Raw genomic sequence first — 72089 nt, 5'->3', positions numbered from 1 at the left:
GGCCTGAAATGTCGACTGTACTCTTTTCTTAGATGCACCCTGACCTGCTGAGTTCCTCCAGCGTTTTGTGTGTGTTGCTCGGATTTCCAGCCTCTGCAGGTTTTTTCATGTTTATAAACAGGTTATTGTTATTAAGCCAGTCCAATGTGCATGTAAGGTTGGAGCTCATCTGGAGTGGCATTGGACCCACCGTCTGTGTGAAAGCAGCCACTACATTCCAAACTTCCCTTGAAATCTATCTCGAGCAAACAGACTCTCTCATGGGAGTATTGGCCCTTCCTCCTTTGAGTCATTCATCTACACAAAGCACTTCATTCAATGGGGATTTGTCTTCCAATGGCATTCTATGGCATCGTCCCTTCCCCACAGTCCCACCAAAAGGCCCCAAACCAGACTACTGTCCTTCAGAAAACCCTTCCCCACAGCTCTCTAGAACCTTCCTTCACATCCCTCAAATCTAAGCTGGACAACACGTGTCCATATCTTTAGCCGAAACACACTGCTTTTACAGAAAACTGCTAATATTAACAACCCCAGAGCATAGTAGTAGAAATCTTAACCAGGGTATTACACTCCCTCTCCATCAAACATAGTCATGTCCTCATACTTTGAAACTTGTAACACCATTATTAATTACATAGTATTCAAATGAATTTCCTGATTTCAGGACCCCCAATCCATTTGAATGGAAGTGGCATATCTCACCGTGGGAATAGACATAACACTCTGTTTCTCAGGTGTATCCTCTGTCAGCCTAGCTGGAGGTTTGCTGACTCTCTCTCACCTCCTTATCTCATCTTCAGCTTCTTCAACCTCAGGCACTCCCTGTGACCTTTCCTGTTCACTAGAGGATGCATCCTCCTGTCTACCACTCATACCTTCCAGCAGCTCAGGTCCCTCTGCCCCATGACTGAACTTAGCTTTCTTCAGTTTAAGCAGGTGCTGCTGAAGACCTTCAGCCTCCGTGGGCGCTAACTGGTGAGACCTCTCTCGGGAAGTTGTGTCCTCGGTCACTCTAATAGTGTGGCAAGTACACTTGGAACAACCAACATCAGACTCATCAGTAGAAAGGACATCTTTGCATTCCAACATCTTCTCAGTTAATCTTCCTTTCTACTCCTCAGGTATCGGTGAGTCACCAAAGTTGCTTGACTTCAATGCCGACTTCCTCAATCCAGGAGACAGTTTCTCTCCTGTTTCCCCTGGAAAACTGGATGCGACCCCCCCCCCAAGGGAAAAGAAGGGCAATCGGCATCCCATGTTGGAGGGTAACGTCTCTTCCCGAGGGTGTTCCTATTAATCACTGTCATCCTGTAGGCAGCTGAAGATTCCGCAGTTCAGATCTCACCAGCACTCCTGCAGGTAAGTGCGACTCTTCTTCCAGATCATTGGGGCTATCCAACTGGTTGGCCGAGGTGTTGGGCACTGCAGCAAATTTAGGGGTTACCGTCACTCAAGCTACTCCTTCAACTCCTCCAGGACGTAACACGACAGGTTTAGCCTGGGCGTACTGCACAGTTCCTCTTTTCTGCTCATCACCCTGCTTAGGAGGAACTTACACCTCCTCAATAGCAGCTCTGAACACAGGGTGAGTGGACAAGGGGTTCAAAGGCTCAAAGGTACAATTTGATGTCAGAAATGTGTATGCAATATATATCCTGAAATGCTTTTTCTTTGCAACCATCCATGAAAACAGAGGAGTGCCCCAAAGAATGAATGACAGTTAAATGTTAGAACCCCAAAGTCCCCCCAGCTCCCCTCCCTCCCACGCGTAAGTGGCAGTGAGCAACAATCCCCCTCCCCCACCGGCAAAAATAAAGCGCACCCACTACCAGCACTCAAACGTGAGCAAAGCAATAGCAAAGACAGAGACTTGCAGTTACCCCAAAGACTACACTGTTCAGCCGATAGTTCGACATGCTGCAGGCTCGCTCTCTCCTAATAAGGAAAAAAGAGGTAACTCCATTTTCCAACAAGTGTGAGAGATAACAAGCAACTCGCTGGTTTACGATGTTAAAAGTCTGTTATGTCGCCTTTTCCGAGCTCTGTGCCTGAAGATCGCAAAGATCCCAAGTCCCCAGGCACACAGCAGATGTTCCGACTCCCCTAATGACACACGGTCTCCTGTGGCGACACCGACCCTTGATTCACCCGTCTCCAGTTACTCGAGATCCCAGGCTTCTGAATCCGTGCTGAAATGTTGGGCCAAGCATTTGGCATGCTGAACAGCAGCTGATTATGGAACCCTGAGAGCGGGTCCCATTCCTGGAAAAAAAACGCCGTCAACGTCTAACTCTAGGTCAGGGTTTTCAAAAGAACCCTGAAAGGGAAAAATAGAGATGTTAAAGATGGAAATAGGACTGTTTTTGAAGATGCAAGCAAAGGAGTCGCCGTTGGGTGCCATACCTACTTAGCTCTGCCTCCATTTCTCTCATTGCATGCTCCCACAAGCCTTCTCACAATGGAAGTATTCGTTCCCACAAGAATGGAAGCTCCACCCTTTACAACTGGATCTGGGCAGGCCAACGCTGGTGTGTCAATAGTCTCAGTTACTCCAACATCTGCTTCCGAAAACTCCAGTTTCAACGACAAGTAACCATCATGTGGGTACTCTTCAGTACTAAGCCTCCAAATCGCAAGGCCACTGAGAGGCATCAATGGTAAAAGCATCAAATACCAGTTGTAAAAGGATCTGTAGAGTAAAGTAACTGAGAACCTATGTCATGTATGGCTCTAGCATAATCACCTTCAATCGGTATGGATCCGTCAGAGCCTGGTCCCACTAAACCTCCAGGAACAGTGTTCTGCACTTTAGCATTTTCCTTGATACACCGATTGGAAAATATCCTCTCCGAGATGTAAGCCCATTCCTTTACTGGGTCCCTCTGTAGTTTTGCCTCTTTTCTTCTTTGTTTGATTAACTGTTGATTTACTTTTCAAAGATTTTCCTGCCCCTCACAGTCTCACTTGCCCATCACAGTCCATCTTCTCCACAGTTGTAACAGAAAATACCAGTCACCTATCTAGTCAAGAGATCCTTTCCAGCAACAATCCGCAGAATCGTAAGTACAGGTGGGTTGGGTTTCCAAACGGACGTATCACGTTTGGCTGAAACATTAGCTGACATCTATTGAATTAGCTCAGTTCAAAGGTCTTACACCTCTTCCCTCAAAGGCTCTATCTCTGTGGCATCAGGGGTCACTTTAGCAGCAGAGGCTACAACTGAAGACATGTCCTTCTTCTCAATCATGTTTTCCTCCTCCCTAAATTCTCTGAGTAATTCAGTAAAAGGCAGAGGAGAGCGCATCTTGTGGGTCATTCAAATACGTAGAGCAATCATGTCATGTGACAGCCTGCCCTTCACAACTTGCTCCACCCTCGAGCGATTTCTCTCAGACAGTGGAGGCCCCCTTTATAGCACAAACAGTGCAGCAGTTTCTCCAACCTGAAAAGGTAGGCAGACACCTTCTCTCCTTCCTCCTAAGATCGGCGGAATTTCCAGCAGTGCCAAAAGCATCTTCCAGAGCTTGCAGGTAATTAGCTGACATGGCTAATGAGTTTTCTGCCTTGAGCATTCCACTGTATCAGCCGCTGTACCATTTAAACTCTTTACCAGTCTCTGCTTTCTCATATTATCTGAGCACTGTTATTCATGCTTTCCAGCATGGCACACTGCTTTTACAGAAAACTGCTAATATAAACTACCCCACAGCATAGCCATGGAAACCTTAACCAGGGTATTACAACAGCACTACCAGAGGCCAGCCCAGTTCTCAAGGCGATCTAGAATGATTAGAACTGAGATGCTGCTCACATCAGTGCTGAACCTAAGGTCTCGGACAATTTTGGAGAGGGTGGTCTCTGTGCTGTGGTTTTCTTAAAGCCCCAACTGAAACTTTTCTACACTATTGTTCTCATCCAGAAACTTGTTGAGTTGGTTGAAAGTGACCTTCTTGACAATCTTGCCCAGGAAGGGAGGATCAGATACAGGCCTGTAGTTAGCTGGTGCCTCACTGTCAAGGTTTGGCTTTTTAAGCAGGGCTTTGGTAGCCGCAGTTTTGAAGGCATCTGGAAAAAGTTCAGCTTCAAGGAAAGTGTTAATAATTTTCCTAACACGATTAAAAGAGACTTTAAAAAGTGTAGTCAGGACAGGATTGAGACAGCAAGTAGACTGTTTATTCTTTGGTACAATGTTATAGAGTTCTGAATTGGAAATACTTGTAAATTTTGACATAGTTGCCATCTTTTTACAAGGTTGGCTGTAGAGGTTACCAGTATCTGTAGCTATACTCTCCCTAATGGAAGTAATTTGATTGATAAACAATGTTCACACCTCGGAACTTGAAGCTTGCGATCCTCTGAACCTCAACATCGTTGATGTAGACAGAGTAAGTACATCACCCTCTGACCCTTCCTTCAGTCAATGAGCAGCTCTTTCGTTTTGTGGACTTTGAGAGAAAGGCTGTTGAATGAACTTGACGTTGACTCTGAAGATCTCAGGCTGTTGATCATTTTTGAGGAAGTGTGGAGAATTTACTCCCTATGTCCTAGCAAATATTTTTCCTTCACAGTTTGTATATCTTCTTGATTTTTGGTACTTGACATTTTCCATGATCCTGGATGTTTCCAAGCTGGTCAATCATGATATCAAACATTGTACTAGATTGTACGATAGCGTAGCGGTTAATGTGACATTATTACAGCTCTGGGCTTTGGAGTCTGGAGTTCGATCCTGGCATGCTCCATGAGGAATTCAGAGTTCGATCCTGGCATGCTCCATGAGGAATTCAGAGTTCGATCCTGGCATGCTCCATGAGGAATTCAGAGTTCGATCCTGGCATGCTCCATGAGGAATTCAGAGTTCCATCCTGGCATGCTCCATGAGGAATTCAGAGTTCGATCCTGGCATGCTCCATGAGGAATTCAGAGTTCGATCCTGGCATGCTCCATGAGGAATTCAGAGTTCCATCCTGGCATGCTCCATGAGGAATTCAGAGTTCGATCCTGGCGTGCTCTGTAAGGAATTCAGAGTTCGATCCTGGCATGCTCCATGAGGAATTCAGAGTTCCATCCTGGCATGCTCTGTAAGGAATTCAGAGTTCGATCCTGGCATGCTCCATGAGGAATTCAGAGTTCCATCCTGGCATGCTCTGTAAGGAATTCAGAGTTCGATCCTGGCATGCTCCATGAGGAATTCAGAGTTCCATCCTGGCATGCTCCATGAGGAATTCAGAGTTCGATCCTGGCATGCTCCATGAGGAATTCAGAGTTCCATCCTGGCATGCTCCATGAGGAATTCAGAGTTCCATCCTGGCATGTTCTGTAAGGAGTCTCTGTATGTTCTCCCCGTGGACTGTGTGGTCTTTCAGGGTCCTCAGGTTTCTGCCTAAGGTCCAATGACCTACCCAGCAGGTTAGTTGGTCATTGTAAATTGTCCGGTGATTAGGTTAGAGTTAGCTTGAGGTTACTTATTTATTTATGGAGATGCAGTGCAGAGTGGGCCTTTCCAGCCTTTCAGCCATGCCATCCAGCAACCCCCGATTTAACCCCAGCCTACTCACAGGACAATTTACAATGAGCAATTAACCTACTGACCAGGACGTCTTTGTACTGTGGGAGGAAACCGGAGCGCCAAGAGGAAACCCAGAGGTCAAGGGAGAACGTACAAACTACTTACAGACAGTAGTGGGAATGTCGGGAGTTGCTGGAGCCGTGCTTGAAGGGCCAGAAGAACCCACCCTGCGCTGGTACCATACTGAGCAGCTTAACTGGTCACTGAACATTGTCCAGCGATTAGGTCAGGGTTATATCGGGGCTGTTCGGAGCTGCTGGAGCAGTGTGGCTCGAAGGGCCAGAAGGGCCCACTCCACGCTTTCTCTGGTTATTAATGCACCACTGTTTGCCTGTAGCTAAGGGTATCAGAAACGAAGGTGGGAGAATACAATAGAGTCTCTCCGTGCTTTGTCCATTGCCATTCCTTCCTGATCTGTAGTAACGAGTTCACAGGGTGGAGCACCGCAGCCACGTTTGTCAGGAATCTGTTATATTAATTGACAAATCCTAAAAAGATTTGCATCTGCGGCATGTATTTTGGCCTTGGCACATCCACCTCTGCGTGAATTTTCTCAGTATATTTGTGTAATCCTTGTGCCTCCATGGTGTAACCACAGTTAGTGATGCTTGGTTTAAAAAATTTACACTTGTTGCACTGTGCTCTGACCCCATAATCTTCCAATCTTTTTAACATAACCTTTGCATTTTGGAGATGTTCCTTGTCATCCTCACCAGTAACAATCATGTCATGTAGGTAACACTGAGCGCCTGGGCAGCCTTGTAGTACCTGGTCCATGGCTTTCTGCCAGAGTGCAGGTGCAGATGCTAATGCTACTGCAAAAATAAGCCCGTTACAGTTTATGAGTGTTTATGGTGAGAAACACTTTGGAGTCTTCTTCCATCTCCATCTGTAGGTAGGCCTCAGCTAAGTCCACTTTACTGAAGTGTTTTCCTTCAGAAAGTTTTGCAAAGAAACCCCTTATCCTGGGCAGAGGTCATTGATCTAATGGGCTCCACACAACCATGAAACCAATTTCTTCAGCTTCCATGTCATCTACAGTAGCTCACTGGATACTTTATCACAGATAAGGAACTGGATGGCCTTTGTAAAATTTGGGTGTGGCATTTTCATTTAACACTGTTTTACCCTTGATATATTTATGTTTTACAGTGCCATCATTGACTCTGCTGTGGCATCATCCAGTACTTTTCTTAATTTACTTTCAGTTGCAGGGGACGTGGCATGCAAATGGTGGATATATCTCCAATCAAGTTGTAGTTGTCTCAGTCAATAACAGCCCCAAAATGTCGACCCTCCTGTTTTTAATCATATACAAGCTTAATGTGCCTTGTTCGTTGTTGTATTTCACTGCTACAAATGTCATTCGCACAGGAGTAATGTTACCCAGTCCTATGTCACTAATCATTATCAGATTTTTCAACAGCATGCTCTTTTTGAAACTGCAACTTGAATTTTTATCGATTTCTTTTCCCTGTGCAATCCATTTATTTCTCTGCCCAACATGTTCTTTGTATGTGTCCTACTTTGTTGCATTTTCTGTGAGTTTCACCTTTAAACATACATAGTTCTGAAATATATGAGCCCCTGCCACAACGATAACACAATTTTCTCAGCCAGGCAGCTTTTTGTTTAGACATTGCAACTTTGTTCAAACTCATTTTCACTCCTGATTGCAATTCCATTGCAGTTTTATCTGTTGTTTCCGTTGATGCAACGATTCCTACAGCTTTTTTGAATGTGAGTTGTGCTTCAGTTAGAAGCTGTTTTTGAATGCTTTCTTGCAAGATTCCATAAACTAAATGATCTCTTAGTGCATCATTAAGCCCATCACTGAACTGTAAATGCTCAGAAAATCTCTTCAATTCAACCATGTAAGCTCCTTCTTTTTGATTCCGCCTTTGAAACCTCAAACATTCTGCAATCAACAATGGCTTTGGTTCTAAATGTTCCTGCATTACAGTACTTTCATGATACAACAAAACTCATTTTGGCTGGTTTGGTTGGAGCAGTCAAAATTCTAAACAAATTGTATGCCTTTCCACTATTGTGGTCAACAAAACTGGCACTCACTTTGCATTGGCTATTTCATTTGCTTCAAAATACTGTTCAATTCACTCAATATGCAATATCCAGTTATCTGTTGTGCAATCTATTTTTCTGATGTAGCCATACTTTCCTGTTTTTTAAAAATTATTATCATTATCGTCTGGTTCTCACTGTTTATCAATCTGTGAATTTGATCTGTTTTCTGCCTTTATAAAATATTCAATTGTCTCACTGCACTTCCAAAGAAAAACATACATGCTGTGTTTCTTTTAAATTCAAACATCTCTGACTCTCTCTTGCAAAGAGAAAAATGTGCTGTGTTTCAACAGGTAGGCAGTCTTCTCAGGTTCACTTTTAAACTACCTTGTTGCTACTGTTATATTTTGTAATTCCAGAACATAAAACTAATTGAAAGAAAAACATGGAGCTGGGGATAACATGTATGTTTAGTTTTTACTATAGTGAGGTGCACAAATATGATGTGGTGGCATAATAACGTATGCCATTCACATACTTTTATATACAGTACTGTGCAAAAGACTTAGGCATATACACACACACACACATATATATATAGCTAATCATAAACACAGGAAATTTTGCAGATGCTGTAAATCCAAAGCAACACACATACAAAATTCTGGAGGAACTCAGTAGGTCAGGCAGCATCCATGGAAATGAACAAACAGTTGATGTTTCAGGCCGGGACCCTTCTTCAGGACCCTGAAACTTTGACTGCTTGTTCATTTTCATGGACGCTGCCTAACCTGCTGAGTTCCTCCAGCATTTTGTATATATTTTGAACTGTACAGTAGTAACATTATGTTTACACTGTAATGCTGCCACATAAAAAACTAATCTCATGATGTATGTGGGTGAGGATAAAGATAGCGGGAAGGGGGCAGGGAGAGGGAGAGGCATGGTTAGGGAAAGGGGAGGGAAAGTGTGAGAGGGAAGGGAGCAGGAAGCACTAAAGAGACATTCTGTAATAATCAATAAACCAATTGTTTAGAATCAAATGACCGAGCCTGGTGTCTCAGGCTGCATGTATCTTCACCCATGCCACCCCCTTACCCCCTGCCAAGCACTGCCACACCCTTCGCGGGGCATTCCACCCTTGCCATTCCCAACATCCTTTGCTCCCTCTGTATTTGCAAATTCGCTGTCCTCTCCACATTGACAAATACAGTACTGTAGAATGAATCTAAGATTTCTTGTTCAACCAGGACAAGGTATGACAAGGTAGAATAAAACCGACACCTTCCGTGCTCTGCTAAACTCTCGCTGATGACTACACTGACCTCTGCTGGTCATGTGTTGGAACTGGTGCTGGGAGATGTTTTCCACAGTTATGGAATCAAACAATATGTAAGCAGGCCCTTCAGCCCACTGAGTCTGTGCTAACCCAGTATCCATTTACTCCAATCCTATGTTAAGGTGTTGTACTTAAATGCACGCAGCATAAGAAATAAGGTGGATGATCTTGTTGTACAGCTACAGATTGGCAGGTATGATTTTGTGGCCATCACTGAGACCTGGCTAAAGGATGCATGTCTCTGGGAGCTGAACGTCTAAGGATACACGGTGTATCGGAAGGATAGGAAGGTAGGCAGAGGGGGAGGCGTGGCTTTATTGGTAAGAAATGATATTAAATCATTAGAAAGAGGTGATATAGGATCAGAAGGTGCAGAATCTTTATGGGTTGAGCTAAGGAATAGCAGGGGTAAAAGGACCCTGATGGCAGTTATTTATAGGCCTCCAAACAGCTGCGAGGATGTGGACTACAAATTACAACTGGAAATAGAAAAGGCTTGTCAGAAGGGCAGTGTTATGATAATTGTGGGGGATTTTAACATGCGAGTAGTTTGGAAAAATCAGGTTGGCACTGGATCTCAAGAGAGAGAATTTGTAGAATGTCTGCGAGATGGCTTTTTAGAACAGCTTGTTGTTGAGCGCACTAGGGGATCGGCTGTACTGGATTGGCTATTGTGTAATGAACCGGAGGTGATTGGAGAGATTGAGGTGAAGGAACCCTTAGGAGGCAGTGATCATAACATGATTGAGTTCACTGTGAAATTAGAAAAAGAGAAGCCGAAATCTGATGTGTCGGTGTTTCAGTGGAGTAAAGGAAACTACAGTGGCATGAGAGAGGAACTGGCCAAAGTTGACTGGAAAGAGACACTGGCGGGAAAGACGGCAGAGCAGCAGTGGCTGGAGTTTATGCGAGAAATGAGGAAGGTGCAAGACAGGCATATTCCAAAAAAGAAGAAATTTTCGAGTGGAAAAAGGATGCAACCGTGGTTGACAAGAGAAGTCAAAGCCAAAGTTAAAGCTAAGGAGAGGGCATACAAGGAAGCAAAAATTAGTGAGAAGACAGAGGATTGGGAAGTCTTTAAAACCTTACAAAAGGAAACCAAGAAGGTCATTAAGAGAGAAAAGATTAACTACGAAAGGAAACTAGCAAATAATATCGAAGAGGATACTAAAAGCTTTTTCAAGTATATAAAGGGTAAAAGACAGGTGAGAGTAGATATAGGACCGATAGAAAATGATACTGGAGAAATTATAATGGGAGATGAGAAGATGGCAGAGGAACTGAACAAGTATTTTGCATCAGTCTTCACTGAGGAAGACAGCAGGATACCGGACACTCAAGGGTGGCAGGGAAGAGAAGTGTGCGCAGTCACAATTACGACAGAGAAAGTACTCAGGAAGCTGAATAGGCTAAAGGTCGATAAATCTCCCGGACCAGATGGAATGCACCCTCGTGTTCTGAAGGAAGTAGCTGTGGAGATTGCGGAGGCATTAGTGATGATCTTTCAAAAGTCGATAGATTCTGGCATGGTTCCGGAGGACTGGAAGATTGCAAATGTCACTCTGCTATTTAAGAAGGGGACAAGGAAGCGAAAAGGAAATTATAGACCTGTTAGCTTGACGTCGGTGGTTGGGAAGTTGTTGGAGTCGATCGTCAAGGATGAGGTTACAGAGTACCTGGAGGCATATGACAAGATAGGCAGAACTCAGCATAGATTCCTTAAAGGAAAATCCTGCCTGACAAACCTTTACAATTTTTTGAGGAAATTACCAGTAGGCTAGACAAGGGAGATGCAGTGGATGTTGTATATTTGGATTTTCAGAAGGCCTTTGACAAGGTGCCACACATGAGGCTGCTTAACAAGATAAGAGCCCATGGAATTACAGAAAAGTTACATATGTGGATAGAGCGTTGGCTGATTGGCAGGAAACAGAGAGTGGGAATAAAGGGATCCTATTCTGGTTGGCTGCTGGTTACCAGTGGTGTTCCACAGGGATCAGTGTTGGGGCCGCTTCTTTTTACGTTGTACATCAACGATTTGGATTATGGAATAGATGGCTTTGTGGCTAAGTTTGCTGACGATACGAAGATAGGTGGAGGGGCCGGTAGTGCTGAGGAAACGGTGAGTCTGCAGAGAGACTTGGATAGATTGGAAGAACGGGCAGAGAAGTGGTAAATGAAGTACAATGTTGGAAAGTGTATGGTTATGCACTTTGGCAGAAAAAATAAACGGGCAGACTATTATTTAAATGGGGAAAGAATTCAAAGTTCTGAGATGCAACGGGACTTGGGAGTCCTCATACAGGATTCCCTTAAAGTTAACCTCCAGGTTGAGTCGGTAGTGAAGAAGGCGAATGCAATGTTGGCATTCATTTCTAGAGGAATAGAGTATAGGAGCAGGGGTGTAATGTTGAGGCTCTATAAGGCGCTGGTGAGACCTCACTTGGAGTACTGTGGGCAGTTTTGGTCTCCTTATTTAAGAAAGGATGTGCTGACGTTGGAGAGGGTACAGAGAAGATTCACTAGAATGATTCCGGGAATGAGAGGGTTAACATATGAGGAACGTTTGTCCGCTCTTGGACTGTATTCCTTGGAGTTTAGAAGAATGAGGGGAGACCTCATAGAAACATTTCGAATGTTAAAAGGCATGGACAGAGTGGATGTGGCAAAGTTGTTTCCCATGATGGGGGAGTCTAGTACGAGAGGGCGTGACTTCAGGATTGAAGGGCGCCCTTTCAGAACAGAAATGCGAAAAAATTTTTTTAGTCAGAGGGTGGTGAATCTATGGAATTTGTTGCCACGGGCAGCAGTGGAGGCCAAGTCATTGGGTGTCTTTAAGGCAGAGATTGATAGGTATCTGAGTAGCCAGGGCATCAAAGGTTATGGTGAGAAGGCAGTGGGACTAAATAGGATAAAATGGATCAGCTCATGATAAAATGGCGGAGCAGACTCGATGGGCTGAATGGCCTACTTCTGCTCCTTTGTCTTATGGTCTTATGTTAATCCAACCTGATTCTCCCTTTCACTCCCTTCAAGATGGCGGCATGATAACATGTGTGTGTGTGTGTGTGTGTGTGTGTGTGTGTGTGTGTGTGTGTGTGCGTGCGCGTGCGTGGTGCAGCACGGTAACATTGGAAAAGCATGGTTGCTTAGTGGTTAGAATAATGCTTTTTTTCTCACTTTTCTGCTTAGTAGGTTTTTTTCGTTATCACAAAATTTTTTTTCAATCTTTAAGATAATGTCTTTTTTGAGGCATTGTAAGTGTTGTTACTTCAATGTACTCGTTATTTTTCCTGTATAATATAACAATAAAAAGATTTGAAAAGAAAAGAAAGAATAATGCTTTACAGCACCATCGGTATGATAAGGGCTTCATGCCTTTAAGCTGCTGGAGAAAACAGTCTGACAAAGTTGGAAGGCATGGACACAGACTCATAGACCCACAATATCTATATCCACTAATCCCATTTACCCATATTTGATCTTTAACCTCACCTCTTATGGTCTCTGTCTATACTTTTCACCGCAGTAAAGCGACTCACGTAATCAAAGACACCAACACCACCCCCCCCAACCCCCCGACATTCTCTTTTCTCCCCCCTTCCTTTGAGCAGAAGATACAAAACCCTGAAACGTACCAATAGACTCGAGGACAGCTTCGGTAGACAATAATAGACAGCTGCTGTTATGAAACTATTAAATGGCTTCCTAGTACGAGAAGGTGGACTCCTGATTTCACAATCTACCCTGTTATCATCTTGTACCTTATTGTTTACTTGCACTGCACTGCTGTTACACTTTATTCTGCATTCTGTTACAGATTTACCTTGTACTACCTCAATGCACTGTATGAACAGTATGCAAACTTTTCACTGTCTCAGTACATGTGAAAATAATAAACCAGCTCCAATTTCATTTATGGCAGTATTTATTATTTATTGAGGTACAGTGTGGAATAGGCCCTTCCGGCCCTCTGAGCTGCTTGGCCCAGCAACCCCCGGTTCTTCTACACCTACCAGTGCTAACTGCTCCTTCTTCCATATTCAGCCATTCTTGGTCCACCCATCACTTATCGGCCCTTCTTAACCTTCTTTGTTTTCTCTTATACATGCCTTCTCCCTTCTCTATCACCCCTTTCTGTTATGTGTGCAAGATTGCCTACTTTTTCTGTAAATGTTACGCTTTGCAGTCGTAGAGCTCTAGGGGACAGAAACAGGTCCTTCAGCCCATCTATTCCATTCCAGCTTAGTTTTCTCTCTAGCTCTATAGACATGCACCTGGACCAGAGCTCTCTATACCTCTCTTATCCATGCACCAAAACAAACTTCTCTTAAGTGCTACAATTGAACCCCACAACCACTACTTCACACTCGCACTAACTATGAATGAAGAATTTCTCCCTCAAGTTCTCCTTAAATATTTCACCTTTCACTCTAAACCTATGACCTCTAGTTCTAGTCTCACCCTACCACAATGGAAAAAGCCTGCATGTATTCACCCTATCAATACCCCACATAATTTTGTATACCTCTCTAAGTTCTAATGGCCACAGGGGACCCCTGCACTGACTTCTTAATCCTCTTACCTCTCCTGCTGGTCACCCATGGGCTGTCCAAAGGCTGTGACCACCTCTTCAAAAGTCTCATCTAGAACATTCTGGATGATCCCGAGTACGTGCAGCTCCAGCTTCAACTCCTTGAGCGGGCTGGTCAGGAGCTGAAGTTGGGTGCACTTCCTGCAGATCAGGGAAACTGTCAGGTATCCTGAACTCCCACATCTGACAGGAAGTGCATTCCATCCTGACTAGTTGGTATTAAAAAAAAGCTTACCTTTTCTTATCTGTGCCTTTTCCTGTTCTCGCAGAGCCAAAGCCATCCCATTCTATCACTGGTACAGTCCAGCAATGGCCACTCCAAAACCATACCTTTTGATAGGAAGGATTTGGTTGTGTCGGAGAGAGTGTAAAAGATATTGCCTGATTTGGAGGACTTTACTTATTGAAATTAGAATTGTTTTTCTGTAACGCAGTGCAGTGAAAAGCTTATGTTTGCATACCATACAGTCAGATCATTTCATACATTGTTAATCGAGGTAGTACAAAAAGGAAAACAATAACAGAATGCAGAACACTTACACGGATGTTGATGGAAATTCAAGACCTGAATTAGATGGATAGGGTGAATAGGTTAAGATTTTATCTCCTGGAGTCAAGCAGTGAGGTGGTGATAGGGGACTCAATAATTAAGGGGACAGACAGGAGATTCTGTAGCCACAAAAGGGACCATAAGATATAGGAGCAGAAGTAGGCCATTCAGCCCATCGAGTCTGCGCCGTCATTCAGTCATCGCTGATCCAATTCTTCCAGTCATCCCAACTTCCCTGCCTTCTCCCTATACCCTTTGATGCCCTGGCTAATCAAGAACCTATCTATCTCTGTCTTAAATGCACCCAATGACTTGGCCTTCACAGACGCTCGTGGCAATGAATTCCACAGATTTGCCGCCCTCTGAGTAAAGTAATTTCTCTGCATCTCTGCTCTAAATAGACGTCCTTGAATCCTGAAGTTGTGCCTCTTGTCCTAGACTTCCCTACCATGTCATATCTGATCTGTCCCCTTGAGATGTCAGCATGGTGTGTTGCCTCCTGGGTTCCAGTGTCAAGCATGTATCAGAGTGGCTGCAGGATATTCTCAAGGGGGAGGGGGAAGAGCAAGCGGTTATGGTGCATATTGGCACCAATGACATAGGCAGAAAAGGGGAAGAGGTCCTATGTAGAGGGTATATAGAGTTAGGAAAGAGGCTGAGGACCTCCATGGTAGTAATACACACAAAATGCTGGAGAAACTCTGCAGGCAAGGCAGCATCCTGGGAAAGAGTACAGTCAACGTTTTGGGCCGAGACCTTCGGCAGGACTGGAGAAAAAAGCTGAGGATTAGAGTTAAAAGGTGGGGGAGGGGAGATAGAAACACAAGGTCATAGGTGAAACCTGAAGGGAGAAGGATGAAGTGAAAAGCTGGGAAGTTGATTTGTGAAAGAGTTACAAGGCCGGAGAAGGGAGAATCTGATAGAAGAGGACAGAAGGCCATGGAAGAAAGAAAAGGCAGGAGGAGTACCAGAGGGAGGTGATGGGTGGGCAAGGAGATAAAGGTGAGAGAGGGAAAAGGGATGAGAAATGGTGAAGTGTGTGGGGGGGCGGGTGTTGGTGGTGAGGGCATTACCGGAAGTTTGAGAAATCAATGTTCATGCCATCAGGTTGGAGGCTACCCAAACTGAATATAAGGTGTTGTTCCTCCAACCGAAGTGTGGCCTAATCACAACAGTGGAGGAGGCCATGAATGGACAATTCGGAGTGGGAATGGGAAGTGGAATTAAATTGGGTGGCAACTGGGAGATCCCACTTTTTCTGCCAGTCTTCCCGAGGACTGGTGTTTCAGAACACTTAGTCGGTGACAATGGAGCAGTTTATTGTGGAACAATTTCAGAATTCCTGAAAATGAATGGAATAAGACATATCACATCTGCACCATGCCACCCAGCTACAACAGGCTTGGCAAAAAGTTTTGTCCAGAATCTGAAGAATGCTCTGTGAGCAATGTCAGCAGAACGCACTGCACTGACACTGACCCTGAGTCAGAAACTCGCCAATTTCCACCTTGCATACCGCAATGCAGCACACTCCACAAACAACAACTCTCCAGCCATGCTGATCCTGGGTCGTCCCGAGTGTTCACGCTTGGATCTCCTCAAGCCCAATCTCAGGAGGAGTATTCAGGACAAACAGCTGAGACAAATTGAGGGAACCTCAAAAAAGGAGAGTGGATGTTTCACTCCTGGACAAACAATCCTGGCGAGGGACTACAGAGGTGATCAAAACTGGGTACTTGGAAAAATTAAGGACAGAACTGGACCACTCTCCTACACAGTGGAGATTGTGACTGATGTCATCTGGAGACAACACATTGATCAACTGAGGAGAGCAAAGACAATCGTTAGAGAATGGTCAGAGCTGTCAGGACCACTTTCTACAGTCCCAGAGTCAACTCCTACAACCAGCACAGAGGAGATTGTTTCACAGCCACAAGCCTCACCTGCCGAGCAGAGTGGCCCCCAACACCGCTGCCTTTCAGGAAAGACCTTTTCTTATCCCAGAAGAAATCTTCTACAGTGAATCTTCAGGCCTGAATGGGACAACTTAAACTATACCATGCTGTGCATGCCTACATAGTAGTTGTATTACAGAGTATAATGTATACATACCTGTAAACTGTATACGTATATAAGTTGAAATGCTTTCTATATTGAGTTGGAGTTTATAACTAAGCAGGAAGAAATTTGTCTATTTAATATTTCAGTAATATTGTAAATATACTGTTTGATTAAGCATTCTTTGTTGAAATAATTCACTACAAGTTGTATGTAAAAGTATGAGAATGGCATACGTCATTACATCACTACGTCATAAGGGCACGCTCACTAAAGAGGCACGCTTCCGAGCTCCTGTGTTTTCCTTTCAGTTAGTTTGTGGAGTTACAAAACGTAACAGTGGACCTTTCCTCTGGCTGTTGGTGTCAATTCAGACGGGGAAGGATCCGTCTCTCTCGGATTTGCTGAGGGGCCTCTTGCCCTGCTGATCTCCTTCCCTGATTGACATTAATCAACCATTTGGGTGGCGTGGTAGCATAGCGATTAGCGTAGCACTATCACAGACCCAGCGGGCCAGGTTTAATTTCGTGCCGCTGTCCGTAAGGAGTTTGTATGCTCCCATGACTGTGTATGTTTCCTCTGGATCCCCTGGTTTCCTCCCACATTCCAAAGACATACGCATTAGGGGTAGTGAATTGCGGGTGTGCTATGTTGGCACTGGAAGTGTGTTGTCACTTGCAGGCTGCCCATCGCAGTGCTCACTCATTTGATTTGACACAACTGAAGCATTTCACTGTATGTTTCAATGTACATGTGATAGAGCTGATCTTATTTTTCTTTAAAAATCTTTAAACAAACCAATAATATTGTGATCACAATTACTGGCATTTAGTATCTCAGATTTATTTAATCAAACAGGACATTGAATTATTTGAGGCAATAGAATAGAAAGCAGAACGAAGTTCACATGAGGGTCAGTGAGGGTGCTTCCAGCAGGTGGCAAGTCCAATACATGATCACCCTTCTCCTGCTCTGGGACAACCTGAATTGCTTGTATACACTGTCCCACTTACAGAGCTCTAGTTTCTGTAGAGACAACAGAGTCATTGTGGTAGCAAAGTTCCAAGGTTCAGAGATCCAAAGTTTCTTCATAGTGATGAAGACTGGGTGATGAGCTGGTGCAGGTCCATGTGCACACCAGGTCTGTTTGACATCATTACAGGTCTGCACCTCCATTATTCACTCCAAGAGGCATTGACCTCAACGATTCTGACTGGTTTTGATCTACTTTATGCTCAGCAACATCTCTGAAAATGGCAAGGACTTATCCCATCAATAATATCCCAATAACCTGTCTACAGAATACGGCAATGGAACTTTCGCTTCTTCGTGGGCTGGAGGATCACCGCTCGAATTGCTTCCTCAAATATTGTCTTCAGACCTTCCTGCTTGGAGGCAGAGCTTTCAACGTACTTCACCGCTCCTGCAGGGATTCAGAGAAAAGGAGACAAAGTCTGGTTGTGGGTCACCAGCTCCTCACCCCCCAGAAAGAGCCCCTTTTTCCTTGCTTCCAGACATGGCTGGCCACCACCGGGATAACACACACAAAATGCTGGAGGAACTCAGCAGGTCAGGCAGCATCTATGGAGGGGAATAAACAGTCAACATTTTGGGCCAAGATGCTTCATCAGGACTGGAAAGGAAAGGGAGGGTGGGGGAAGAAGCCAGAATCAGAAGATGGGAAGCGGGGAATGAGCACAAGGGGTGATGGGTGAGACCAGATGAGGGGAAGGTAGGTGGCTGGGGAGGAATGAAGTGAGAAGCTGGGAGGTGATAGGTGGAAGAGGGAAAGGGCTGAAGAAGAAGGACTCTGAGAGGAGAGGAGAGTGGACCATGGAGAAGGGGAAGGGGGAAAGACACCAGAGGGAGGTGATGATTTGGTGAGGATGAGAGGGGAAACTAATGGTGCAGTTGGAGCGTGGAACTTCCTCAGTGCTTTGTCAGAATGCCAGGTCACAAGCAAGCTTCCATAATGCTGCTTGCATCAACAACCATCTCATCACCGAGGAACTTGGGTTCCCTCACCCTGCTTCAGCCCAATAGAGCCCAGCGATTCCCATCAGGTGGGCTGCATAGGCAGGAGAAATTCCAAGAATCACATTGGAGTGGCTCATTGCAAACTGATCAGCCACCTTCATCTGGCCTTCTCCTGGGGGTTAGGTGCATCTTGTCCAGGGCATGGTGCTCCCACAACTGAAGGAACTGAGGCAGATGGGACGATGTGGTCCCTGGGCAGAGGCAGAGGGATCAGCTTCCGCACTGTTGCCCACTCAGTAATATTGAACTGGAGGGACCCTCACTATGATACCCTCATCTTCCTACACCTAGAAAATCCTGACCCTATCTGGGGTGGCATGGTAGCATAATGGTTAGCCCAGTGCTTTACAGTACAGCGACCCAGGTTCATATTCTGCTGCTGTCTGTAAGGAGTTTGTATGTTCTCCCTGTGACTGCGTGGGTTTCCTCTGGGTGCTCTAGTTTCTTCCCACAGTCCAAAGATGGACCGGTTGGGATGTTAACTGGTCATTGTAAATTGCCCCGTAATTAAGCTAGGGTTAAATCGGGGGATGCTGGGTGGTGTGGCTCAAAGGGTCAGGGGGGTGGTATATTCTGTGCTGTATTTCAATAATAAAATTAAATAATCCCTGTAGATCCATCTGCATGGGTTGGCTTCAGATCCAGGAGGCAGACTTGCTCTATCCTTGGACTTCTGGCCGGGATTAAATTTGTCAATTGCCTGTTGGCATTGGTGGGGAAAGGGAGAGGCTTTCCCACCAATGTCCTGTGGCCACACATTGGCCAGAGAAGCCACCGCTCATGATCAGACAACCTCACACTGTGAAAGTCCACATACCAATCTCCTTCGCCTTCAGCTCGCCCTCCTCACGGCTGATGGGGGCCATGTTCCGTTCCTTTAGCTTCTCTATCGTTTCCTTGTCATCCCTCAGGTCCAGCTTGGTACCCACGAGGATGATGGGAGTGTTGGGGCAGTGATGTTTGATCTCAGAGGACCACTGTGGGAGGAGAAGGGGGTGGGGAAATAGAATGCTGACTTTTAGCAGGAATCCTTTCAATCCAGATTCTATATCAGAAGTGGGGTGGGGGGGAGGTGACTGAACCCACTCACCACACTTGAACTGCAGAAACAGTGTGATTAGATTGGCATCTTCTATTCAGCTGGCACAGTTATGAGGGGCCAAATGGCCTTGTGTTTTCATTGTCATAGAGGCATTATCTTGGAAACTGGCCCTTTGGGCCCATTGGTCCATGCTGAACAAGATCTCCCATTGGCCCACATTTGGCACACATAAACCTTTCCTAATAAATCTACCTGTCCAATTGTCTTTTGGAAGTTCTTAACATAACTGCCAACATTTCAGGCCAAGACCCTTCGTCAGGACTAACTGAAGGAAGAGTGAGTAAGAGATTTGAAAGTGGGATGGGGAGGGGGAGATCCAAAATGATAGGAGAAGACAGGAGGGGGAGGGATGGAGCCAAGAGCTGGACAGGTGATTGGCAAAGGGGATATGAGAGGATCATGGGACAGGAGCTGCGGGGAGAAAGACAAGGGGGTGGGGGGGAAACCCAGAGGATGGGCAAGGGGTATAGTCAGGGGGACAGAGGGAGAAGAAGGAGAGTGAGAGAAAGAACGGATGGGGTATGAGGGGGAGGTGGGGCATTAGCGGAAGTTAGAGAAGTTGATGTTCATGCCATCAGGTTGGAGGCTATCCAGACGGAATATAAGGTGTGGTTCCTCCAACCTGAGTGTGGCTTCATCTTTACAGTAGAGGAGGCCATGGATAGACATGTCAGAATGGGAATGGGATGTGGAATTAAAATGTGTGGCCACTGGGAAATCCTGCTTTCTCTAGCGGACAGAGCGTAGGTGTTCAGCAAAGCAGTCTCCCAGTCTGCGTCAGGTCTCACCAATATATAGAAGGCCACATCGGGAGCTCCGGACGCAGTATATCACCCCAGCCGACTCACAGGTGAGTCACTGTGAGTCGGCTGGGGTGATATACTGCATCCGGTGCTCCTGATGTGGCCTTCTATATATTGGCGAGACCCGACGCAGACTGGGAGACCACTTTGCTGAACACCTACGCTCTGTCACCTGTGAGTCGGCTGGGGTGATATACTGCGTCCGGTGCTCCTGATGTGGCCTTCTATATATTGGCGAGACCCGACGCAGACTGGGAAACCGCTTTGCTGAACACCTACGCTCTGTCCACCAGAGAAAGCAGGATCTCCCAATGGCCACACATTTTAATTCCACGTCCCATTCCCATTCTGACATGTCTATCCACGGCCTCCTCTACTGTAAAGATGAAGCCACACTCAGGTTGGAGAAACAACATCTTATATTCCGTCTGGGTAGCCTGCAACCTGATGGCATGAACATCGACTTCTCTAACTTCTGCTAATGCCCCACCTCCCCCTCGTACCCCATACATTATTTATTTTTATACACACATTCTTTCTCCCTCGCTCCTTTTTCTCCCTCTGTCCCTCTGACTGTACCCCTTGCGCATCCTCTGGGTTCCCCCCTCTCTTGTCTTTCTCCCCGGGCCTCCTGTCCCATGATCCTCTCATATCACCTTTGCCAATCACCTGTCCAGCTCTTGGCTACATCCCTCCCCCTCCTGTCTTCTCCTATCATTTTGGATCTCCCCCTCCGCCTCCCACTTTCAAATCTCTTACTACCTCTTCCTTCAGTTAGTCCTGACGAAAGGTCTCGGCCCGAAACGTCGACTGTACCTCTTCCTAGAGATGCTGCCTGGCCTGCTGTGTTCACTAGCAACTTTGATGTGTGTTGCTTGAATTTTCAGCATCTGCAGAATTCCTGTTGTTAACATAACTGTCTCTGCTTTGTCTGGCAGCTCATTCCACATACAGAGAGTGGTGGCCTCAGCCCAATACATCTTGGGTATATCCCTCCCCACCATCGGTAGCATCTACAGGAGCTGCTGCCTCAGGAAGGCAATGTCCATCATCAAAGATCCCCACCACCCAGACCATGCCATCTTCTCACACCTCCCATTGGGTGGGGGCACTGAAGCCTGATGTCCCACATCACCAGGTTTAAGAACATCTACTTCCCTTCCACAACTTGCACCATCCTGATCACTACAGTTTAGCAACACGAGGACCTCTTTGATCAATTTACACTAAAATGGACTTCGTTCTTTTTTCTTCTGATTATGTTATTTCTTGAAAAAATGGAGTATAACTTAATTCACATTTTACTAATGAACATTGTGTCTCTGATGCTTCATGCCTGTGATGCTGCTGTAGGTAAGTTTTTCATTGCACCTGCACAGATATATACTTGTGAAGATGACAGTAAACTTGTCTCTGTCTTTGTGTGAAGAGGTTGTCCCTCAAGTTCCTACTAAACTTATCCTTCTCAGCTTAACATCAAGGTTCAATTCCTGCCGCTGTCTGTTAGGAGTTTGTATGTTCTCCCTGTGACCATGTGGATTTCCTCGGGATGTCTCCATTTCCTCACATATTCCAAAGACAGACATATGGGATAGGGTTAGGAAGTTGTGGACATGCTGTGTTGGTGCCAGAAGCATAGTGACTCTTGTGGGCTGCCCCCAGCTCATCCTCGGACTGTGTTGGTGATTGACGCAAATGATGCATTCCACTGTATGTTTCAATGTAAATGTGACGAACAAAGCTAATCTTCTTGTAAATCTTTTTAGTCCTTCATTCCCAGCTCTCTGGAAAAGACTGTGTGCATCCACCCTGTGTATTCTGTGATCTGCACAAAAAGCCACAGCACAGAAAAATTCCTATATCATGATAGTAGAGGAAGACAATGGATCCAGTTGTTGACCACTTACTGACTATCAGTAGCACCTGAGGGTGACAAAACGGGTGTTGGAGACTGGAGCATCCCTTGTGGGTCTGAACCTTGTGGAGATGGAGGGACAGAGTGAGATGGTTAGAAGGAACGTGATTATGGTTGATGTGTGAGGCAAGAGGGTGGTTCAAGTAATTAGGTGCAAGTGTGGGACATCCTCACAAGATTCCGACCCAGCACTGAACTTCCAAATACTGCACTACCCTTGGAGACCCGGCATAGGTTGCTGTAGCCACAGCCTGGTTTAAGCTCCCCTACAGATCTCCAAAAGGAAGAGAGGGAGTGGGCTGGAAGCCTATATATATCTGGCACTGGACTCGTGACAGGTTGCATGGGTGTTTCAAATGGCAGAGAGGCTGTCTGTGTCTCCAGAGCGACGTAAAACAGGCAAGAAACAGTTATTTCTTCAGCGGTTTGAACGCGGCATGACTGCATAAGTGCATGGAGGTGGGCCAGTGAGAACAGCGGGCGTCGGAGGAGCAGGTGACAGAGTAGTGGGAGACAGAATAGAAAGGCTTTGGCTCAACGGGGCTTAGGTGATAATGGGTCGAGGTGAGGTAGGTTATCTGCTTAGAATACAGATAGAAAGTATATGTGTGAGGTCGGTTTTCTGTGCTCAGTGTCAGATGTGGGAGACAATAGACAATAGGTGCAGAAGTGGACCATTTGGCCCTTTGAGCGTGCACCGCCATTCTGAGATCATGGCTGATCATCTACTATCAATACCCAGTTCCTGCCTTGTCCCCATAACCCTTGATTCCCCTATCCATAAGATACCTATCTAGCTCCTTTTTGAAAGCATCCAGAGAATTGGCCTCCACTGCCTTCTGAGGCAGCACATTCCACACCTCCACAACTCTCTGGGAGAAGTTGTTCCTCCTCAACTCTGTCCTAAATGACCTACCCCTTATTCTTAAACCATGCCCTCTGGTACTGGACTCTCCCAGCATCTGGAACATATTTCCTGCCTCTATCTTGTCCAATCCCTTAATAATCTTATATGTCTCAATCAGATCCCCCCTCAATCTCCTTAATCCCAGCATGTACAAGCCCACTCTCTTTGACCTCTCTGCGTAAGACAGTCCGGACATCCCAGGAATTAACCTAGTGAACCTACACTGCACCTCCTCCACAGCCAGCATGTCCTTCCTTAACCCTGGAGACCAAAACTGTACACAATACTCCAGGTGTGGTCTCACCAGGGCCCCGTACAAATGCAAAAGGATTTCCTTGCTTTTGTACTCCATTCCCTTTATAATAAAGGCCAACATTCCATTAGCCTTCTTCACTGCCTGCTGCACTTGCTCATTCACCTTCAGAGACTGATGAACAAGTACTCCTAGATCTCTTTGTATTTCTCCCTTACCTAACTCCACACCATTCAGATAATAATCTGCCTTCCTGTTCTTGCTCCCAAAGTGAATAACCTCACACTTATTCACATTAAACGCCATCTGCCAAGTTTCTGTCCACTCACCCAGCCTATCCAAGTCACCTTGAATTCTCCTAACATCCTCATCACATGTCACACTGCCACCCACCTTAGTATCATCAGCAAACTTGCTGATGTTATTCACAATGCCTTCCTCTAAATCATTGACGTAAATCGTAAACAGCTGTGGTCCCAATACCGAGCCCTGTGGCACCCCACTAGTCACCACCTGCCATTCCGAGAAACACCCATTCACTGCTACCCTTTGCTTTCTATCTGCCAACCAATTTTCTATCCATGTCAATATCCTCCCCCCAATGCCATGAGCTCTGATTTTACCCACCAATCTCCTATGTGGTACCTTATCAAATGCCTTCTGAAAGTCAAGGTACACCACATCCACTGGATCTCCCGCGTCTATCTTCCTGGTTACATCCTCGAAAAACTCCAATAGATTAATCAAGCATGATTTGCCCTTGGTAAATCCATGCTGGCTCGGCCCAACTTATCACTGCTATCAAGATACGCAGCTATTTCATCTTTAATAATGGACTCTAGCATCTTCCCCACTACTGATGTTAGGCTAACAGGGTGATAGTTCTCTGTTTTCTCCCTCCCTCCTTTCTTAAAAAGTGGGATAACATTAGCCATTCGCCAATCGTCAGGAACTGATCCTGAATCTAAGGAACATTGGAAAATGATCACCAATGCATCCGCAATTTCCAGAGCCACCTCCTTTAGTACCCTAGGATGCAGACCATCTGGACCTGGGGATTTGTTAGCCTTCAGTCCCATCAGTCTACTCATCACCGTTTCCTTCCTAATGTCAATCTGTTTCAGTTCCTCTGTTACCCTATGTCCTTGGCCCATCCATACATCTGGGAGATTGCTTGTGTCTTGCTTAGTGAAGACAGATCCAAAGTACTTATTAAATTTGTCTGCCATTTCTCTGTTTCCCATAACAATTTCTCCCAATTCATTCTTCAAGGGCCCAACATTGTTCTTAACTATCTTCCTCCTCTTCACATATCTAAAATAACTTTTGTTATCCTCCCTTATATTCCTAACTAGCTTGCATTCATACCTCATTTTTTCTCCCCGTATTGCCTTTTTAGTTAAGTTCTGTTGTTCCTTGAAAATTTCCCAATCATCCATCTTCCCACTCATCTTAGCTCTGTTATACTTCTTTTGTAATGCTATGCTATCTCTGACTTCCTTTGTCAACCACTGTGGCCACTTTCCCCCCTTTGAATCCTTCCTTCTCCGGGGGATGAACTGATTTTGCACCTTGTGCATTATTCCCAACAATACCTGCCATTGCTGTTCCACTGTCGTTTCTGCTAGGATATCTGACCAGTCACCTTTGGCCAGCTCCTCCCTCATGGCTCCATAGTCTCCTTTGTTCAACTGCAATACTGACACTTCTGATCTGCCCTTATCCCTCTCAACTTGCAGATAAAAACTTATCATATTATGGTCACTACCTCCTAATGGCTCCTTTACTTCAAGATCACTTATCAAATCCTGTTCATTGCACAACACTAAATCCAGAATAGCCTTATCCCTGGTCGGCTCTCGTACAAGCTGCTCCAAAAATGCATCCCTTAGACACTCTACAAACTCCCTATCCTGGGGTCCAGTACCAAACTGATTTTCCCAGTTCACCTGCATGTTGAAATCCCCCATAACTACTGCGACATTTCCTTTGCCACATGCCATTGTTAACTCCCTATTTAACACCCAATATCCATGCTACTGTTTGGGGGCCTGTAGATAACACCTATTAGGGTCTTTTTGCCCTTACTGTTCCTCAGTTCTATCCACACTGACTCTACTTCTCCTGATTCTATGTCCCCCCTTGCAAGGGACTGAATCTCATTCCTCACCAACAGGGCCACCCCACCCCCTCTGCCCACCTTTCTGTCCCTTGGATAGCACGTATACCCTTGTACATTCAATTCCCAGGTCTGATCACCTTGCAGCCATGTCTCTGTTATCCCAACAACATCATAGTTACCCATTCGCACCTGAGCTTCAAGCTCATCCTCCTTATTTCTGACACTTCGTGCATTCAGATATAGAATTTTTAACCCATTTCTCCTCTCTCTGTTTAAATCGCTGCCTATTGTGCATGACCCAGCTCCCCGAACTCTCACCGGGCTATACACCCCTTGAATTTTGTTGTCCTTCTTAAATTTACTTACTCTTTCTGCACAGTTAACTCCATGCTCCGTCAGACCATCCCTCTGCACATGTATCCTCCTTATCACTCGTTCCGCCTCACCTTTCTCTACTTCACACTTGTGGTCCTGGAGACTCTCAGCCTCCTGAATGGCCACTTCTGCGCCAGGTGCATCGAGCTGCAGCTCCTTAGGGACCGCGTTAGGGAGCTGGAGAAGCGGCTCGATGACCTTCGTCTGGTCAGGGAGAGTGAGGAGGTGATAGAGAAGAGCTATAGGCAGGTAGACACTCCGGGGCCTGGGGGAGACAGATAAGTGGGTAACAGTCGGGAGAGTGAAGGGCAAGAAGCAGATACTAGAGAGTACCCCAGTGGCTGTCCCCCTTAACAGTAAGTAAGTACTGTTGGGGGAAACGGCCTACCTGGGGGAAGCAACAGTGTCTGGCCCTGTGGCTCAGAAGGGTAGGGAAAGGAAGAGGATGGCAGCAGTGATAGGGGACTCTTATAGTTAGGGGGTCAGACAGGCAATTCTATGGAGGCAGGAAAGAAACACGAATGGTAGTTTGCCTCCCAGGTGCCAGGGTCTGGGATGTTTCTGAACACGTCCACAATATCTTGAAGTGGGAAGGAGAACAGCCAGAGGTCGTGGTACATATTGGTACCAATGACATAGGTAAGAAAGGGGAGGAGGTCCTAAAAACAGAATATAGGGAGTTAGGAAGGAAGTTGAGAAACAGGACCTCAAAGGTAGCAATCTAGAGATAACTGCCTGTGCCACGTGACAGTGAGTATAAGAATAGAATGAGGTGGAGGATAAATACATGGCTGAGGGATTGGAGCAGGGGGCAGGCTTTCAGATTTCTGGTCATTGGGACCTCTTCTGGGGCAGGTGTGACTTGTACTAGAAGGACGGGTTGCACTTGAATCTGAGGGGGACCAATATCCTGGTGGGGAGGTTTGCTAAGGCTATTGTGGAGAGTTTAAATTAGCATTGTTGGGGGATGAGAACCGAACTGAAGTGATGGAGGAAAGGGAGGTTGGCTCACAAATAGAGAAAGCTTGGAGGCAGTGCAAAAGGGAGGATAGGCAGGTGATAGAGAAGGGACACACTCAGACTGATGGTTTGAGATGTGTCTATTTCAAAGCGAAGAGTACTATGAATAAAGCAGATGAGCTTAGAGTGTGGATCAGCACTAGGAGCTATGATGTTGAGTCCATTATAGAGACTCGGATGATGCAAGTGCCACTTCAAGTGCCAGGCTTTAGATGTTTCAGAAAGGACAGAGAGGGAGGCAAAAGAGGTGGGGGCATGGCATTGTTGATCAGAGATAGTGTCACGGCTGCAGAAAAGGAGGAAGTCATGGAGGGGTTGTCTACAGGGTCTCTGTGGGTGGAAGTTAGGAATAGGAAGGGTTCAATAACTCTATTCGGTGTTTTTTTATAGACCACCCTATAGTAACAGAAACATCGAGGAGCAGATAGGGAGACAGATTCTGGCAAGGAGTAATAATAATAGGGTTGTCCTGGTGGGAGATTTTAATTTCCCAAATATTTAACGGCATCTCCATAGATGAGGGGTTTGGATGAGGTGGAGTTCGTTAGGTGTGTTCAGAAAGGTTTCTTGACACAATATGTAGATAAGCCCACAAGAGGAGAGGCTGTACTTGATCAGGTATAGGGGAAATGAACCTGGTCAGGTGTCAGGACTCTCAGTGGGAGAGCATTTTGGAGATAGTGATCACAATTCTATCTCCTTTACCACAGCATTGGAGAGGGATAGGAAAAAACAAGTTAGGGAAATGTTTAATTGGAGTAAGGGGAAATATGAGGCTATCAGGCAGGAACTTGGAAGCATAAATTAGAGACAGATGTTCTCAAGGAAATGTGTGGAAGAAATGTGGCAAACGTTCAGGGGATATTTGCATGGGGTTCTACATAGGTACATTCTAATGAGACAGGGAAGGGATGATAGGGTACAGGAACCGTAGAAAGGTTGTTGTAAATCTAGTCAAGAAGAAAAGAAGAACTTACGAAAGGTTCAAAAAACTAGATAGAGATCTAGAAGATTATAAGGCTAGCAGGGAGGAGTTTAAGAATGAAATTAGGAGAGCCAGAAGGGGCCATGAGAAGGCCTTGGAGGACAGGATTAAGATAACCCCAAGGCATTCTACAAGTATGTGAAGAGCAAGAGGATAAGACTTGAGAGAATAGGACCAATCAAGTGTGACAGTGGAAAAGTGTGTATGGAACTGGAGGAGATGGCAGAGGTACTTAATGAATACTTTGCTTCAGTATTCACTACAGAAAAGGATCTTGGTGAGGGCGATTGTAGGGATGACTTGCAGTGGACTGAAAAGCTTGAGCATGTAGATATTAAGGAAGAGGATGTGCTGGATCTTTGGGAAAGCATCAAGTTGAATAAGTCACCGGGACCGGATGAGATGTACCCCAGGCTACTGTGGGAGGTGAGGGAAGAGATTGCTGAGCCTCCAGCGATGATCTTTGCATCATAAATGAGGATGGGAGAGGTTCCGGAGGATTGGAGGGTTGTGGATGTTGTTCCCTTATTCAAGAAAGGGAATAGGGATAGTCTAGGAAATTATAGGCCAGTGAGCCTTACTACAGTGGTTGGTAAGTTAATTGAGAAAATCCTGAGAGGCAGGATTAATGAACATTTGGAGAGGCATAATATGATTAGGAATAGTCGGCATGGCTTTGTGAAAGGCAGGTCATGCCTTATGAGCCTGATTGAACTTTTTGAGGATGTGACTAGACACATTGATGAAGGTAGAGCCGTATGTGTAGTGTATATGGATTTTAGCAAAGTATTTGATACGATACCCCATGCAAGGTTTATTGAGAAAGTAAGGAGGCATGGGATGAAAGGGGACATTGCTTTCTGGATCCAGAACTGGCTTGCCCACAGAGGGCAAAGAGTGGTTATAGATGGGTCATATCCTGCATGGAGACCAGTGACCAGTGATGTGCCTCAGGGATCTGTTCTGGGACCCCTACTCTTTGTGACCTTTTTAAATGGCCTGGATGAGGAAGTAGAAGGATGGGTTAGTAAATTTGTTGATGACAGAAAGGTTGGGGTGTTGTGGATTGTCAAAACTGCTACACAGGTTGACTCTGTGGTTAAGAAGGCATACGGTGCAATAGCCTTCATCAATCATGGGATTGAGCTTAAGAGCCGAGAGATAATGTTGCAGCTATATAGGACCCTGGTCAGACTGTGCTCAATTCTGATTGCCTCACTACAGGAAGGATGTGGAAACCATAGAAAGGGTGTAGAGGAGATTTACAAGGATGTTGCCTGGATTGGGGAGCATGCCTTATGAAAACAGGTTGAGTGAACTCGGCCTTTTCTCCTTGGAGCGATGGAGGATGAGAGGTGACCTGATAGAAGTGTACAAGATAATGAGAGGCATTGAACATGTGGATAGTCAGAGGCTTTTTCCCAGGGATGAAATGGCTAGCACAAGAGGGCATAGTTTTAAGGTGTTTGGAAGTAGGTACAGAGGAGATGTCAGGGGTAAGTTTTTTTTTTAACACAGAGAGTGGTGAGTGCGTGGAATGGGCTATCAGCGGCGGTGGTGGAGTTGGAAATGATAGGGTCTTTTAAGAGACTCCTGGATGGGTGCATGGAGCTTAGAAAAATAGAGGGCTATGAGTAAACCTAAGTAGTTCTCAGGTAAGGACATGTTTGGCGCAGTTTTGTGGGCTGAAGGGGCTGTATTGTGCTGTAGGTTTTCTATGTTTCTATGTTTCTATGCTACAGCTTCACTTCGTGAAGTCAGTGATGAGTTAAGCTTGCAGGATCCTTAGATGTGTGGCTTCCGTGCTGTCCATTCGCAATGAGCAGATAGAAAACCCAGGATACTCCCTTCCTTTTCCACTGGGAATATCTGAAGGAAGCTCAGATCTGACAGGTGTAGCTTCTCTTATCTTTCACTCACAGTAAACTTCTGTCCTTTCCCAATGAGCTCTGGAGCGCAGAAAGAAGTCCATGGGCCCAAATAGTTTATGGTAATGAAGGCACCAATCTAAGCTCACCCCACTTGCCCACATTTGGTCCATATCCCTCTGAACCTTTCTTATCCATGGACCTGTCCAACTGACTTTTACATATTGTTGATGTTCCTGCCTCAACCCCTTCCTCTGATATATATGGACCACCATCTGGGTGGAAAGAGTTGCCCCTCAGGATCCTACTAAATTTCTCCCCTCTCACCTTAAACCTGTTTCTTCATTCTCCAACCCTGGGAAAAAGAGTAGTTGACCTTATCTATGCCCCTCATGATTTTAAACCCCTGTGTAAGATTACCCCTCAACCTCCTACACACCCATGAATAAACACCTAGCCTGCTCACACTCTCTCCCTTGAGTTGGTAACACACTGGTAAATCTCCCCTGCACTTTATGCAGTTCCAGTGGAATGTAACAGTTGGTGTAATGCCACTAGCCCACTAGCTGTGAGATTGGAGCTAGATTCCTACCACTGTCTGTAAGGAGATGTACGTTCACGCCGTGACTGTGTGGATATTCTCCGGGTGCTCCATATTGCAAAATGTACGAGTTGTGAGTATGCGATGTTGACAGTGTAAGCATGGTGACACTTGCACGCTGCATAGCAGAAACCCCACTGACTTGATCTGATGTAATTGGATGCCTTTTGCTGTATGCTTCAACATACATGTGACAATTAAAGCTAATCTCTGAGATCTTCATCTTTTAAGATCTTAAAGATCTTAATTTAGTTTAATTCCCGTAGGACCATTAATGGAGGGCATAGGAAATGGAAATATTTGTGGACCATGCGGCCCCTCGTACCTACTCCACTGTTCAGTCAGATCATGGCCACTTCATTAGGTACACCTGTACACCTGCTCTGTAATGGAAATACCCAATCACATGGCAGCAGCTCAATGCATAAAGGCATGCAGACATGGCCAAGAGGCTCAGTTGTTGTTCAGACCAAGCATTTAAAAGGTGAAGAAATGTGATCAAAATGACTTTGACTGTGGAATGATTGCTTATCCCAGTCAGTGTGGTTTGTATATCTCAGAAGCTGCTGATACCCTGGGATTTTCACACACAACTGTCTCTAGAGTTCAAAGAGAGTGGTGTGAGAAACAGAAAACAACATCCAGTGAGCAGCCGTTCTGTGGGCAAAAGTGCCTTTTTAGTGAGAGAGGTCAGAGGAGAATGGTTAACTGGCAGGAGGTAAAGAATGGGAATAGAGGGGGCCTTTTCTGGTTGGCTGTCGGTGACTAGACGTGTGCTGCAGTGGTCAGTGTTTAGACCATTTCCTTTCACATTATATATGGATGAAAGAATTGATAGCTTTGAGAACATGTTGAAAAACAATACAAAGATAGGTGGAGGGGCAGGTAGTGGGGACGTGTCTGCCAAATTATTTGGATTGGAGGAATAGGCAAAGAAATGGCAGGTGGAATATAGAGTCAGGAAGTGCATGGTCATACACTTTGGCAGAAGGAATAAAGGAGTGGACTTATCTTCTAAATGAGGAGAAAATTCAAAAATCAGAGGGCAAAGGGACTTGGGAGTCTTTGTGCAGCACTCTTTAAAGATTAATTTACAGGTTGAGTCGGTGGTGAGGAAGGCAAATGCAATGTTAGTATTCATTTTGAGAGGACTAGAACACAAAAGCAAAGATATAATGATGAGGCTTTATAAGACACTTGGAATATTGTAAGCAGGTTTGGGCCCTTTATCCAAGAAAAGATGTGCTGGCACTGGAGAGGGTCCAGAGGTGATTAATGAGAATGATCCCAGGAATGAAAGGGTTAACATATGAGGAGCATTTGACAGCTCTAGGTCTGTATCCTGCAACATATCGAATACTGGATGGTCTAGGTAGAGTGGATGTGGAGAGGATATTTCCTTTAGTGGGGGTGTCTATGACCAGAGGTCACAGCCTCAGAATTGAAGGATGTCCAGTTAGAACACAAAACATAGAACATAGAAATCTACAGCACATTACAGGCCCTTCGGCCCACAATGTTCTGCCGACCATATAACCTACTCTAGAAACTGCCTGGAATTCCCCTGCCACATAGCCCTCTATTTTTCTCAGCTCCAGGTACCTATCTAAGAGTCTCTTAAAAGATCCTATTGTATTCACCTCCACCACTGTCCCCAGCAGTGCATTTCATGCACCCAGCATTCTCTGTGTGAAAAATTTCTCTCTCATGTCCCCGCGTACCTACTTCTAAACACCTTAAAACTATGTCCCCTCATGTTTAAGCATTTCAGCCCTGGGAAAAAGCCTCTGACTATCCACATGATCAATTTCTCTCGTCATCTTATACACCTCTATCAGGTCACCTCTCATCCTTTGTCGCTCCAAGGAGAAAAGGCCAAGTTCACTCAACCTATTCTAATAAGGCACACTCTCCAATCCAGGCAACATCCTTGTAAATCTCCTGTTAGGAACAGATATGAGAGAAAATATCTTTAGCCAGAAGGTGGAGTACCTGTGGAATCAATTTCAACAGTTAGCTGTGCAAGCTAAGTCATTGGGTATATTTAAAGTGGAGGTTGATACGTTCGTGATTAATCAGGGCATCAACAGTTATGGGGAAAGGCAGGAGAATGAGGTTGAGAGGGATAATAAATCAGGCTTGATGGAAAGGCGGAGCAGCCTCAATGGGCCGAATGGCCTAAATCTGATCTTTTGTCTTATGGTCATATGGCCTTTATGGTATTATGGAGAATGGCCGGACTGGTTCAAGCTGACAGGAAGGTGACAGTAACTCAGATAATCACTCATTACAACTGTGGTGTGCAGAAGAGCATCTCTAAATGCACAACACATTGAACCTGGAAGCGGATGGGCTACAGCAGCAGAAGACCACAAACACACACTCAGCGGTATCTTTATTAAGTGTCTCCTGTGTACATCAACACCACTCTCTTGCTTCAACTCAATATTCCTTGATTTCTTTGATATCCAATACTCCACTGAACTTTGCTTGAATAATCAACTGGACAAATGAGTAGAGACTGCCAAAGAGTCACCACGTCTAGGTGAAGGAACATCTTCTCACCTCTGTCCTGAATGACTGAATCCTTTATTTTGTGACTGTGTCCCCTGGTTCGAGACAATCTAGCCTGGCCAAACACCTAGTTGCACATCTCTCCTAGCAAACCCTCAGAAACATGTGCATTTTGAAGAAACTATCTGTGTATAAGATGATAAGAGGCACAGATAAAGTTGACAGCCAGAGCCTTTCTCCTAGGACAGCAATGGCTGATACAGAGGACGTCCTTTTAAGCTGAGTGGAAGAAAGTTTTGGGGAGATGTTAGAGGGAGGTTTTTTTTACACAGTGCCTGAAAAGCACTACTGGGATGCTGATACATGAAGACATCTTAGGTAGGCACATGAATGAAATAAAAATGGAGGGTTATGTGCTGTGTAGGAGGGAAGGGTTAGATTGATGGTAGAGTAGGTTAAAGGTCAGCACAGCATCATAGTTGAAGGGCCCGGCCCGTATCATGTTCTTTGAAGCTAAAATAGAATAGGGACAGTCTACTATTTCTCATAGAAAATTACAGCACAATACAGGCCCTTCGGCCTACAATGTTGTACTGACCTTTTAATTTATTCTAAGGTCAATCTAACCCTTCCATGCACATAGCCATCCATTTTTCTATCATCAGTGTGTTAATATCTTTAATATATCTGCTGCTAACACTACCCTTGGCAGGGTGTTCCACGCACCCATGTCGAAAAACGTTCCTCTGACATCCCCTGTATACTTACCTACAATCACCATGAAATTATGTCTCTTTGTACTAGCCATTTCTGCCCTGGGAAGAAAAAGTCTCAGGCTATCCACTCCATCTACTTTTCTTATCACCCTGTAGACTTCAATCAAGCCACCTCTCTTCCTCCTTCACTCTAAGAAGAAAAGCCTTAGCTTGCTCTATCTATCTTCTTAAGATATGCTGTCTTGTCCAGGCGACATCCTGTAAACTTCCTCTGCACCCTCTCTAAAGCTTCTACATCATTACTCATCTCATTCGACAAAACCACTGCACCAGGAATCACACTCCCTGGATAGGCTTCTTTTGGCAATGGCTCCAATTTAGTGCTAAATATTCCAGTTAAAGCCTCAACCAAAACTGTATCTAATTCCAGTGAGACATGAGTCATAGAAAACTACAGGACTAAACAGGCCCTTTGGCCCATCTAGTTCATGGTGAAACATTTAAACTGCCTATTCCCATTGACCTGCACCTGGACCATATCATTCCTATCCATGTACCTATCCACATTTCTCTTAAACGTCAAAATCAAAATTGTAGCCACAACTTGCACTGGCAGCTCATTCCACACTCTCACCACCCTCTGTGTGAAGAAGTTCTCCCTCATGTTCCCCTGAAACATTTCACTTCCCACCCTTCACCCTTTGTACTTCTCCCCTTGTGGTGTTTCTCTGGATTTCCAATATCTTGTGTTCATAATCCTTCCCTCACATTCATTTAGAGAAAATCTTTTAGATATGCCCATTCTTTCTTTACACAATCCCAACACTCACCTTTGGATGGACATTGATGAAAGAAGGAGGACTAACCAGGGAAAAACAGATTACAAACACATCCTGAAAAAGAGAAGAATGGATAGAGAGAAAAGGTGATGAAGAATCTAGTGATCTAGCAAACACTTCTTCCCCCCTTACTCCTTCTCTTCTCCTTTCCTCCTTCTGGTGACCCTCTTCCTTCCCTTTCTCCCATGGTCCACTCTTCTGTCCTATCAGAAGCCTTCTTCTTCATCCTTTACCTTTTCCACTTATCAATTCCCAGCTTCTCATTTCATCCCTCCTCCCCATCAACCCCCTCACCTGGTCTCACCTACAGTGCCTATAAAAATTATTCACCCCCCGCTTTGGAAGTTTTCATGTGTTATTGTTTTACAACATTGAATCACAGTGGTTTTAATTTGGCTGTTTAGACACTGATCAACAGAAAAAGACTCTTTCGTGTCAAACTGAATACAGATCTCTTCAAAGAGATCTAAATTAATTACAAATATAAAGCACAAAATAATTGATTGCATTAGTATTCACCCCCTTTTAATATGACACACCAAATCATCACTGGTGCAGCCAATTGGTTTTAGAAGTCACATAATTAGTTAAAAGGAGATCTGTTTTTGGAGGTTTGTGTGCAGTCACGATGTTTCAATTGATTGCAGTAAAAATACATCCGTTTCTGGAAAGTCCAACTGCTGGTGAGTCAGTATCCTGGCAAAAACTACACTATAAAGACAAAGGAACACTCCAAGCAACTCTATGAAAAGGTTATTGAAAAGCACAAGTCAGGAGATAGATACAAGAGAGTTTCCAAGTCACTGAATATCTCTTTGAGTTAAGTCAATCATCAAGAAATTGAAAGATTATGGCACATTTGTAAATCTGCCAAGAGCAGGCTGTCCTCAAAAACTGAGTGACCGTGCAAGAAGGGCAACTAGAGAGGGAGGCCACCAGGAGACCTAAGACAACTCTAGAGGAGTTACAAGCTTCAGTAGCTGAGATGGGGGAGACTGCACATACAACAACTGTTTCCCGGGTGCTTCACCAGTCACAGCTTTATGGAGAGTGGCAAAGAGAAAGCCTCTGTTGAAAAAACTCACATGAAATCTCAGCCAGAGTTTGCTGGGAGGTATGTGGGAGACTCTGAAGTAAGCTGGAAGAGGGTTCTAAGGTCTAATGAAATGAAAATTGAGCTTTTTGGCTATCAGGAAAAAATGCTATGACAATGCCAACTCTGCATAGTGGTGGCTGCATCATGCTATGGGGATGCTTCACTACAGCAGGCCCTGGAAGGCAATTGATAATAGACAATAGGTGCAGGAGTAGACCATTCAGCCCTTCGAGCCAGCACCGCCATTCACTGTGACCATGGCTGATCATCCACAATCAGTATCCAGTTCCTGCCTTATCCCCATAACCTTTGATTCCGCTATCTTTAAGAGCTCTATCCATCTATTTCTTGAAAGCATCCAGAGCCTTGGCCTCCACTACCTTCTGGGGCAGAGCATTCCACATAACCACTCTTCTCTGGGTGAAAAAGGTTTTCCTCAACTCTGTTCTAAATGGCCTACCCTTATTCTTAAACTGTGGCCTCTGGTTCTGGACTCACCCATCAGCGGGAACATGCTTCCTGCCTACAGCGTGTCCAATCCCTTAATAATCTTATATGTTTCAATCAGATCTCCTCTCATCCTTCTAAATTCCAGTGTATACAAGCCCAGTCGCTCCCATCTTTCAACATGTGACAGTCCCGCCATCCCAGGAATTAACCTTGTGAACCTACGCTTCACTCCCTCAATAGCAAGAATGTCCTTCCTCAAATTTGGAGACCAAAACTGCACACAATACTGCAGGTGCGGTCTCACCAGGGCCCCGTACAGCTGCAGAAGGACCTCTTTGCTCCTATACTCAATTCCCCTTGTTATGAAGGCCAGCATGCCATTAGCTTTCTTCACCGCCTGCTATACCTGCATGCTTGCTTTCAGTGACTGATATACAAGAACACCTAGATCTCGTTGTACTTCCCCTTTTCCTAACTTGACTCCATTTAGATAATAATCTGCCTTCCTGTTCTTACCACCAACGTGGATAACCTCACATTTATCCACATTAAACTGCATCTGCCATGCATCCGCCCACTCACCCAGCCTGCCCAAGTCACCCTGCATTCTCATAACATCCTCCTCACATTTCACACTGCCACCCAGCTTTGTGTCATCTGCAAATTTGCTAATGTTACTTTAATCCCTTCATCTAAATCATTAATGTATTCTGTAAACAGCTGCGGTCCCAGCACTGAACCCTGCGGTACCCCACTGGTCACCGCCTACCATTCCAAAAGGGACCCGTTAATCGCTACTCTTTGTTTCCTGTCAGCCAGCCAATTTTCAATCCATGTCAGTACTCTGCCCCCAATACCATGTGCCCTAATTTTGCCCACTAATCTCCTATATAGGACTTTATCAAAGGCTTTCTGAAAGTCCATGTACACTATATCCACTGGCTCTCCCTTGTCCATTTTCATAGTTACATCCTCAAAAAATTCCAGAAGATTAGTCAAGCACTATTTCCCCTTCATAAATCCATGCTGACTCAGACCGATCCTGTAACTGCTATCCAAATGTGTCGTAATTTCATCTTTTATAATTGACTCCAGCATCTTTCCCACCACTGACGTCAGGCTAACTGGTCTATAATTCCCTGTTTTCTCTCTCCCTCCTTTCTTGAAATGTGGGACAATATTAGCCACCCTCCAATCCGCAGGAACTGATCCTGAATCTATAGAACATTGGAAAATAATTACCAGTGCATCTATGATTCCTAAAGCCACCTCCTTAAGTACCCTGGGATGCAGACCATCAGGTCCCGGGGAATTATCAACCTTCAGACCCAACAGTCTATCCAACACCATTTCCTGCCTAATATAAATTTCCTTCAGTTCATCCATTACCCTAGGTCCTTTGGCCACTATCATATCTGGGAGATTGTTTGTCTTCCCTAGTGAAGACAGATCCAAAGTACCTGTTCAACTCGTCTGCCATTTCCTTGTTCCCCATAATAAATTCATCCGTTTCTTTCTTCAAGGGCCCAATTTTGGTCTTAACTATTTTTTTCCTTTTTACATAGCTAAAGAAGGCTCCTGAAGGTAGAAGATAAAATAAATGCAGCAAAATAAAGGGAAATCCTGGAGGAAAACCTGATGCAGTCTGCAAGAGAACTGTGACTTCGGAGAAGATTTGTTTTCCAGCGAGACAATAACCCCAAGCATAAAGCCAAAGCTCACAAGAATGGCTTAAGAATAACAAAGTTAATGTCTTGGAGTGGCCAAGTCAGAGTCCAGACCACAACCCAATTGAGAATTTGTTGCTGGACTTGAACAGGTCACTCACGACCCCATGTAATCTGACAGAGTTTGAGCAGTTTTCTAAAGAAGAATGGGGAAAAATTGTAGTGTCCAGATGTGCAAAGATGACAGAGACCTATCCACACAGACTCAAGGTTGTAATTGCTGCCAAAGGTGCATCTACTAAATACTGACTTGAAGAGGGTGAATATTTAAGCAATCAATTATTTTGTGTTTTATATTTGTAATTAATTTAAATCACTTTGTAGAGATCTGTTTTCACTTTGATATGAAAGTCTTTTTCTGTTGATCAGTGTCAACAAAGCCAAATTAAATCATCTATGATTCAATGTTGTAAAACAATAAAACATGAAAACTTCGAAGGTGGGTAGGTGAATACTTTTTATAGGGCACTGTATCACCTGCCAGCTTGTACTCGTTCCCCTCCCTTCACCTTCTTGTTCCAGCTTCTGCCCCCTTCTTTTCCAGTCCTGATCTTAAGACATAGGAGCAGATTTAAGCCACTCGGGCAATTGCTGTTCCATCATGGCTAATTTATTATCCTTCTCAATCCCATTCCCTTACCAAGTCCCCATAACCTTACCAATCAAAAACCTATAAACCTCCGCTTCAAATACACCCGATGACTTGGCCTCCACAGCCATTTGTGGCAATGAATTCCACAGATTCACCTCCCTCTGGCTAAATAAAGCTCCTCCTCCTCCTCCTGATGAAGCGTCTTGGCCTAAAATGTTGACTGTTTATTCCTCTCCATAGATGCTGTCTGACCTGTTGAGTTCCTCTGGCATTTTGTTAGTCTGGATTTCCAGCATCTGCAGAATCTGTTGTGTTTCGGACCCAACAATCGCACTTTGTTTTTGTCAATCTGATAACTACACAACAATTAATGTACTTTTTGAAAGCTTAAGGAATAGAGAATAAGGGACAGATTCCCTGTGAAAATCTTCTTACAGTCTGTGGGTAGGAGAGTGGTCGGAGTCTGTCATAATCTTCCTGACCAGCAGTGTCCCACAAACCAAGGTTCACTGCATGTCCATCAACAGTGACAGTGGTGGAATAGTTATCGAAGCTGTAAAGGGAAAGACAAAATGGACATCAGTCCCACAGACACTGTTAAATTATCCAGGGTAACGGAGGAGATGGTCTCCATTCACGTTGATAAAACACGGATAACACAAAACTCATCAAAAGGAGCCTTAGGTCTCACACCACCAGGTGCAGGAACAGTAATTACCCTTCAGCCATCAGGTCCTGAACCAGTGTGGACATCTTCCCTCACCACAACGCTGAACACAATCGTTAGACTCACTTTCAAGGACTCTACAACTCATGTTCTCGGTTTATTTGTTTATTATTTATTATCGATACTTGTTTCTTTTTGTATTTACACAATCTGTGATTCTTTGTGTGCAGTTTTTCATTGATTCTTTGTGCCTCTTTTTTCTACTGTGAATGCCTGCAAGAAAATGAATCTCAGATAGCATTTGGTGGCCTAAACGAACTTCAATAATAAAACATTCTTTGAACTTTGAAAAGGATACAAATGCACTGCATAGTAATTACCTGATTCCTGATGAAGGGTCTGAGCCTGAAATGTTGGCACTTTACTCCTGTTTGTAGATGCTGCCTGACCTGCTGAGTTCCTCCAGTAATTTGTGTGTATTAAAGTAATTACCTTATTATTTAATAAAATCCTCAGTCTTGGTTATTTATTTCAGGTTATTTTACACTGGTACCTTTCTCCACTTTTACAAAATGCATTGATTATTATAAAGAAATAATTTTGTTATAAGTAAACTTAAATAAGTTTGAAAAATTCAATCACTGTTTAATGAAGAATTCCTGCACTCCTATTGTATTTCATGGCCTCTAACTGCTTTCACCCTGAAATTAATATTCTCAGTTCACTCTCACTAAAATAAATGAAATCTAATTCTGGATGTAATCTTACTGTAGTTAGAATCTAAAAAATTATTCCCTCAGGCAGTTAATCTGATTAACCATTCTAGTTAGCCACCCCATTCCCCTCTACCTATTACCTCAGTAACAACACAGCACTGTGGCCACTTTGAACCACTGTTTATAATGCTGTTTACATTGCAAATACATGTTGGTAATTATGTACAGTATTTATACACATTTTATTCCAGGTCAGTGGGACTAGGCAGAAAATGGTTCAGCACAGCCAAGAAGGGCCAAAGGGCCTGTTTCTGTGCTGTAGTTTCTATGGTTCTATCTGTCCTTTTAACCTGTTTATTTTTAGACAATTTATTCTTACAGTTGTTGAAAGTTGTTTTTGATGCACGTCATGCCAACACATCACAGAAATTCCAAACATATGTACACTGTAAATGTATGTGGCAGAGAAAGTTGATCCTTGATAATCTTTTTGTTGCCTCTCTCTGTACAGTTAATGTTTTATTTACAGAACTCTTGTGGTAGCTAATGTAATCTTGTCCAAATATTCCATTTTCCAACAGTGAAATGATTTCTTTTATTACAATTAGTGCATTGCCATTCTCCTGTTCGACTAGTTAACTACTACATTGTCTGCAGCTTTCCTGGAGATGAGCCTTCAAACCAGGAAATACACTTCACAACAATACAAGGATAATCCTTGAGGTGGCATGGTAAAGCAGCATTTAGTGCAATCGCACTACTGTGCCAATGATCATTGATCACAGTTCAATTCCCGCCACTGTCTGTAAGGCATTTATACATTTTCCATCTGGCTGTGTGCATTTTCTCTGAGTGCTCCAGTTACCTCCTGCATTTCAAAGGCGCACCAGTTAGAATTATGGAGTTGTGGCCGTGCTATGTTGTCATGTACATATGGGCCGGTACTCACTGCAATTCAGAAGAATGAGGGGGGACCTCATAGAAACCTATCAAATGTTGAAAAGCCTTGATAGAGTGGATGTGAAGTGATGCTTCCTGTGGTGGGGGAGTCTAAGACCAGAGGATATATATATACCTATCTTTATAAAGGTAGGGGGAGTGGAGGGGAGGGAGAGTGGGAGAGAGATGGAGAGGGGGACGATAGAGGGAGATGGATAGACTGAGAGATAGGTAGATAGATAGAGACAAGTAGAGGGAGAGATAGATAGAGGGGAGATAAATGGATAGAGAGAGATAGGTAGAGAGAGATGGATGGAGAGATAGAGACAGAGATAGATAGAGAGATGGAGAGGGGAAAGAAGGTAAGAGAAGGTGAGAGAGGGGAAGAGATGGGTGAGAGAGGGAGGGGGATAGATAGAGAGATAGATAGGTAGATAGATAGAGAAAAGAGATAGAGGGAGAAAGAAATAGAGAGAAATGGATAGGTAGATAGAGAGATGGATGGAGAGAACAAGTTGGAGAGAAAGGGAAACACTTTGGAGAGATGGAGAGAGATAGAGAGACAGAGAGTGAGAGAGATAGATAGATGGATAGAGAGAGAGAAAGAGCTGGAGAGATAAATGGTAGATATATAGACAGAGAGAATATGTAAAATCCATTCAGACGCCACAACAGGTCAGGGTTGAACTGGGTCTGGTATTGTGGTACAGTGGCTCTATCCGCTTCACCACTTTCTCTGGGTTACAGAGGAAGTTTAGTAAACGAATATTGGAAAGTTTCTGATGAAGTTTGGGACATCAGTGTTAACAATGCTTAAGGTATCTGTGCTTCAAGGTTCTGTAGTGGAGGGACCAACTATTGATGCCCTGCACCTGACTCCCAGCTCAACATGGTCTTCTGCCCTCTGATGTGGCCTATCAGGACCCTCAGCTCCAGGGATGGACAATAAACAGTGGCCATGCCACTGATCCATATCATATGAGTAAGTACATAAAAAATAGAAACATAGAAAATAGGTGCAGGAGTAGGTCATTTGGCCCTTCGAGCCTGCACCGCCATTTATTATGATCATGGCTGATCATCCAACTCAGAACCCCGCCCCAGCCTTCCCTCCATACCCCCTGATCCCCGTAGCCATAAGGGCCATATCTAACTCCCTCTTAAATATAGCCAATGAACTGGCCTCAACTGTTTCCTGTGGCAGAGAATTCCACAGATTCACCACTCTCTGTGTGAAGAAGTTTTTCCTAATCTCGGTCCTAAAAGGCTTCCCCTTTATCCTCAAACTTTGGCACCTTGTTCTGGACTTCCCCAACATCGGGAACAATCTTCCTGCATCTAGCCTGTCCAATCCCTTTAGGATTTTATACGTTTCAATCAGATCCCCCCTCAATCTTCTAAATTCCAATGAGTACAAGCCCAGTTCATCCAGTCTTTCTTCATATGAAAGTCCTGCCATCCCAGGAATCAATCTGGTGAACCTTCTTTGTACTCCCTCTATGGCAAACAGTTAAATATGCTCCCCCTCTCTCAAGGAAACAAAGAGAACGGGAGGTTACTCAGTCTCCCAGGGTGCCAGAAGGTGAGAAGGATGGATGATGGTCTTCTGTCGTCAAGCAGTTTCCAGTCTTCACCCTCAGGCACCTGAGCCTAAACGTGAAGCTAGTTAGAGAATGGCAGAGGGAGGGGAGAGTGCGGTGGTGCCTTTCGAGATCAGAAGGAGGGTGTAACCATTCCACAGATTGGGCACTGAGAGCAGAGAGGATTCCTCTCAGCTGGCAGTGTCTGAGAAAGCTGCCATTGTAGGATGTTGACCTGGCACCAACCTCAGCCCCGTGGGAGATGGTGGGGGTTGGCTGGATGTCAATTGTACTGGGTCGAACTCTGCAATGGCAGCTCAGACCAGTAATCCATACAGGTCAGGATGGCTTGCTCATTTTGCTTCATTTCATGGTTGATGGTGTCACACAGTCACCAGAGCTCGTCTCCTTTCCTACTTTACTCTTGAGACCTTGTATGTGATGTTGGTGAGGCTGAAGCAGTAGATGAGGTGGCGTTCAAATAGTCAAAGGCACAACTTGCAGGGGCGGAATCAGTTTAAAACTAGATGTGCTGAAGATTGGAGGTTTGAAACCATTAAAGATGATGGCATCACAGCACAAAGACCAACCATGCAGCCTACTGTCTATATACAGCCCATCGAGCATCCATCTACACTCAACTACACCAGGGGCAAATTACAGTGGCAAGTAATCGTATCAACCCACACGTCTTTGGAAAGGGGGAGAATTAACTGAACTGTGCAAAATCATAAGGGGACAAGAAAGTAACTTTCTTGTAGGTTGTTCTACATCATCCAACGTGGACAGGTGGAGCTGAATAGCCTTCTCCTGTGTTGTAAAATTTCCACGTTGACATCAGGGTCGAGGGTGGCTGTAATTTGCACTATTGAATTCAGTTATAAATTGCCCACACTTTACTCAATCCCATTGCAGCCTCAGACATTGAGTGGGATTCTGAAGCACAGGCACTGGAGTCACCACACTTGTAAATTCAGTGCACAAATTACACAAAGCCAGCACCGATGGCACCATGCCACTCAGCTCTCTGCCTCCTTCCTGTACTCAGACTCAAAGTTCAAAGTAAATTTATTATTAAATCCATGCAGCTTGGTATTTGTACCCTTGCCAGCAGCTACAAAACAAAGAAGCACAATAGAACCCATTAAAAATAATACGCACTACAAAGACCTTCAAACACCAGATGTGCGCAAAAAAGAGCAAATCGTGGAAACAATAAAAGTAAACTCAGAACATGAACTGCGGAGTGCACAGAAGTGAGACCACAGCCACAAGGCCAGCTCAATGCCTCAGCTGGGTCCACCAGCCATTCCTCAGGGACTCCAGTTCCCTGGAATGGCAGATCGCACAGCGTTAATCTGACGAGTACCCCAATACAGTGGTATCATCTGCAAACCTGCAGGTGGAGCTAGAGTGGAATCTGGCCATGCATTTGTGAGTGTACAGGTAGTAGAGTAGGGGGTCGAGGACATAATCTTGTGCAGTATTGTTTAGAATAGTCGTGATGAAGGGCTTGCTGCCTATCCTTACCGATGGCAGTCTGTTGGTCAGAAAGTCAAGGATCCAGTTGCACAGGAAGGCATTCATTCCCAGGGTCTGGAGTTCAGTGATGAGATTTATCAATACTAAAGTCAATAATGAATTTCCCACACTTCTTCATTCCCAGTGGAGCCACGGACATGGAGCGGATTGTGAAGCTAAATTTGATGCCTAAACTAAACATGACTTTCACCACTGGAAGGAAAATACAAGTGAAAGAATAGCGGGTGGAGTTACTTACACCGTCGGAATGTACTCCTCCGGGAATTCATTGGTTGTGTACGTGATGAGGACACAGGTTTTCCCAACAGCCCTGCAAGAGGAAAAGAGAATCTGACCCTTCAGCCATCACATGGAAGAATAGGGAGCCTCAACAGGGCTCAGGGGGAGCACAGTTGGAGCAAGACTTATGGCAACTATTGCCAAAGCTGGGTCTTTTTGTCTTATCTCCCACCTCCTCCTCACCCTCAATTGGCTAAGAAACTTTTGTTTCAGACTGGTAAAACGCTCCCAGCAGATTCCATCAAACTGGACCATTCTGTCTATATCTCCATCTCCATCCATCTCTCTATCTCTCTATCTACTTATCTCTTTCTCTCTCTCTATCCATTTCTGTCTCCTATCTATCTCTATCTATCTAGCTATCTATCTATCTATCTATCTATCTGGACACTCAAAGAAAGGTTGGAGTGGACATTACCAATAGTCCGTACAGGTCCAACCACACTAATGTCATGGCTGAGAAAGCTCACCAATGTCTCTACTTCCTCAGGAGTCTAAAGAAATTTGCAAGGTCTCTGTCAAACCTGATCAAATTTTATTGATGCACCATAGAAAGCATTCTATCCAGATATATAATGGCTTGGCTTGGTAACCAATCTGCCCATGACTGCAAGGAACTGATTAATATTCAGATTAATAGTTCAGCATGGAATAGATGGACAGAAGGGCCTGCTTCTACGCTGTCGTGTTCTATGAGTCTATGACTCTAAGAGAAAAATCCTTTCTATGTCCACTGTATCTAGACCTTTCAACATGCGACAGGTTTCAATGAGATCCACCCCTCATTGTTCTAAACTCCATTAAGTACAGAATTATTATCATTGTCGTATATGAGGTGAAATTTGATGTTTTCTGGCAGCAGTACAATGTTGCTTGCTGCTTAAGGATCTTATATGTTTCAACCAGAGTAGGTCTTATTCTCCTAAATTGTAAAGAATACAAGTCCAACAATTCTAAGCTCTACAATAGGACAACATCAAAGAAATTAGCCTATTGCTTTGGGTGCATAACCCTTCATTACTAGAGCGTCCATTTTAAATATGTGGACCAAGGTGGCACCAATTTACAATGCTCTCTCAGTCAATATCTTCCAGGTAGCTCAAAAAATGTCTACTTTACTTCTTTTACATCTATTTTTCACCTTAAATGTGTTTCTGGGACTGTTAGAGCTTGCGATTTACAGGTTGGAGATTGTTACAGTGATCCACCTCTTTGCTGCCTCTGAGAAGATTCTGGGAAGTGAGTGTGTACTCAGATGGCCTCAATGCCTCCTTTTTGCCAGATAAAGCATCGAGGAAGATTGAGACGTCGAGGCAAATGCAGAAGGCAAGCGAGAGTTCAGTACTGACGGCCTTCCTTTTGATCGCTGCTGGAGAAGGAATCTGTGAGCGGCCTATCGCTGTGTGACAGGCAGGTAGGCCTCTGCGTTCATGTGGTGTCTCTCTTTCAATGATGAAGGAGGATGTTTTGGTAGGTCAGCATTTATGGACTGTGAAATTTTCAGATTTATGGTTTTTATATCATGTGTTTTTCACCTGTTCCTTTCTGTTTTGTTGCATGAGGAGAGGGGTTTGGAGGTTGATTGTTGTGTTCTGTTAGTTTTTTTTGTGCGGGGGAACGGGGATTTTTTCTGCATTTATTAAGGAGACAGACACAGGTTCTCTAAAAGTGAGGTAAAGCAGCAGTGAGCTCGTGGACTGTGTACAGATTACAGAGGAGGAAGTGTTTGCTGTCTTGAGGCAAATTAGGGTGAATAAATCCCCACACCTGACAAGGTGTTTCCCTCGGACCCTACGGGAGGCAAGTGCAGGAAATGCAGGGGCCCTAGCAGAAATATTTAGATCATTCTTAGTAACAGGAGAGATACTGGAGGACTGAATAGTTGATGTTGTTCTGCATTTAAAAAAGGCTCTAAAAATAAACCAGGAAATTATAGAATGATGAGCCTAACAGCAGTAGTGAGAAAGTTATTGGAAGGTATTCTAAGGGACCAGATATTTGGGTAGATATGAACTGATTCAGGACTGAGTCATAGAGTCATAGAAAAGTACATCACAGAAACAGGCCCTTCAGCCCTTCTAGTCTATGCTGAACCATTTAAATTGTCTACTCCCATCAACCTGCACTGAACCATAGACCTCCATACCCCTTCCATCCTTGTATCTATCCAAACTTCTCTTAAACGTTGGGACTGAGCTTGCATGCACCACTTGTGCTGGCTGCTCATTCCACAATACTGACTATCTTTAATAGTAGGCATTTTAAATGGTTCAGCATGGAATAGATGGGCCAAAGGACATGTTTCTGTGCTTTTCTCTGACTCTAATGCAAACATCCTATGTGCCTCCTAACTGCTCGGTTCACCTACCCACCAATGGTTTGTAATTCATATCCTAGTCCACCTCTAACTCTTTGCACTTTACATTTGCTCTCCATTTGGACAATTGATCCCTCTTAAAGAAGTGCATGATCTCAAACATTCCTGCAATAAACTATGTTCACCAGTATGTTGGCTATCCACTCAAACTGGCTACACTCAATGGTCTCTCTATCAGGTACACCTGTAGCTCTGCTCGTTATACACTATCTAATCAGCCAATCATGTGGCAGCAACTCAATGCATAAAAACATTCAGGCATGGTCAAGAGGTTCAGTAGTTGTTCAGACCAAACATCAGAATGGGGAAGAAATGTGACCTAACTGACTTTAACCATAGAATGATTGTTGGTGCCAGACAGTTTGGTTTCAGTATCTCAGAAACTTCAGATCTCCTGGGATTTTCATGCACAACAGCCTCTAAGTTTATAGAGAATAGTGTGAGATACAAAAACCACCCAGTGAACAGCAGTTCTGTTGGTGAAAATGCCTTGTTAATAGAAACATAGAAACATAGAAAATAGGTGCAGGAGTAGGCCATTCGGCCCTTCGAGCCTGCACCGCCATTTATTACGATCATGGCTGATCATCCAACTCAGAACCCCGCCCCAGCCTTCCCTCCATACCCCCTGACCCCCATAGCCACAAGGGCCATATCTAAGTCCCTCTTAAATATAGCCAATGAACTGGCCTCAACAGTTTCCTGTGGCAGAGAATTCCACAGATTCACCACTCTCTGTGTGAAGAAGTTTTTCCTAATCTCGGTCCAAAAAGGCTTCCCCTTTATCCTCAAACTTTGACCCCTCGTTCTGGACTTCCCCAACATCGGAAACAATCTTCCTGCATCTAGCCTGTCCAATCCCTTTAGGATCTTATACGTTTCAATCAGATCCCCCCTCAATCTTCTAAATTCCAATGAGTACAAGCCCAATTCATCCAGTCTTTCTTCATATGAAAGTCCCGCCATCCCAGGAATCAATCTGGTGAACCTTCTTTGTACTCCCTCTATGGCAAAGATGTCTTTCCTCAGATTAGGGGACCAAAACTGCACACAATACTCCAGGTGTGGTCTCACCAAGGCCTTGTACAACTGCAGTAGTATGTCCCTGCTCCTGTACTCGAATCCTCTCGCTATAAATGCCAGCATACCATTCACCTTTTTCACCGCCTGCTGTACCTGCATGCCCACTTTCAATGACTGGTGTATAATGACACCCAGGTCTCGTTGCACCTCCCCTCTTCCTAATCGGCCACCATTCAGATAATAATCTGTTTTCCTATTTTTGCCACCAAAGTGGATAACTTCACATTTATCCACATTAAATTGCATCTGCCATGAATTTGCCACTCACCCAACCTATCCAAGTCACCCTGCATCCTCTTAGCATCCTCCTCACTGCTAACACTGCCACCCAGCTTCGTGTCATCTGCAAACTTGGAGATGCTGCATTTAATTCCCTCATCCAAGTCATTAATATATATTGTAAACAACTGGGGTCCCAGCACTGAGCCTTGCGGTACCCCACTAGTCACCGCCTGCCATTCTGAAAAGGTCCCGTTTATTCCCACTCTTTGCTTCCTGTCTGCTAACCAATTCTCCACCCACACCAATACCTTACCCCCAATACCGTGTGCTTTAAGTTTGCACACTCATCTCCTGTGTGGGACCTTGTCAAAAGCCTTTTGAAAATCCAAATATACCACATCCACTGGTTCTCCCCTATCCACTCTACTAGTTACATCCTCAAAAAATTCTATGAGATTCGTCAGACATAATGAGAGAGGTCAGAGGAGAATGGCCAGACTGCTTCAAGCTGACAGGAAGGCGACAGGAACTCAAATAACCACGTGTTACAACAATGGTGTGCAAAAGAGCATCTCTGAATGCTCAACATGTTGAACGTAGAAGAGAAGCAGCAGAAGATCATGAACATACATTCAGTGGCTAATTTATTAGGTACACCCATAGATCTGCTCATTAATGCAAATATCTAATCAGCCAATCACGTGGCCAATGATGACACAGTCCGGAGATTCCATTCAGACCAAATATGAAAAGAGGGAAGAAATGTGATCAAAGTGACTTTGACTGTGGAATGATTGCTGGTGCCAGATAGGGTGGTTTGAGTATCTCAGATACTGCTGATCTCTGGGACTTTCAATCACAACAGTCTCTAGAGTTTATAGAGAACGATGCAGAAAAAAACATCCAGTGAGCAGCAGTTCTGTGAGCATAAATGCCTGTTAATGAGAGAGGTCAGAGGAGAATGGCCAAACACCATGGACATATTCAGTGGCCATTTCAGTAGGTACAGGAGGCACCTAATAAAGTGGCCACTGAGTGTATTTCTTGCCGCCCAGTCCAACCATTTTCATTGCAAAATATCCTTCCAGCTATTTAATGCCAGCAGCATTAAATTGGGCGCCACTGTAATGAAGCGGTTAGCGTGATATTATTACAGCTCAGGACATTCCGGAGTTCTGACTTCAATTCTGGCATTATTCTGTAAGGAATTCTCCCCGTGGAATGCAGGGGTTTTCCCCGGGTGCTCCAATTTCCTCCCACACTCCAAAGATGTACCAGCTAGGTTAATAGTCCATTGTACATTGTCACGTGATTAGGTCAGGGTCAATCGGGGTTGAGGGTTGTGGGGGCAGCATGGGTCAAAGGGACAGTGCCACAGGGATCAGTGCTGGGTCCATTGTTATTTGTCATCTATAAAAAATGATCTGGATGATAATGTGGTAAATTGGATCAGCAAGTTTGCTGATGATACAAAGATTGGAGGTGTAGTAGACAGTGAGGAAGGTTTTATGAGCCTGCAGAGGGACTTGGACCAGCTGGAAAAATGGGCTGAAAAATGGCAGATGGAGTTTAATACTGACAAGTGTGAGGTATTGCACGTTGGAAGGACAAACCAACGTAGAACATACAGGGTTAATGGTAAGGCACTGAGGAGTGCAGTGGATCTGGGAATACAGATACAAAATTCCCTAAAAGTGTCATCACAGGTAGATAGAGTCGTAAAGAGAGCTTTTGGTACATTGGCCTTTATTAATCAAAGTATTGAGTATAAGAGCTGTAATGTTGTGATGAGGTTGTATAAGGCATTGGTGAGGCCGAATCTGGAATATTGTGTTCAGTTTTGGTCACCAAATTACAGGAAGGATATAAATAAGGTTGAAAGAGTGCAGAGAAGGTTTACAAGGATGTTGCCAGGACTTGAGAAACTCAGTTACAGAGAAATGCTGAATAGGTTGGGACTTTATTCCCTGGAGTGTAGAAGAATGAGGGGAGATTTGATAGAGGTATATAAAATTATGATGGGTGTAGATAGAGTGAATGCAAGCAGGCTTTTTCCACTGAGGCAAGGAGAGAAAAAAAACCAGAGGACATGGGTTAAGGGTGAGGGGGGAAAAGTTTAAAGGGAAAATTAGGGGGGGCTTCTTCACACAGAGAGTGGTGGGAGTATGGAATGAGCTGCCAGACGAGGTGGTAAATATGGGTTATTTTGTAATATTTAAGAATAAATTGGACAGATACATGGATGGGAGGTGTATGGAAGGATATGGTCCGTGTGCAGGTCAGTGGGACTAGGCAGAAAATGGTTCGGCACAGCCAAGAAGGGCCAAAAGGCCTGTTTCTGTGCTGTAGTTTCTATGGTTTCTATGGTTTCTAATGGCCCACTCCATGCTGTATTGTTCAGGAAATAAAATAAAATAAACTAGAATACCTTTTACTCTCCCAGGTCATTAATACAACAGCAAGGAATCAAATGGCAAGTGCTGGAACCTGAAGAAGGTTAAAATAAACCTGTTTATTCCAACTCTCTGCTCAGTGATAACCAGTCACCAGTACATATTCATCACCATCATTATGTTCCGTGTTGTATGATGTAGGTGATCATGGTCTTTTGACCCTGATTGTTCTTGGCAAATTTTCTACAGAAGTGGTTTGCCATTGCCTTCTTCTGGGCAGTTTCTTTACAAGACAGGTGACCCCCAGTCATTATCAATTTTCTTCAGAGATTGTCTGCCTGGTGTCAGTGGCTGCATAACCAGGACTTGTGATATGCAACAACTACCCAGATATCCATCCACCACCTGCTCTCATGGGTTCACGTGACCCTGATCGGGGGTGGGGGGTGGGAATGTGCTAAGCAGGTGCTGTACCTTGCCCAAGGATGATCTGCAGACTGGCAGAGGCAAGAACTGTCATACACCTCATTTGGTAGAGACGTGTCTCCACCCCACCACCCAGTACATAACACACACACAGAATGCTGGAGGAACACAACAGGTCAGGCAGCATCTATGGAGGGAAATAAACAGTCAATGTTTTGGGCTGAAACCCTTCATCAGGAATTCATCAAGATGCTGCCTGACCTGCCGAGCTTTTCCAGCATTTTGTGTGTAACTTGGACTGACAACCAATGTGTGTTGCTCAAGATTTCCAACATAAGACCAGAAGACTAGAAGATATAGGAGCAGAATTAGGCCATTTGGCCCATTGAATCTGCTCTGCCATTTCATTATGACTGATCCATTTTCCTTCTCTGCCCCAATCTCCTCTCTTCTCCCCATATCCCTTCATGGCCGGACCAGTCAAGAATCTATCAACCTGTGCCTTAAATATAATTAAAGACTTGGCCTCTACTGCTGCCCATGACAATGAATTCCACAGATTCACCATTCCCTGGCTAAAGAAATTCCTTCTCATCTCCATTCTGAAAGCACACTTCACTATTCCGAGGCTGGTGAATAGCCTCTGGTCCTAGACTCTCCCACCATAGGAAACATCCTTTCCACATCCACTCTATCAAGGTTTTCAACATTCAATAGGTTTTAATTAGGTCACCCCTCATTCTTCTGAATTCCAGTGAATAGGGGCCCAGAGCCATCAAACAATCATCATATGACAAGCCATTCAATCCTGGAATCATTTTCATGAACCTCCTTTCAACCCTCTCCAGTTTCAGCACATTCTTTCTAAGGTAAGAGGCCAAAAACTAGTCACAATACTCCAAATGAGACCTCACCAGTGCTTTACATTACATGTAAACCCTCAATGTTATATCCTTGCTTTTATACTCTAGTCCTCTTAAAATGAATGTTAACATTGCAATAATCTTCTGCATCACCAACTCAGCCTTTAGGGAATCAAACACAAGGACTTTACACCTCAGATTTTTGAATTTTCTCTCCATTTAGAAAATAAACAACCCTTTTATTTCTTCTACAAAAGTGCATGACCATACACTTCCCAACACTATTCCATCTGTCACTACTTTGCCCATTCTCCTAATCTGTCTAAGTCCTTCTGTAACCTCTCTACTTCCTCAAAACTACTTGCCTCTTCACTTACCTTTGTATTGTCCGCAAACCTTACACAAAAGCCATCAATTCTGTCATCCAAGCCATTGACATACAAAATAAAAAGAAGTGGTTCCGACACAGACACATGAGGAACACCACTTGTCACCGGCAGCCAGCCAGAAAAGGCTCCCTTTATTCCCTCTATTTGCCTCCTGCCAATCAGCCACTGTTTTATCCATGCTAGAATCATTCTTGTAATACCATGGGCTCGTAGCCTGTTAAGTAGCTTCATGTGTGGCTCCTCGTCAAAGGCATTCTGAATATCCAAGTACACAACATCTACCGGTTCACTTTTGTCTATCCTGCTTGTTATTTCTTCAAAGAATTCCAACAGATTTGTCAGGCAAGATTTTAGCTTGAGGAAGCCATGCCTATTTTATCATGAAGTACCCTGAAACCATATCCTTAACAATTGACTCCAACATCTTCCCAACCACTGAGGTCAGAATAACTGGCCTATAATTTCCTTTCTTCTGTCTCTCTCCCTTCTGGAAGAGTGGAGTGACATTTGCAATTTTCCAGCCTTCTGGAACCTTCCAGAATCTAGTGATTCTTGAAAGATGATAAAGAATGCTTCCATAATCTCTTCAGCCACCACTTTAAGAACCTTGAGGTGTACACCATCTGGTCCAGGTGACTTACCTATTTTCAGGCTTTCCATTTCCCAAGAACCTTCTCCTTAGTGATAGCAACTTCACACACTTCTGCCCCCTGGCACCATGGAACTTCCACCATACTGCTAGTGCCTTCAATAGTGAAGACTGATGCAAAATACTTATTCAGTTCTTCTGCCATTTCCTTGTCCCCCATTACTACCTCTCCAACATCTTTTTTGAGCGGTCTGATATCCACTCTCAGCTCCTTTTTATAGTTTATGTATCTGAAGAAACTTTGGGTATACTCTTTAATATCATTGGCTAGCTTTAATATTATCTGCAGGCATCCTGACCTCTGCAAGGGACTGGCAGCTATTGGTGGACCTTAAATGGCAGCTGAAGTTCCCCAACTATATCGCAGCCACCACCCTGCAACCAGACATTGTCCTTGTGTCTGAGTCTACTAAGCAAGTGGTGCTGCTGGAGCTGACAGTCCCATGGGAAGATCGCTTGGAAGACACCTTTGAAAGGAAGCTCTCCAAGTAGGCAGGACTGGTCAGCAACTGTCAGCAGGCTGGATGGAGAGCGAGGTGTCTCCCAGTGGAGGTTGGTTGTAGGGGATTCGCAGCCCGTTCCTTAGCTACAGCCTTCAGCAATTTGGGCATCGAGGGAGAGAGGAAGAGGAGAGCCATCCGCAGTACCACCCAATGTGGCAGAGAGGGCCTCAAGATGGCTGTGGCTCAAAAGAGGGGATCCATGGTGTCATAAGTAGCTAGCCATCTGAACACAAGCTGGGGTCTGATCAGCCCCGGCTGGGTCACCTGGAGGAGGTTGTATGATGTTGAAAGACCTGAAACACCCGATGATTCCAGGAATATCACTGAAGATGTGTCCAGAGGCATCAGTAGATGTATGTACACAGCAATATTATTGACTAGCTTACCTTCGCATTCCATCTTTTTCATCTTTATGACTTTTTTAGTTGCCTTCTGTTGCTTTTTAAAAGCTTCTCAGTTCTCTAACTTCCCACTATTTTTTGCTGTATTACATGCCTCTCTTTGGCTTTTATGTTGGCTTTGACTTCTTTTGTTATCCATGGTTGTGTCATCTTGCCTTCAGAATACTTTTTTGGCATTGGGATGTATATATCCTGTGCCCTCCGAAATGCTCCCAGAAATTCCAGCCATTGCTGCTCTGTCATCATCCCTGCCAGTGTTCTTTTCCAATCAATTCTGGCCATCTCCTCTCTCATTCCTCTGTTATTCTCTTTACTCCGCTGTAATATTGATGCATCAGACTTTAGCTTCTCCTTCTCAATTTCAGGGTGATCACTTGCCCCTCAGGTTCCTTTACCTTAGGCTGTCCAATCAATTCTGCTTCCTTGCATTAGCCCCAATCCAGAAGAGCTGATCTGCTGGTGGGTTTAACCATGAGCTACTCTATAAGGCCATCTCGCAGGCTTTCTGGAAATTCCCGCTCTTGGGACCCAGCACCAACCAGATTTTCCCAATCTACCTGCAGATTGAAATCCCCCATGACTATTGTAACCTTGCTGTTTTGGCGTGTATTTTCTATCTCCCATTGTAACTTGTAAGCCACATCCTTACTGATGTTTGCAGGTTGGTATACATCTCCCATCATGGTCTTTTTTTATCCTTGAACACTAATCTCCCAGCTATAATCTTCTTTCAGCCATGATTCAGTAATGCCTACAACATCATACATGCCAATTTGTAACTGTGCTGCAAAGTTATCTACCTTATTCCATATACTGTCCATGTTCAGATATAACACCTTCAGTCCTGTATTCATCCTTTTCGATTTTGTTCACCTTTTGTGTTATAACTCATCCTGTTGACTGCAACTTTGCCCTATCATCAGCCTCTCCTTGCTCGCAGTGTCACCACTTATTGCCTTCGTTTGTAAACCAACTATCTCATCCTTAGCACCATCTCTCTGATTCCCATACCCCTGCCAAATTAGTTAAAACCCACCCTAACAAATTGAGCAAACCTGCTCACAAGGATTTGGACACCCTTGGGTTCAGGTGTAACCCATCCTTTCTGTGCAGGTCATACCTTTCCCAGAAGAGATCCCATTGATCCATAAATCTGAACCAGCCTCTTGCACCAGCATCTGCAGAAGCTCTTGTCCAATTCCATGCTTTCCCAAATTATGGATTAGGAATAGGCAATGGAGACAATTCCATGGGCTTTGGAAGCCACAACAGGAGGGACAAGGACATGGAGACCTGGACTGGAAGAGCTGGGAATAACCAATGATACCAAGTCTTGCTCTGCAGAGAAAGGCTGTTACGCCCACAAAAAGCTTTACCCTCAGGAGAGGGGGAATCACATCAAGAAGATGGATATTTTCAGTATGTGCAGGAGATGATGACAAGAATTACTCACCCAACCCACACCCCCCATGCACTTGCTGCTTCACATCACCTTTCACAGCTACATACAATTCTCTCTGTTTTTATTTTAATCCAACTGTTCCTCGCGGCATTGTTTTTATTTTAAACGTCTCGCTGTGCTTCAACAGGTCGATGGCCACCTCAGGTTTGTTTTAAAAATACCTTGTGGCCAATGTTATGCTTTGTAACTTCAAAACATTACTCTGATTGAAAGGAAGACAAGGAGTCAGGGAACGAGAGTCTGACTTTGTATTTACTTTAAGCAAAGTGTGGCCGTGATGATGTATGTAATTCACAAATTTTTACATATAACCCTTAATTATCTTAAATGAACAAAAATGTTTAATTGAACAATATATATGTACACAATTACTCATATTTATCTGAACTATTAAATACACAACAGTTCTCCCCACAACCACAGAGTTTTCTCTGGGTGCTCCGGTTTCCTCCCAGAGTCCAAAGATGTACTGGTTAGTAGGTTAATTAGTCATTGTGATATTGTCCTGTGATTAGACTCAGGTTAAATTGGAGGCTGTGGCTCATTGGGCTGGAAGGGTCTGTTCCGAGCTGTATCTTTAAAAGAAAGATTTTAAACTGTTCTCCACAGTGGCAGTATCTGTCATCAGAGGGCAGACACTTAAGGTGAGGGGTAAGATTCAAGATTGAAGACATAATTTTATTCATCATGTGAGCATCAAAGCACACAGTAAAATGTGTTGTTTGCATTAACAACCAACACACATGGGGGTTTTTTGGGGGCAGTCTGCAAGTGTCGGCAGATATTCAGACACCAATACAGCATGACCACCATGCTCGAGAGAACAACACAGAACACAATAGCAGAGAATGTACCAAGATAGAACTCAGTCACACTGAATCAAACCCCATTCCTCCCTCGCTCCACCCACACACACACTCCTCCAGCCCCAGCGGACAGGGGCAGCCCCTGTCTTTCTCCTCTGGCCTCCAACAGACTTGGACTCAGACTCAGGCTCACAGAGTTTCCCAGCGGATCCTCAAAGATTCGCAGACTCAGGAATCAGTGAATAGGGGATGTGACATAAGAATGAATTTCAGCCAGAGAGTGGTTGGAATCTGGAATCACTGCCTGAGGGTGTGTTGGAATCAGAGACACCAAGAACATTTGGATTAGAACACGGAACACAGAACAGTACAGCACAGAAACAGGAAGAGGGCCTTTGGCCCATGATGAACCAGTTAAGGTAACAATGAAATGCCTAACCCAGTCAATCAGTTCTACTGACACAAAATCTCCATGCCTCTGTTCTCTGCACTACTCATGTGCCTCACTAACCAGCCTCTTGAACACCTCTATCATATCTGCCTCCATCTCCACCCTCGGCAGAGCACTCCAGGCACTCACTACACTCTGTGTGAAAGAAACAAGAATTCTCCACACATCCCCATGAATTCACCGCCCTCACCTTAAATGCAGGCCTCTTGTGTAGGACATTTTGATGTGGGGGGAGCGGATTATTTATTTGTTAATTTATTTCTTGAGGGACAGCACAGAACAAGCCCTTCTGGCCCTTTCAGCAGTGCCACCTGCAATGGCCCCATTTAATCCGGGCCTGATCACAGGACAACCTACATTCAGCAATTAACCTGCCAACCGGTGTGTGGGAGGAAAGCAGAGCAGCAGGAGGGAGCCTGCATGCTCACAGGGAAAACATACAAACTCCTTACAGGAAGATATCTGCTGTCTACTCTACCTTCAGCTCTCATGGCCTTATAGACCTCTCTCAGGACTCCCATCAGCTTTCTGGCACTCCAGAGGGATCAACTGAAGTCTGTCCAGTTTCTCCTTGCAGCACGTGCTCTCTAATCCAGGCAGTATCCTGGTGAACCTCTTCTAACCCCTCTCCCAAGTGTCCACATCCTTCCTGTAATGGGGCAAACAACTGAATGCAGGTGAGCATTTGAATCATCAAGACCTATGGATCAAGTGTTGATAACTGTGATGAGCGGAGACAAGTACTTGATAATTGGCATGAACTGTGATTAGTGGAGATGGGTACTTGATAATTGGCATTGTTACGTACCCCGTAACTGGGTTGCCAAACCAGCAGAAATGGATCACTCAGTTGGAGTCTGGAGTACTAGAACTAAGAAAGTTTTATTAAAGAAACAAGCAACACAGTAATCGAAAGGATAATAAATGCAACAATTCAACAATGATAACCACACATGTGCACAGAATTAAGATAACAGCATCAATCAAGCTCTATCGTTGTCTAGGGGTAAATGACCAATTTCAAAATGACTCAAAGTTCAGTTCGCAGTAATCGTTGCCATGGCGATGGACAAGGTGGGGGAAGAGAGACAGAGAGAACAACTCATCATTCAGCACAGCTTCACTCACAGACCAGCGAGATTGCTCACGAGCAACTTTTGGGCGGGTCCTTGGTGATGTCACCTGAGGTCACCGACTGTGACCCCTCCTCCAGATGCGGTCGATCCTCTGCAGTGAACCCGGCACCCAGGCAAGGGCGGACACACACCGGGTTCCCGCTGATCGTACCTTTCCACCCTGTGCGTTGTCCGATACTTCTCACCACTCGTGAGAGGCGCACCGCTTCCAGGGTCTCGTTACCTCGGGTGGCGTGTGTGTCCGTCTTAGCGAACCTGTCCCCTTTTTATCCCCCTGCTGGGGTATCGCCTGTCCATCACTTCAAACAGTTCAGGGTTCAAAGGGGGGAGCCGCTCCAGACAGCTCTTCCTCCCACATCCCTTCATTACACATCTCCAGACGCTGCTCCATTGTTCCTTATCTCTCCTTCCCCTGAGGGCAGGTGGCAGACCAACTGCTGATGCCACTGATGCTAGCCCAGGCCAGCAAACATCTTAATTTTATGTGTATTCTCGTAACACTTCCCCCCTTTAAGGATTTTTACCGGGAGGTAAAAATTACAAACATGACTACATTATCTGATACATACACAATATACATCTTTAACAGTTATTTAGCTAATACAGAGAATTTGAAGCTGTCAACACCTTGACAGACAGTCATCACATTTTCTGTTCCTTTTACACGTGTTATTAATAATCCCTTAGACCAGGCTCCAACTCAGCAAACTTCAGAGTGGCCAAAAACACTGATGAATTGCGACCAATGTAACCTCTCATTTGGTTTTGTCCCGGACCACAACAACAAGGGTCGTCCCATTCCGACTCAAGTTTCTCTCGCAAGGGCTTAGTAGGAGGGGGACGGGTATTGACCGCAGAGTTATTGCAAAACTTCCTGCAGTACCCCACCATCTCCAAAAGCCTTCTGAGGGCCCTCTTGTCTGTCGGGGTTGGGAGGTCAGCGATAGCCTGCACTGTAGCTTGCATCACTGCCAGCTGCCCCTGTGTCACCACAATTCCCAGGTAAGTGACCTTCGTGTGGCCGAATTCATTTTTTTCAAGGTTCACTATCAAGCTGGCTTCAGACAGCCGTGTTAAATTGCCAATACACACCTCTGTGTTCATCAGCCCTTTAGTCACTGAATTACTCAAAAAATATGGGTGTTGTTTACTTGGCTGCCCTATTGTAACCACAATCGCCCAACGTCCCAGTTCTTTGCATTTCCTCGGGACAATCAAACACATGGGTGCGAGTCGTTTAATTACTCCTTCGGGGATTAAGGGAGAGACCTTATCAGTAGACCTGGCCAAAACAATAGCCTTCTCCCATCTGACCGATCCCATCCTAATCTTTTCAAAATGGTTCTTTTCTCTTAACGGGGGCCCCTAGCTTCATTGATTTCCACGCTAACACCGACTAGGTTTGTTAGCATATCAAAAGCCGGTGACCGTCTCAGTTCGCGTCGGTCATGATCAATAACATTCTTCCCCCTGGGCAGCCGGTAAATCTCTTTCATGATTCCACCAACTGTTTCCTCCAGCACCGCAAAATGTCCACCGGGGGGTACCTCGTGGGCCATGTTAAAAACCTCATCCCCATAACTCTTTTGCACCACCCCCCACTCCTCATCTGCGGATGCTGTACTTGATTTCCCTTTCTTCCTTAGCACTTCCTCATCCGCACAATAGCCTACTAGTTCCCTTGTCAAGGCTGTGTCAGAGAGAGCTGTCTCGGCAAAAACCATCAGCCCCTCGTCTCGCTCCTGCGTCTGCACAAATTCTTTCCTGGCTACTGCTACGTCCGTCCCAGCTCCCTCACTACCTCTTATCTCACTACACCCTGTCTCATACAAGGTTGGCAGAAATGTTTCAGCCAAATTCACCATCGCGGGCGGGGCCTCCATGCTGGCAGGCTGACCCGTCAATCTCACAACTGGGAACACGATTCCTCCGGCGATGTCATTACCGAGCAAGACTTCCACGTCTTTCATCGGTAATTCGGACCTCACCCCGATCGTGACTAGTCCAGAGACCAGGTTGCTCTGTAAATGTATCTGGTGCAAAGGGACTGACTCTGTCCCTTCCCCAACACCTTTGACCTCTACCTCCCCAGTCTGGGTCTCTGAGCTAAACTCTAATACACTCTTCAGTATTAGTGACTGACACGCTCCCGTGTCTCTCCAGATCCGCACTGGAACTGGTTTTAACCTCTTTTTCACTGACACCAGTCCGGCCGAGATAAACCTCTCGCGCCCTTCCTGGACTTTTTCAGACCTGTCCTTCCCTAGCGGTTCGCTTAACAGCTCGATACAGCCATTCAAAATTTCCGCTTTTCCTTTCCCCGTCTCCTTCCTTGGGGCAAAGCACCTGGACGCAAAGTGTCCGACTTTCCCACAATTATAACAGACGACCCCAGGAGACTTCCTACCAGACTGTTCCCGGTCTACCTTATCCTTTTCACTAGTCCCCGGCTTACTTTCTGACTTTTCCGGCGGACTCTCCCCGCCGTCCTGACTACCCTTCTGGTAGCCTTTACTCGGGGCAACCTTCATTTTATGCGTCAACGCATGCTCATCCGCTAACTTAGCAGTTGCGGCTAACGTGGCTGCCTCTTTCTCATCGAGGTAGGGTCTCATACCCTCAGGGACACAACCTTTAAACTGCTCAATCAGAATCAGCTGCAGCAGTCTGTCATAATCCCCCTCTACCCCTTTCGAGGCGCACCAACGCTCACAATATGTTTGCATCTCGCGAGCAAACTCCAAATACGTGCGGTCCCACCGCTTCCTCGCATTCCGGAACCTCTGCCGGTATGCCTCCGGGACCAACTCATAAATCCTGAGGATGGCCTCCTTCACCACCTCATACTTCTGGGCATCTTCCGCGGATAAAGCGGAGTAAGCTTGTTGGGCCTTCCCTTTCAGTACACTCTGAAGTAAGACAACCCACTTATCCCTCGGCCATTCCTGACTTATAGCCACCTTTTCGAAGTGGAGAAAGTACCGATCCACATCGGTATCGTCAAATGGGGGAACCAGCCTAACCTCCTGGGTCGCCCGGAACCCTCCACCTTGGTTCGGCACGAGCCCCTGCTCGGCCCTTATCTTTAACTTCTCCAGCTCAAATTCCCTTTCCCTCTGTTTCTCCTCTCTCTCCAACTGTCTTTCTCTCTCTTGCCTTTCTACCTCTTTCTCTCTTGCCTTTCTACCTCTTTCTCTCTTGCCTTTCTACCTCTTTCTCTCTCTCTCGCCTTTCTAACTCTCTCTCTTTCTCCCGCCTTTCTAACTCTTTCTCTCTCTCCCGCCTTTCTAACTCTCTCTCTTTCTCCTGCCTTTCTAACTGCTTCTCTTCGTGTTCTAACTGCCGTACCCGGAACTCGTGCTCGAGTCTCAGTTTTTCAAGCTGTACCTGTACCGCGTCTCCAGCAGGTTTTTCAATAGACACCACCCCCAGCTCACCTTGGGGAAACACACCTTTAGATACATAGTGCTCTACAATAGCTCTGTGTATCTCCTCTCTCCTCATTGTCGACTTCACCTTAGCAAGATTCACCCGTTTGGCCACAGCTATCAATTCCGATTTCCTGGCATCCCCTAATGCCTCCAAGGTCGGCGCCTTTATAAATTCCTCAACCTCCATTTCTGCTGTTTGTCTTTTCTTTCTTTCGGGAATTTTAACCCAATCAATTTACTCCGTCCCAAATTTAGCGTTCAAAATCGCGGACGAGAACCCCACTTATGTTACGTACCCCGTAACTGGGTTGCCAAACCAGCAGAAATGGATCACTCAGTTGGAGTCTGGAGTACTAGAACTAAGAAAGTTTTATTAAAGAAACAAGCAACACAGTAATCGAAAGGATAATAAATGCAACAATTCAACAATGATAACCACACATGTGCACAGAATTAAGATAACAGCATCAATCAAGCTCTATCGTTGTCTAGGGGTAAATGACCAATTTCAAAATGACTCAAAGTTCAGTTCGCAGTAATCGTTGCCATGGCGATGGACAAGGTGGGGGAAGAGAGACATAGAATAGGAACAACTGATCATTCAGAACGGCTTCACTCACAGACCAGCGGGATGGCTCACAAACAGCATTTGGGCGGGTCCTTGGTGATGTCACCTGAGGTCACCGACTGTGACCCCTCCTCCAGATGCGGTCGATCCTCTGCAGTGAACCCGGCACCCAGGCAAGGGCGGACACACACCGGGTTCCCGCTGATCGTACCTTTTCACCCTTGTCGTTGTCTGGCACTTCTCACCCACTCGTGAGAAGCGCACCGCTTCCAGGGTCTCGTTACCTCGGGTGGCGTGTGTGTCTGTCTTAGCGAACCTGTCCCTTTTTATCCCCCTGCTGGGGTATCGCCTGTCCATCACTTCAAACAGTTCAGGGTTCAAAGGGGGAGCCGCTCCAGACAGCTCTCTCTCCCACATCCCTTCATTACACATCTCCAGACGCTGCTCCATTGTTCCTTATCTCTCCTTCCCCTGAGGGCAGGTGGCAGACCAACTGCTGATGCCACTGATGCTAGCCCAGGCCAGCAAACATCTTAATTTTATGTGTATTCTCGTAACAGCATGAACAGGATGGACCAAAGGGCCTGAACCTGAGCTGAATGACAATGATTCATCTGTTTCTCTGTTTATCCAAACAGTTTTCAGAATGCTGAAAGCCTTTCTAGTCATTTCTCTCATTTGATAGTGAAATTAGCCGTAATCTAATTTTCCTACATATCCACTCAGGATTTGAACACAGCGTGCCAGTATTCTCTTATAAACAGATCTAGAGGTAGAAACCAATATCCGAGAGATTTCAGAACTCACAGGTCGAGCAGGGCTATAGAGAAGGGGTTGAGATACAAAAAGCATCCAGTCAGCAGCAGTTCTGTGGGTGAAAATGCCTTGTTAATGAAGATCATGGAATTGAAAAACCTACTGATTTAATGAATGACATTTATGAGACTGGAATGGTACCAGAAGAGATGAAAAAAATCAGAATTTATCACTCTTCTTAAGAAACCTGGAGAAATAGAATGTGAGTTACATAGGACCATAAGTTTAATGAATCATATCACTAAGATACTTCTAAGAACTTTGATGACAAGAGCTAAAAGTAAGATACAAGCTGAAATAGGTAAAGAACAATGTGGTTTTGTGAAAGACAAAGGTACAAGAAATGCAATATTGATGTTAAGGATACTATCAGAATGAACTATTCAAGTGCAAAAAGATTTGTTTGTTTTATCGACTACACAAAAGCATTCGATAAAGTGAAGCACAGTAAGTTATTTGAATTATTACAGAAAGCTCTAGATCTAGATTCGAAAGACCTCCGCCTAATCAGAAATCTGTACTGGGAACAAATTGTCGCTGAAAGAATAGATGGAGAGGAGAGTCAGTTTACGAAAATCAAGAGAGGTGTTAGACAAGGGTGTATTTTCTCCCGATTTGTTTAATGTGTACAGTGAAACAATATTACAAAAATAAGAGACATCTTGGGAATCAAAGTTGGTGGTGAAAACATCAATTATTTCAGATATGTGGATGACACAAGTACGGAGGAAGAACTACAAAACTTAATTAATATAATTTTTGAATAAAGTGCAAACAGAATGTATGGTGATATCAAAAAAAGGAGAATCCTATCTGCAGGCTGAAAATAATTGGGGAAGACATAAAACAAGTACAGAACTTTTGCTACTTAGGAAGCTGGGTGACATCAGATGGCAGGTGCCACATGGACATCAAAAGAAGAATAGGGATGGCAAAAGCAGCAAAGATGTGGCTTTTGAGGAGGATGCAAAGAATATCATGGATGAAACAAATATCTAACAAGGATGTCAGGAACAGAGCAAGTACAAAAAGAGAAATAATGTATGAGATCATGAAAAGGTAACATGACTTCATTGGACATGTGATTAGGAAAGAGGAGTTAGAATGTATGGGAAAGATTGAAGGGAAGAAAGCAAGAGGAAGGCAAAGACAAATGATGATGGAGACAGCAGCCAGAGAACTGGAAATGAATACCAATGAATTGATCCACTTGTCCCGAAACAGGAGTGTGTAGGCCATGGCAGTCAAAGCTCAAACTGGGCACAGCACCTGATGATGATGATGAATGAGAGCAATCAGAGGAGAATAGTTCATTGTAAATTGTCCCATGATCAGGATCAATCAGGGTCAAGAGCATGGCTCGAAGGGACGGAATAGCCCACTATGTGCTGTATTGTTCAGTAAATAAAATAAAATAAACTAGAATACCTTTTATTCTCCCAGGTCATTAATCAAACAACAAGGAATCAAATGGCAAGTGCTGGTACCTGAAGCAGGTTAAAATAAACCTGTTTATTCCAACTCTCTGTCTGCTCAGTGATAACCAGTCACCAGTACATATTCATCACCATTATTATGTGTCATGTTGTGTGATGTAGGCGATCATGGTCTTTTGATCCTGATTGTTTTTGGCAAATTTTCTACATAAGTGGTTTGCCATTGATTTCAGCCATTATCAATACCCTTCAGAGATTGTCTGACTGGTGTCAGTGGTTGCATAACCAGGACTTGTGATATGCCCCAACTTCTCATATGACCATCCACCAACATAAGACCATAAGACCATTAGATGTAGGAGCAGAATTAGGCCATTTGGCCCATTGATTATACTTTGTCATTTCACCATCCTCTGCCTTCTCACTGTATCCCTTTATATCCTGACCAATCAAGAATCTATCAACCTCTGCCTTAAATATACCCAATGACTTGGCCTCCACAGTCACTTCTGGTAACGAATTCTACAGGTTTGCCACTCTCTGGCTAAAGAAATTCCTCCTAATCTCCATTCTGTAACGACACCCCTCTATTCTGAGGCTGTGTCCTCTGGTCCTAGACTCTCCCACCAGAGGAAACAATCTTTCCACTTCCATTCTATCGAAGCTTTTCAACATTTGATATATTTCAAATAGGCCACTCCTCATTCTTCTGAATTCTTGTGAATACAGGCACAGAGGTATCAAATGCTCTTCATATGGCAGATGGAGTTTAATACAGACAAGGGTGAGGTATTACACGTTGGAAGGACAAACCAAGGTAGAACATACAGGGTAAATAGTAAGTCACTGAGGAGTGCAGTAGAACAGAGGGATCTGGGAATACGGATACAAAATTCCCTAAAAGTGACATCACAGGTAGATAGGGTCATAAAGAGAGCTTTTGGTACATTGGCCTTTATTAATCAAAGTATTGAGTATAAGAGCTGGAATGTTATGATGAGGTTGTATAAGGCATTGGTGAGGCTGAATCTGGAGTATTGTATTCAGTTTTGGTCACCAAATTACAGGAAGGATATAAATAAGGTTGAAAGAGTGCCGAGAAGGTTTACAAGGATGTTGCTGGGACTTGAGAAACTCAGTTACAGAGAAAGGTTGAATAGGTTAGGACTTTATTCCCTGGAGTGTAGAAGAATGAGGGGAGATTTGATAGAGGTATATAAAATTATGATGGGTATAGATAGAGTGAATGCAAGCAGGCTTTTTCCACTGAGGCAAGGGGAGAAAAAAACCAGAGGACATGGGTTTAGGGTGAGGGGGGAGAAGTTTAAAGGGAACATTAGTGGGGGGCTTCTTCACACAGGGAGTGGTGGGAGTGTGGAATGAGCTGCCAGACGAGGTGGTAAATGTGGGTTCTTTTTTAACATCTAAGAATAAATTGGACAGATACATGGATGGGAGGTGTATGGAGGGATATGGTCCGTGTGCAGGTCAGTGGGACTAGGCAGAAAATGGTTCGGCACAGCCAAGAAGGGCCAAAAGGCCTGTTTCTGTGCTGTAGTTTTTCTATGGTTTCTATGGTTTTCTATATGACAAGCCATTCAATCCTGGAATCATTTTCGTGTACCTCCTCTGAACCCTCTCCAGTTTCAGCACATCCTTTCTTAGATAAGGAGCCCAAAACTGCTCCAAGTGAGGCCTCACCGGTGACTCAACATCACATCATTGCTTTTATATTCCAGTCCTCTCAAAATGAATGCTAACATCACAATTCCCTTCCTCACTACCGACTCAACCTGCAAATTAACCTTTAGGAAATCCTGCATAAGAACTCCCAAGTCCCTTTGAACTTCAGATTTTTGAATTTTCTCCCCATTCTGCAACAACAAAAGATCAATTCTGTCATCCAAGTCATTGACATGTAACATAAAAAGAAGTGGTTCCAACACAGACCCCACTAGTCACTGGTAGCCAACCAGAAAAGGCTCCCTTTATTCCTACTCTTTGCTTCCTGCCAATCAACCACTGCTTTATCCATGCTACAACCTTTCCTGTAATACTGTGGGCTCGAAGTTTTTAAGCAGCCTCATGTGTGGCAACTTGAAAATACAGTATTGAATATCAACTTATTCTCCTTTGTCTATCCGGCTTGTTATTTCTTCAAAGAATTCCAACAGATTTGTCTGGCAAGATTTTCCCTTAAGGAAACCATGCTGACTATGGTCTATTTTATCATGTGCCTCCAAGTACCCTGAAACCATATCCTTAACAATCAATTCCAACATCATCTTAACCAATGTGGTCAGACTAACTGGCCTATAATTTCCTTTCTTCTGGCCTTCTCGATTCTGGAAGGGTGGAGTGACATTAGCAATTTTCCAGTCTAGTGATTCTTAAAAGATGATAACTGATACATCCATAATCTTTTCAGCCACCACTTTAAGAACCCTGGGGTGTACATCATTTGGTCTAGGTGATTTATCTAGTTTCCCAAGAACCATCTCCCTAGTAATGGTGACCACACACTTCTGACCCCTGACATACTGCTAGTGCCTTCCATAGTGAAGACTGATGCAAAATACTTATTCAGTTCTGCCATTTCCTTGTCCCTCATTGCTACCTCTCCAGCATCATTTTGCAGCAGTCTGATATCCAATCTTAGCTCTTTGTAACACTTCATGTATCTGAAGAATTCTTGGCATCCTCTTTAGTATTATTGGCGGGCTTATTTTCGTATTCCACCTTTTCCTTCTTTTTGATTTTTTAGTTGCCTTCTGTTGGTTTTTAAAAGCATCACAGTCCTCTTATTTCCCATTAATTATTGCTCTATTTCTGCCCTCTCTTTGGCTTTTATGTTGGCCTTGACTTCTTTTGTTATCCATGATTGTGTCCTGCCTTTAGAATACTTCTGCCACTTTGGAATGTATATATCCTGTGTCCTCTGAATTGCTCCCAGAAATTCCAGCCATTGCTGCTCTGCTGTCATCCCTGCCAGTGTTCTTTTCCAATCAATTCCTCTCTCATAAATCTGTAATTCCCTTTACTCCACTGTAACACTGATACATCTGACTTTAGCTTCTCCTTCTCAAATTTCAGGGTGAATTCAATCATATTATGATCACTTGCCCCACAGGTTCTTTTACCTCAGGCTCCTTGCATGTCACCCAATCCGGAAGAGCTGAACCCCTAGTGGATTTAACCATGAGCTGCTCTATAAGGCTGTCTCCCAAGCTTTCTAGAAATTCTTGCTCTTTGGATCCAGCACCAACCAGGTTTTCCCAATCTACCTGCATATTGAAATCCCCCATGAGTGTTGTAACTTTGCCCTTTCGGCATGCATTGTCTATCTCCCATTGCAATTTGTAGATCATGTCCTTACTACTGTTTGTGGGTCAGTATATCACTCCCATCAGGGAGTGTCACTACTCACTGCTTTTGTTTATAGACCAACTACCTCATCCTTAGCACCATCTCTCTGGTTCCCAATCCTTACCAAATTAGTTTCAACCCTCCCAAACAAATTTAGCAAAGCTGCTCACAAGGATTCGGACACCCTTGGGTTCAGGTGTAACCCATCCTTTTTGTACAGGTTGTACCTTTCCCAGAAAAGATCCCATTGATCCATAAATCTGAACCAACCCGTTGCACCAACATCTGCAGAATCTCTTGTCCAAGTCCACGTTAACACACTTTCCCCAATTTAGGGATTAGAAATGGGGAATGGAGACAATTCCCTTGGCTCTGGAAGCCATGAAGAGAGGCACGAAGACTTCAAGACCTCAACTGGAAGAGCAGGGCATAATCCAACGATCACCAAGTCTTATAGTGAAAGTGTGGATTTTCGCTCTGTGGAGAGGAGCCTGTTATACCTCCGTAAAGCTTTACCCTCAGGAAAGGGATGGAGAGGGGGAATCACATCGAGAAGATGGATATTTTCAGTATTATAGAAACGTGCAGGAGGTGATAAAAATTACTCACCCATCCCCCACCACAACGCATTTGATATTTCGCATCATCTTTCTCTGGCTACAAACAGAAAGATTGCAGAATAAAGATCCAAAGTCTCCTTTCCTGAAAATGCCCTCGGCACCAACCCTGCTCGACCTGTGAGCTCTGAAATCTACTGGATATTGATGTCTACCTCTAGATCTGTTTAAAAGAGAATACTGGCCCACTGTGTTCACATCCTGAGTGGATATGTAGGAAAATTAGATTACGGCTAATTTCACTACCAAATGAGAGAAATAACAAGAAAGGCTTTCAGCATTCTGAAAACTGTTTGGATAAACATAGAAAGAGATGAGTCATTCTCATTAAGCTCAGAGTCAGGCCCTTTGGCCCATCCTGTTCATGCCAGTTATCAAGTACCCATCTTCAAGAATCACAGTTCATGCCAAATATCAAGTACCCATCTCCACTAATCACAGTTCATGCCAATTATCAAGTAACCATCTCCATTAATCATAGTTCATGCCAACTATCAAGTAATCATCTCCACTAATCACTGTCCATGCCAATTATCAAGTACCTATCTCCACTAATCACAGTTCATGCCAATTATTCAGTACCCATCTCCACTAATCACAGTTCATGCCAATTATCAAGTACCCAACTCCACTAATCACAGGTCATGCTAATTATCAGGTACCCGTCTCCACTAATCACAGTTCATGCCAATTATCAACTACCCATCTCCACTAATCACAGTTCAGGACAATTATCAAGTACCCGTCTCCATTAATCACAGTTCAGGACAATTATCAAGTACCCGTCTCCACTAATCACAGGTCATGCTAATTATCAAGTAACCATCTCCACTAATCACAGTTCATACCAATGATCAAGTACCCATCTCCACTAATCACAGTTCATGCCAACTATCAAGTACTTGTCTCCACTCATCACAGTTATCAGCACTTGATCCATAGGTCTTGATGATTCAAATGCTCGCCTGCATTCAGTTGTTTGCCCCATTACAGGAAGGATGTGGACACTTGGGAGAGGGGGTAGAAGAGGTTCACCAGGATACTGCCTGGATTAGAGAGCACGTGCTGCAAGGAGAAACTGGACAGACTTCAGTTGATCCCTCTGGAGTGCCAGAAAGCTGATGGGAGTCCTGAGAGAGGTCTATAAGGCCATGAGAGCTGAAGGTAGAGTAGACAGCAGATATCTTCCTGTAAGGAGTTTGTATGTTTTCCCTGTGAGCATGCAGGCTCCCTCCTGCTGCTCTGCTTTCCTCCCACACACCGGTTGGCAGGTTAATTGCTGAATGTAGGTTGTCCTGTGATCAGGCCCGGATTAAATGGGGCCATTGCAGGTGGCACTGCTGAAAGGGCCAGAAGGGCTTGTTCTGTGCTGTCCCTCAAGAAATAAATTAACAAATAAATAATCCGCTCCCCCCACATCAAAATGTCCTACACAAGAGGCCTGCATTTAAGGTGAGGGCGGTGAATTCATGGGGATGTGTGGAGAATTCTTGTTTCTTTCACACAGAGTGTAGTGAGTGCCTGGAGTGCTCTGCTGAGGGTGGAGATGGAGGCAGATATGATAGAGGTGTTCAAGAGGCTGGTTAGTGAGGCACATGAGTAGTGCAGAGAACAGAGGCATGGAGATTTTGTGTCAGTAGAACTGATTGACTGGGTTAGGCATTTCATTGTTACCTTAACTGGTTCATCATGGGCCAAAGGCCCTCTTCCTGTTTCTGTGCTGTACTGTTCTGTGTTCCGTGTTCTAATCCAAATGTTCTTGGTGTCTCTGATTCCAACACACCCTCAGGCAGTGATTCCAGATTCCAACCACTCTCTGGCTGAAATTCATTCTTATGTCACATCCCCTATTCACTGATTCCTGAGTCTGCGAATCTTTGAGGATCCGCTGGGAAACTCTGTGAGCCTGAGTCTGAGTCCAAGTCTGTTGGAGGCCAGAGGAGAAAGACAGGGGCTGCCCCTGTCCGCTGGGGCTGGAGGAGTGTGTGTGTGGGTGGAGCGAGGGAGGAATGGGGTTTGATTCAGTGTGACTGAGTTCTATCTTGGTACATTCTCTGCTATTGTGTTCTGTGTTGTTCTCTCGAGCATGGTGGTCATGCTGTATTGGTGTCTGAATATCTGCCGACACTTGCAGACTGCCCCCAAAAAACCCCCATGTGTGTTGGTTGTTAATGCAAACAACACATTTTACTGTGTGCTTTGATGCTCACATGATGAATAAAATTATGTCTTCAATCTTGAATCTTACCCCTCACCTTAAGTGTCTGCCCTCTGATGACAGATACTGCCACTGTGGAGAACAGTTTAAAATCTTTCTTTTAAAGATACAGCTCGGAACAGACCCTTCCAGCCCAATGAGCCACAGCCTCCAATTTAACCTGAGTCTAATCACAGGACAATATCACAATGACTAATTAACCTACTAACCAGTACATCTTTGGACTCTGGGAGGAAACCGGAGCACCTGGAGAAAACCCTGTGGTTGTGGGGAGAACTGTTGTGTATTTAATAGTTCAGATATATATGAGTAATCGTGTACATATATATTGTTCAATTAAACATTTTTGTTCATTTAAGATAATTAATTAAGGGTTTTATGTAAAAATTTGTGAATTGCATGCATCATCACCCTAGCCACATGATACGGCCATGCTTTGTTTAAAGTAAACACAAAGTCAGATTCGCGTTCCCAGACTCCTGTGTCTTTCTTTGAATTAGAGTAATGTTTTGAATTTATAAGTCATAATATTGGCCAGAAGATATTTTTAAAACGAACCTGAGGTGGCCATCGACCTGTTGAAACAGCAAGATGTTCAAAATAAAAGCAATGCCACAAGGAACAGTTGGATTAAAATAAAAACAGCCCAGCATGTGCACATACCATCAAGTTTAATAAAGGGAAGTCGCAATTGAGATTTTATAAAAAAGTCTGGAAACACAAGAATTCAAGCAACACACACAAACATTAAAAATTCATTGGTTTATAAAGAGTGAGTACTAAAAAATCAGAAATGGCTGGCTACATCAGAAAGATTGACATGTTTGATTCCACAATGGGTAATTAGCTTATGTATACTGAGCTAATTCAAAGAATTTTGAAGCAAATGAAATAGCCAATGAGAAATGAGCACCAATTTTGCTTAGTCATAGTCATAGTCATAGTTATAGTCATACTTTATTGATCCCGGGGGAAATTGGTTTTCGTTACAGTTGCACCATACATAATAAATAGTAATAAAACCATAAACAGTTAAATAGTAATATGTAAATAATGCCTGGAAATAAGTCCAGGACCAGCCTATTGGCTCAGGGTGTCTGACCCTCCAAGGGAGGAGTTGTAAAGTTTGATGGCCACAGGCAGGAATGACTTCCTATGACGCTCTGTGTTGCATCTCGGTGGAATGAGTCTCTGGCTGAATGTACGCCTGTGCCCACCCAGTACATTATGTAGTGAATTGGTTTTAAAGGCACATAGTTTACTTTGGCTTTTGACTGCTCCATCCAAACCAGTCAAAATGAGCTTCCACGCTATTGTAAAAATAATGCAGAAACACTTCGAACCAAAGCCATTGTTGATTGCAGAATGCTTTAGGTTTCATAATTAGAATCTAAAGGAAAGGGAGTTTATTTCAACGTAGGTGGCAAAATTGAAAAGATTCTCTGAGCATTGACAGTTAGGTAATGGGCTTAATGATGCACTGAAAGATCTTTTAGTTTGTGGAATCTTTAAAGAAACCATTGAAAAACATCTCCCAACTGAAGCACAACCTACATTTAAAAGAGCAGTTGAAATCGCTGTTTCAATGGATACCTCAGACAGAGATGCAATTGATTTGCAGCCAGGAATGAAAGTGAGCATGAACAAAATTGCAACATCTGAACAGAAACCAGCCTGGCCAAACAAATTGTGCTACCGTTGTGGCAGGGAGTCGCATACACCAAACAAATGCAGATTTAAAAGCAAAACTTACAAAAAAATGCAACAAAGTAGGACACATACAAAGAGCATATTGGGCAGACAAAAATAAATGGACTAATCAGAGAAGAGAAAAAGATAAAAAATCAAGTTGCAGTTTCAAAAATAAACTGCACACTGTTGATGAAAAATCTGATAATGATGAGAGTGACGTAGGACTGTGTAGCCTTAAGAGTTACAGAGTGAAAACTAACAATAGACAAGCAATATGACTTACACCAGAAGTGATTGACAAATTAATTAAAATGAAATTGGACACAGGTTTGGCTGTTTCAGTTATTCCACAAAATGAGTTTGAACAGCATTTTAAAGATACTAAACTGAAGCCAGCAGATATCCAATTAAGGACTTAAACTAGAGAAACTATAACTTCTGTGGGAATGACTTCCATAACTGTGAAATACAACAACCAACAAGCCATATTGGGGGTTGTATATGGTAAAAACAGAAGGACCAGCATTGTGGAGTCATTATGCTGAGAGAACGGCAATTTGATTTGATTGGTTATTTCTTCAGCAGTTTGAACGGGGCATGACTGCGCAAGGGGTGGAGGTCAGCCAGTGAGAACAGCGGGAAGAGTTCAAAAGGAAGACAAATTTACAGAGTTGGCGTAAGAGAAGTGGGCAATGGAGTAGAGGGAGACAGAGTAGGAAGGTTTTGGCTCAATGAGGCTTTGGCGATAAAGGGTCAAGGCCAGGTAGGTTATCTGTTTAAAAACGAGACAGACAGTATGTGTGTGAGGCTGGTTTTCTGTGCTCTGTGTCAGATGTGGGAGGTCCTAGAGACTCCCAGCCTCCCCGACAACCACATCTGCAACAGGTGCATAGAGCGTCAGGGAACTGGAACTGCAGCTCGATGACATTTGTCTGGTCAGGGAGAGTGAGGAGGTGATAGACAGGAGCTATAGACAGGTGGTCACCCTGGGAACACAGGAG

General features: G+C 44.4%; 1 protein-coding gene across 2 annotated transcripts; it reads right to left on the bottom strand.

The window, feature by feature from the left end:
- Window positions 1-17016: 17016 nt before the first annotated feature.
- LOC134353862 (ras-related C3 botulinum toxin substrate 1-like) lies at window positions 17017-67301 on the bottom strand. Of its 2 annotated transcripts, XM_063062341.1 has the most exons (6): window positions 67171-67301; window positions 43743-43814; window positions 38496-38613; window positions 34187-34249; window positions 18993-19152; window positions 17017-17561 (listed from the first exon to the last, which is right to left on the bottom strand). In XM_063062341.1, the coding sequence occupies exons 1-6, from the start codon at window positions 67206-67208 to the stop codon at window positions 17434-17436; spliced, it is 579 nt and encodes a 192-aa protein (XP_062918411.1). In that variant the 5' UTR covers window positions 67209-67301; the 3' UTR covers window positions 17017-17433. The 2 variants fall into 2 exon arrangements, with proteins under 2 accessions (XP_062918411.1, XP_062918412.1); XM_063062342.1 differs by lacking the exon at window positions 34187-34249.
- Between the last annotated feature and the right edge of the window lie 4788 nt (window positions 67302-72089).

The sequence above is a fragment of the Mobula hypostoma genome, chromosome 11 (genome assembly GCF_963921235.1).
Source record: "Mobula hypostoma chromosome 11, sMobHyp1.1, whole genome shotgun sequence".
Classification (NCBI taxonomy): Eukaryota; Metazoa; Chordata; class Chondrichthyes; order Myliobatiformes; family Myliobatidae; genus Mobula; species Mobula hypostoma.
This window is presented reverse-complemented; position numbering and strand designations above follow the sequence as displayed.

Excerpts from the sequence above, each read along its gene's own strand:
- LOC134353862 (XM_063062341.1), bottom strand. The coding sequence starts at position 67,208 with ATGATGCGAAATATCAAATGCGTTGTGGTGGGGGATGG. Across the intron at positions 34,250-38,495 it reads CACTCTCCTACCCACAGACT|GATGTGTTTGTAATCTGTTT; the intron begins GTAAGAAGATTT and ends TCTCTTTTTCAG. Across the intron at positions 19,153-34,186 it reads TCATCAATGTCCATCCAAAG|TGGTCCTCTGAGATCAAACA; the intron begins GTGAGTGTTGGG and ends CTCCTCCCACAG.